Genomic DNA, 72,089 nt, shown 5'->3' on the forward strand with positions numbered 1-72,089 from the left:
TTGTGCATATTGTGAGGTTGTTAACAAAGTTTAGTTTAAAAAAAAAAAACTCACACAGACAGGATGCCCCCTCCTTCTCTTCCTGTATTGTTGCTATATGTTTTGATTTCCTCATGCTGCAGTAACACCAGACTCCATGCTGTGCCTATGCTGGATATGAATAAACCTACATTCTGTGTTCTAAACTCTGGATGTCACGCGGATTAATCCTCTGCTAACAGATATACATTTGGTTATGCTACTTATTGCTACCCTACAACATTATTACAGTCTTCGGTTGTCTTGTCATATACAGTACAGACCAAAAGTTTGGACACACCTTTTCATTTAAAGATTTTTCTGTATTTTCATGACTATGAAAATTGTACATTCACACTGAAGGCATCAAAATTATGAATTAACACATGTGGAATTATATACTTAACAAAAAAGTGTGAAACAACTGAAAATATGTCTTATATTCTAGGTTCTTCAAAGTAGCCACCTTTTGCTTTGATGACTGCTTTGCACACTCTTGGCATTCTCTTGATGAGCTTCAAGAGGTAGTCACCGGAAATGGTTTTCACTTCACAGGTGTGCCCTGTCAGGTTTAATAAGTGGGATTTCTTGCCTTATAAATGTGGTTGGGACCATCAGTTGTGTTGTGCAGAAGTCTGGTGGATACACACCAGCCTCAGAAATCGCAGGTTAACAGCAGCTCAGATTAGAGACCAGGTCAATGCCACACAGAGTTCTAGCAGCAGACACATCTCTACAACAACTGTTAAGAGGAGACTTTGTGCAGCAGGCCTTCATGGTAAAATAGCTGCTAGGAAACCACTGCTAAGGACAGGCAACAAGCAGAGAGACTTGTTTGGGCTAAAGAACACAAGGAATGGACATTAGACCAGTGGAAATCTGTGCTTTGGTCTCATGAGTCCAAATTTGAGATCTTTGGTTCCAACCACCGTGTCTTTGTGCGACGCAGAAAAGGTGAACGGATGGACTCTACATGCCTTGTTCCCACCGTGAAGCATGGAGGAGGAGGTGTGATGGTATGGGGGTGCTGTGCTGGTGACACTGTTGGGGATTTATTCAAAATTGAAGGCATACTGAACCAGCATGGCTACCACAGCATCTTGCAGCGGCATGCTATTCCATCCGGTTTGCGTTTAGTTGAACCATCATTTATTATTCAACAGAAAAATGACCTCAAACACAGCTCCAGGCTGTGTAAGGGCTATTTGACCAAGAGAGAGAGTGATGGGGTGCTACGCCAGATGACCTGGCTTCCACAGTCACCAGACCTGAACCCAATCGAAACGGTTTGGGGTGAGCTGGACCGCAGAGTGAAGGCAAAAGGGCCAACAAGTGCTAAGCATCTCTGGGAACTCCTTCAAGATTGTTGGAAGACCATTTCCGGTGACTACCTCTTGAAGCTCATCAAGAGAATGCCAAGAGTGTGCAAAGCAGTCATCAAAGCAAAAGGTGGCTACTTTGAAGATCCTAGAATATAAGACATATTTTCAGTTGTTTCACACTTTTTTATTAAGTATATAATTCCACATGTTTTAATTCATAGTTTTGATGCCTTCAGCGTGAATGTACAATTTTCATAGTCATGAAAATACAGAAAATCTTTAAATGAGAAGGTGTGTCCAAACTTTTGGTCTGTACTGTATGACTACTTGTGATTTTTACTATGTATGTGTTTTTTGCAGATTGTAATACACTAACTGGTATAATCACGGTTTTCTTTTATAAATTAGCAACCTTAGCATGTCGCATTTTCAATTTCCTTTATTGAAGCTTCTCATCAACTTTTTTTGCCATCATCTAATATGAACTGATTTCATAGAGTAGAATTGGGGCTCACAAGCAACATTCCCTATCAGTATGTCTATGGAGTGTGCAAGGAAGCTCACGCAAACATGGAGAGAATATACAAACTCATTGTAGATGTTGGCCTTGGTGGGATTTGACCCCAGGACCCCAGCACTAGGAAGACTATAGTGCTAACCACTGAGCCATCGTGCTGCCTCAACAAATTACCAGTAGGAGTTTTCTCTATTAATTACTTATCAGTGCCATATGTGTGACATGCAGAAGTAGTGCTGTTGCTTTAATTGCATTCAGCAACTATTATAACTAACACAAGCACAGGAGACAGGGAGTGTTGTGTTCCAGAAGCATCCAGCAACTAGAGGGGTTAACACAGTCACAGGAGAAGAGGAGGGTTTTAGCAGAGGCCCAGGGGGATTGTGGGGAAGTTGTTTACTGTCTGGCCACAGCTAAAAAGAAAGGTGGCTTATGATCTGTATCTCACAGAAGTCAAGGAACAGAGTTCAGGTAAGGAGGGAAGCTAAACAAAGGTCAGTTAGACTCCCTGAGCTAACAGTGTGGAGTATTATTGGCCAGGAAGATAAGGACTGGAAGGAAGATTGTCACAGAGATCATCTCCCTCATCACACCCTTCCCCCCCTCCATCTCCATGCAGGATAAAGAATGCTGTGTACTATTGAGTCCTTGTGAAGGAAAAGCCTGTGGTTGTGTATGCATTAAAACTGTGCTGTACTGTGCTACCGGATAATAGACTGTGTACTGCTGTGCTGCAAAGGAGACTGTACTGTTATTACTGGAGCCTGTTGCTCAAAGAAACATTAGCATTGCACTGGCCATGCCTCATTAAATGTTACTGTTCTACCGTTTATGAAGACTCTTGTCACATGTGTCTGGTCAGCAAGTGAATCTATCGTGTGCCTGAGAGAAACTGCAGCCTATGGTCGCCCTGAGTAATGGTTCCCCCAGGATTCCAACGAATTCATGTAACCGATCTCGCCCCTATCTAAACTTAGGCGGCGTGCGTGTAACATATAGATAGGTTGTATTTGGTTTGTTATGCTGCCATGTTCTGTCCACGTATATTATTCACACCTTTGCCCCTGTATCGGGGTCATTTGGATGTTTTTGGTTGTCATTAAGATTTAAAAATAGAAAACACAGTAGTTTGACAATAAATGGCTTCACACAACCAATAACCATGAGTGGAGAAAAAGTTTTTTTGTTATCATTCATATTCTCTGATACAAGGCCAAGAAAGGAAAAATTCTGCCGGGATATGTAAACTTTTGAGCACAACTGTATGTCCATATTCCATCTATGGGTATTGTTCACTCCTTTGCCCCTTCTTTATATACATTTTCATTCATGTAACACACATGGTGTGACATACATTTGCACTTGTATCACACATATTGAATAACCTATATGGGTTATACTGCCATGCTTCTTCCGTGTGTGTCATTAAAGAAGTTGCCAACTACTATTTGGTAATATTTAAAATGCCCATTTTTATGGTGGAAATAAGATTATTTCTAATTACCTTCTGCTGTCCTTCTTGCCTGTGAGCTGTGCTATCGCTGGCCGCTCACAGGCATCACGTGACCCCTGGCTGCAGCCGCCTTTTGCTTCCGCTGATGTCACGTCAAGTGAGGCATGACATCAGTGACACGCTTCCCTCGGTGGATTCTGGGCTGTGGGTGGGGTTAGCATCCAGCGTGCGTTTTCCCTCTCCTGCATTCATTTGGAAAGTGCGCGGTGTATGATGAGCTGTGACGCGCGGGGTAACCCCACCCACAGCCCAGCATCCATCACGGGGAGCGCAGCACTGAGTCATGACCGGCTGCAGCCAGAAATTGACGTGACATCAGCGGATGTCAGAGCCGGCTGCAGCCGGGGGTCACATGATGCCTGTGAGCGGCCGGCGATAGCGCTGCTCACAGGAAAGAAGGACAGGACAAAGTAATTAGAAATAATCTTATTTCCACTATAAAAATACATTGGGGGCATTATCCATAGTAGTGGACAACCCCTTTAATTTCTTCCCTTTTTATATTTTTTTTTATACACTATATCACATAATTACTGTGGTTCTAGTTTATAAAATTCTCTCTCTTATCTAATAGATTTACATCACTTTAGTACATTTATTTATTAAACTTCCCTTTCATATCTCTTTGGATATTACATCATGTGAGTTTGGATAGAATTACATTGATGTTGTGTTTGTGCAATACAATTATACCATATATTCTTACGGTATGCATTTGCTCCATCCATGAAATTACATATCCTTCAATTTGTGTTAAATAAATAAAAAAATTCATTTATTCCATATATACAAAAAAACACACCTAAAAAAGGGGCAACAGTGTTTACCTGCCCAGATCTAAGAACTAATGCACTCAGGATGCAGCAAGCCCATACAACAAAGATGCCGGCAACACAGGTGCAAAATACTGACATCACTCACAACCTACCCAGTTCATGGAGGGGGTGATTGCTTAGCGTTAAAATTGCACACAAAAATGGCTTGTATAGGGCGCTGTTCACACATGGGTAGTGCACAGCATCTGGCTTATAGCCTATTAGTGATGCCCATACTATTCGATTAAGCGGGCTGCCCAGTACTATCTTAGTGCAGCCCATGAGAACAGACACCCCAGTTTGCAATGCCAACACTGATGGGCCTGGCTGCACCCTGTAATAAAAAAGTGCAGAAGATACATATTCATAACATATGAGGTATTGGTCAATATTTTGGCCAAAATCCGCAAGTTCGCAATCCATCCATGAATTTACATATCTTTCAATTTGTGTTAAATAGATTCATTTATTCCATATATACAGAAAAGGTGTAGACATAAGCTTTGAAGCTTGTTATCATGCGTGCGCATACTATAACGGGTAACATGACATGATATTTGTATTTTTTGCCTTGTTCATTATGAGAACATTCTATTATGTCTTTTTATATTATGCATGCGCTTATTATCGTATTTGTTAAGGTGTCACTTCATTTATGTAGACCATCATTTTGGAATTGTGTTTAATTTATTTTGTTTTATTCGTTTATTTTTTAATTAAGGTCATGCTCCCTTATTCTTAATACTTGTGTAGGTATCGAGGATGATGGCCCAGCGGCAAGGACCAGGACAACAGGCTATGCTGGACGACAAGCAAGCAAGCAGAGTAGGACAGACTAGAAGTCACAGGAGAATGCAGAGATGATTGCAGCTAAATGTGAATGTAGCATCGGCGTCTCTGCCTCCTGCCGGGCAGAGACCCCGTTCCCCTCACCGCCGCAATCCCGGTCCAGCGTCTTCCTGCTCGCCTCCTGCTGCTGCTCTGGCGCGCACCGCGCGCAGCTTCCCGGTCACTATGCTTAGGGCGCACTCTCTCCCTCTTAAAGGGGCCGCGCGCCGTCCTGAAGAGTCCCCAGCCAATGGCCAGAGGACTTCCCCTTTATAAGGCACCTCTTCCAAAATGGAGGTGCCTGTGCAAGATTGTTGTTTTGTGTGCTAACACTTTCTTCATCCCTCAGGTCCCGCTGCCTGTCAGCCTTGCCCGCCAGTCTGTCTAACAGTCCTGTTCGCCAGTCAGTCTAACAGTGCTGCCCGTCAGTCTGTCTAACAGCCTTCCTACCCAGAGCACCTGCCAGTTACCTGCCGTGCCCGCCAGTCTGCCTGGAGCACCTGCCAGTAACCTGCCGTGCCCGCCAGCCTATGTAGCTTACCACGGGCTTAGGTGGTCTGATATTGGGACCCGGTTCTATTTGTCTACCCTTTTATATGCATTACTTCAACTTTGATATACAGTAAGGTTTTTAATATAGACAGTGTAGGACCGTCCCAATTTAGGGTCACCTTGTCGCTGGTGGGACGGCTTGTATACTTTTTTTGATCAGAAATAGTTCACTAAGTACCCTATATTTCATATGCAACTTTGCTTTACATTTATATATAATGATGGTAGGGTATGAGATATATTTTTTGTCTCTTGTAGGTTTTGCATCTTTTTGCTAGTGTGAACATGCTCCTATTTCTTGCATGTGTACCATCTTAGACCTCAGTTCACATTGCTTGTTTTTTTGTCTTGTTTGCATTCTGTGCAAATTAGGGGTGTGGCATGCCCCTTGTTGAGCTGGTTAGTATATATGTAGCTTACCACGGGCTTAGGTGGTCTGATATTGGGACCCGGTTCTATTTGTCTACCCTTTTATATGCATTACTTCAACTTTGATATACAGTAAGGTTTTTAATATAGACAGTGTAGGACCGTCCCAATTTAGGGTCACCTTGTCGCTGGTGGGACGGCTTGTATACTTTTTTTGATCAAAAATAGTTCACTAAGTACCCTATATTTCATATGCAACTTTGCTTTACATTTATATATAATGATGGTAGGGTATGAGATATATTTTTTGTCTTTTGTAGGTTTTGCATCTTTTTGCTAGTGTGAACATGCTCCTATTTCTTGCATGTGTACCATCTTAGACCTCAGTTCACATTGCTTGTTTTTTTGTCTTGTTTGCATTCTGTGCAAATTAGGGGTGTGGCATGCCCCTTGTTGAGCTGGTTAGTATATATGTAGCTTACCACGGGCTTAGGTGGTCTGATATTGGGACCCGGTTCTATTTGTCTACCCTTTTATATGCATTACTTCAACTTTGATATACAGTAAGTTTTTTAATATAGACAGTATAGGACCATCCCAATTTAGGGTCACCTTGTCGCTGGTGGGACGGCTTGTATACTTTTTTTGATCAAAAATAGTTCACTAAGTACCCTATATTTGTGTTACCCCAGGCCTGGATGCCACAAACTTGTAAGGCTGTGTCTGAGAGCAGGAGGGAGGTTCTCTGGTCAGGGACCATTAGCATGCAGCACCTCCTGTCCCAGGCCAGTAGAGGGAGCAGGCTGCCCCTATAAAAGCTGGAACTGATGGCAGAGTTAGAGAGACCAGGACCCACTTCTGAAGCATCCAGAAGGGTTCCCAGAAGAGAGGGACAGGTCAGCCGCAGCTGAGGAGTCCAGGAGGCAAGGAGGAACAGCAAGCCAGGGACAGAGGTGACGAGAGCCGGTCCTGGCAGAGAGAGAACTACACAACCGGACACTGGGGTCCGAGGCTGTCAGGGTTGCAAGCCCGGCAGCAGATAACCAACCAGCAAGGGATTTCAGGTCCCTTGGACTAAGAAGCCTGGGGGCTCCGCCACACAGAGGGACCGGTACAGCACAGAGAAGCAACAGGTACCTAAGGCCCGAGTCGCAAGCCATACAGGCATAGTACACGGCCAGCTCAGGGATGTGGGCTATCATACCACTAAAGGGGGAAATAGTCAGCAAGGGCAGAGAGAGAGAACGGTAGGCCTACCCACTCACCCTGACCAGTGGAGCTTGCCCGAATGCCCTCAGAAACCCAGGTCCATTCCTACCCTGTACTCCTGGTGGGTCAGTGATAATATCTGCAGTAAAAGACCCTGGACTGCATTATTGGACTCTGTGTGATTTCTGCTGCGCCTGCATAATCACCCCCAGCATCCTATAACACTGCCCTGAGGCTACACTCTTCCCGTGGGGAGTTATCCTATCCCTGCGCTGCATATCTACATCAGCCTCAGCGGTCTGCCTTGCAGCGGCGGTCCTCTCTGACCGCAATCCATGGGTGGCTTAGTCGGACTTTCAAAACCTACAAATACACTGCCACAGCATTTGGTCTGACCACCCTGAGCCACGGGACCGGGTCACCACTACTACTCCCAGCATTGCCCTGAAGTCCGGTTCCGAGTGCCCCACGGCCCAGGGGGTGAGTCATATTTCATATGCAACTTTGCTTTTCATTTATATATAATGATGGTAGGGTATGAGATATATTTTTTGTCTTTTGTAGGTTTTGCCCGCCAGTCTGTCTAACAGTCCTGTTCGCCAGTCTGTCTAACAGTCCTGCCCGCCAGTCTGTCTAACAGCCTTCCTACCCAGAGCACCTGCCAGTTACCTGCCGTGCAAGCCAGTCTGCCTGGAGCACCTGCCAGTTACCTGCCGTGCCCGCCAGCCTGCCTACCCAAAGCACCTGCCAGTTACCTGCCATGCCCACTAGTCTGCCTACCTGGAGCACCTGCCAGTTACCTGCCGTGCCGCCAGCCTGCCTACCCGGAGCACCAGCCAGTTACCTGCCTTGCCCGCCTGCTTGCCTACCAGGAGCACCTGTCTGGCTATCCGTTGTACCCGCCTGCTTGCCTACCCGGAGCACCTGTCTGGCTATCAGCCACGCCTGCCTGCTTTTCTACCCAGATCACCTGACAGCCTTCCTGCCATGCTCATCCGCTGTACCGGTCAGTCCCAGCCATCTGACCCGTGGGAGTCACCCTTTCTCACACAAGGTCGGTCCCAGAGTGGCATCTGGTTCACCTGCCCGGTCCCTCCTGGTGGGTCAGTGATAATATCTGCAGTAAAAGACCATGGACTGCATTATTGGACTCTGTGTGATTTCTGCTGCGCCTGCTTAATCACCCCCAGCATCCTATAACACTGCCCTGAGGCTACACTCTTCCCGTGGGCAGTTATCCTATCCCTGCGCTGCATATCTACATCAGCCCCAGCGGTCTGCCTTGCAGTGGCGGTCCTCTCTGACCGCAATCCGCGGGTGGCGTAGTCGGACTTTCAAAACCTACAAATACACTGCCACAGCATTTGGTCTGACCATCCTGAGCCACGGGACCGGGTCGCCACTACTACTCCCAGCATTACCCTGAAGTCCGGTTCCGAGTGCCCCACGGCCCAGGGGGTGAGTCAGCTTTGGCGTAGTCGGCAGGATTGTGACCAACCCGCCACAAACGGGTATTGCGCGCCTGATAAAGACTGTACACGTACCTTAAAAAGAGGTTTCCCGCCTTCCGGAGCCGTTTCCCGCCATCCGGATCCGTCTCCCGCCATCTTCGGTCGTATCCCGCCATCTTCAGTCATTTCCCGCCATCTTCAGCCTTTTTCCCGCCATCGGACGCCATCTTCAGGACGCCACGCGGGAAGAAGAGGGGCGTGGACGTCCAAGCCGCGCGAGACCTGAGGTCCCGCCCTACGTACCGACGCTGCGCAAGGTCCTGGAAGGGAGAGAGGGCGACGCTGACGTCACCAGGACGCGACGCAAGGTCCTCGTCCGGAGCAGCACCAGCGGAGCCGCGGCCTACAGAAGAGGATTGTCGGAAGGTAGGCCACGCTTAACTAGGGGGGAGGAAGATGACGGACGCGGAGGGGCCTTCTACAACCAGCGTGGCTGCAGCAGCGGTGATGCCGTTCTCTATGCCCTACATCCCCGGAGCAGCCTGGCTGCCCCAATACTCAGGGGAATCCCATACCTTAACTGACTTTAGGGAAAGACTGCACAGTTTATTAAAAGTTTATCCCCTGACAGAAGAACAGAAACTGAGCATTCTGACGGGGCAGCTAACCGGTGCAGCCCAGCGGGAAGTGAAATCATGGTCAGATGAGGAGAAAAGGACTGTAAAGGATATTCTGACCCGGCTGTGGAGTACCTTTGATACTCGTACCTCAGCAGAAATCAAAATGCGGTTCTATGGCTGTAAGCAGCGGGCCCAGGATAGTATCAGAGACTATGCCTTGAACCTGCAAGAAGCCCTGAGAGCTATCAAACAAGCTGACCCTGGTAGCGTGCAGGACACTGATAAACTGTTGACTGACCAGTTCATAGAAGGTCTGCTGTCCAGCGCCCACAGGACTCAGCTGCGCCTCATGGTACTACAGAACCCCGATTTGACTTTTGCGCAGTTCAAGGAAAGGGCCATCCGGGTGCTCAGAGAACCCGCACCAGGTGGCGCTGTAGCTTCCCGGTGCCCTGCCATCACTTACCACCAGGGAGTAGCGCCCTACCCCGCAGACCTTGTGGGGGCTGATGCACAGGCCCTAAATCCATCCCAGCCTGCAGCCCTGCACCATCAGGTCCAGGAGCTAACAAAGAGTGTGGCTGCATTGACCAGGACCGTATAGTCGTTGCAGGTGGAACCGTCAAGACCAATCAAGCTGGCTTCCAGTCCGGAGGATGTCCCGTGGCGTCGACAGAGGAGGATTCCGCTGTTCAGAGGGAGGCCCACCGACCGCTACACTGAGGATGGACAGCCAATTTGCCGCCGTTGCAGTCAGCCAGGACACATAGCAAGGTACTGTACTTTAAATGGGTCCGACCTGGGGCAGAGGGCCAACCCTCAGGCATAAGGTCATCAGGCCCGTCTAATTGGCGTGATAAGTACGTGGGGGGACGCCCGGTCTTACCCGTAGTGCTGGACGGTATCCCCATGAGTGCACTGCTGGACACCGGGTCTCAAGTGACTGCCATCCCCTACGTACTTTTCAAGCGGTACTGGAGTGACGCTGACATGGCCCGCTATCCAAATGATGACTTAAGCCTCATCGCCAGCAATGACCAACCTGTGCCGCAAGTGGGGTTCAGAGAGATGACCATTAAGATTGATATGGTTGAATTGCCGGCACAGGGAGTGATCATTGTGGACATTGATCGCCGTGAGAGTCACCCTAAAATAACTGTGGGTACTAAGGTGATTGAAAACTGTCTTTCAGAAGTAATTATGATTTTGCAGCAGGTGGCGATGAATGTGAGCTCCAGCCAACAGAGGGTCCTCCAGAAAGAAATTAGAGCCCTGATGAGGCGGCAACAGGTAGAACTGTCTGGTGGTGAGATTGGTAGCGTGAGGATGAGCGACCTGTTCCCCATTGCCATGCCTCCCAAAAGTGAAATGATGATCTGGTGTCGGACTGCAATCGGGTTAAGAGGGAGAGACTACCAAGCCATGGTAGAACCCATGTACTCAGACAGCAGGCCCACCATTTTGACAGCCCGGGGGGTGGTTGATGTCCGTCATGGGAGGGTGCCCGTTCGCATTCTCAACATTGGGGAGAGGGAGGTACACTTACCCAGGTGCGCTACACTTGCCAAACTGTGTGCTGTTGAGCACAAAGCTATCAGGGCCGTGGAGCCGTTGCCTCCATCTCCACAGGCGGAGGGTAATGGCTCCCAGAAACAAAAGGAGGACTGGTGCCAGAAACTCCATGTGGGTGCTGACTCCACTCCCCTGCACCAAAAACAAGGAGTCTACCGGGTGGTTCAGGAGTACGAGAGAATCTTTAGTAAACACCCACTAGACTTCGGCAGAGTAAGAGGGATAGAACACCATATTCCCACGGGGAGCCACCCACCAATAAAAGAGAGACACAGGCCTGTACCCCCTGCACATTATCAGAATGCCAAGGGTATGCTGAGAGAAATGAAAGAAGCTGGGGTCATTAGAGATAGCTGTAGCCCCTGGGCAGCTCCCTTAGTTTTGGTAAAAAAAAGATGGTACCATGAGAATGTGCGTGGACTATAGACAAATCAATCGTATCACCCATAAAGATGCGTACCCGTTACCTAGGATAGAGGAGTCTTTAGCAGCTCTAAAACCAGCTAATTTCTTCTCTACTTTGGACCTTACTAGCGGGTACTGGCAGGTTCCTGTGGCAGAGGCTGACAAGGAGAAGACCGCCTTCACCACCCCGATGGGATTGAGCGAGTTCAACTGTATGCCCTTCGGGCTCTGCAACGCACCAGGGACCTTCCAGAGGCTGATGGAATGCTGTCTAGGGCACCGAAACTTCGAGACGGTCCTCCTTTACCTTGACGACGTGATCGTCTATTCGAAGACTTACAAGGACCATCTAAAGCACCTGGCCAAGGTGTTCGAAGCCCTGGCAGGCTATGGCCTGAAAGTGAAGCCTTCAAAGTGCCACCTGTTAAAACCGAAGGTCCAATACCTCGGACTCGTGGTGAGTGCAGAAGGAGTAGCCCCCGACCCCGACAAAGTTACAGCCATCAAGAGCTGGCCAAGCCCCTCTAACATCAAAGAAGTGAGGCAATTCCTCGGGTTGGTAGCCTACTACCGAAGGTTCATCCCCGGGTTCACTAAGATGGCAGCCCCTATGCAGGACCTCCTGATAGGGCAATCTAAATCCAGAAGTCACAAGCCACCCTTCAAGTGGGACAAGCCAGAAGAGGAGTCCTTCCGCCAGTTGAAGATGGCCCTCACGGGGGATGAGATCCTGGCCTACCCCGATTATGGCCAGCCTTTTATCCTCCACACAGACGCCAGTAATGTGGGGCAGGGAGCCGTACTGTCACAGAACCAACAGGGCAGAGAAAGGATGATCGCGTATGCCAGCCGGAAGCTGAGGCCCACTGAAAGAAACCCGGAGAATTACAGCTCCTTCAAGCTAGAATTCTTGGCAGTGGTGTGGGCCGTCACAGAACGGTTTAAGCATTACCTGGCCTCCGCAAAGTTCACCGTGTACACGGACAACAACCCGTTGACACATCTGGACAATGCAAGACTAGGTGCCCTAGAACAGCGGTGGATGGCCCGGCTATCCAATTATGACTTCACAATCAAATACCGGGCAGGCAGAACCAACGCTGATGCCCTATCAAGAATGCCCCACCTACCTGAAGGAGAAGACGACTCGGAAGAGCTGGAGGAAATAGAGCTCCCTACGTTCCACCGGTATGGGGCCACTCAGTATTCTCACGGGGTAAGAGACAAAGACTTAACTACCGTCATGTTCAACCCCTTACCCAACCACGGCTGGGCGGAAACGCAAGATAGCGACCCTGCAATATGCCTGGTGAAAGACATGTTAACCCAGGAAGACGCTAGCCCTGGCCCGGACGCTCCAGAGGAAGCCAAGCAGATATGGAAGGAGAAAAGCAGGCTATTCCTCTACGAGGGCAAGCTGTGCAAAAGGCTTGTCAATCACCGGACGCATGAGCTGACCTGGCAGATAGTGGTCCCAAGACGAGATGCAGCAATGGTCCTGGAGGCCTACCATGACAGAGCGGGACACTTCGGGTGGAAGAAACTGGAGTTCCTACTGAGAGAGCGGTTCTACTGGGTTGGCATGAGAAGGGCCATCGAGAAGTGGAGCAGGGACTGTGGCCCATGTCACCTCAGAAGGAAGGACCATTCCAGCCAGCAGACACCCTTGAGGCCCATCGTCACCAGGCAGCCTCTTGAGCTGGTAGCTCTGGACCATGTGAAATTGGCTCCAAGCTGGTCGGGCTACGTCTATGCCCTGACAATTGTGGACCATTACTCCCAGTTCCTGGTAGTGGTTCCTGTTAAAGACCTGACAGCCCAAACAGCGGCCAGAGCCTTCCAGCAACACTTCTGCCGTCCACATGGGTATCCGGAACAAGTCTTGACAGATCAAGGTCCAGCGTTTGAGGCTGAAGTATTCCAGGAGTTCTGCAACCTCTACGGCTGTAGGAAGATTCGGACCACACCTTACCACCCGCAAACCAACGGGCTGTGTGAGAAAATGAACAATATCGTCATCGATCTCCTCAAGACGTTACCCCTGGAAGAACGCGGCCTGTGGCCGGAGAAGCTGCCAGATCTGATTGACTTGTACAACCATATCCCGGTGAATGCTACAAATTGCACCCCGGCTTACCTGATGCAAGCAAGACCAGATAAGCCACCGATAGACCTGGAGATGGGAGTCCTGACACCCGAGGACACCTCCCCAGACGCGGACTGGGATACGGAACGGCAGCTACAGTACAAGAAGGTACAGGAGAGTGTGGAGAGGAGTATGGCTCAAGCGAGAGAAAAGCAAGAGAGGCTCTTCAACCAACACGCCCCTGCTGGTCCCCTGGAACCTGGTGAGCAGGTCCTGAAGCGGAAGAGAAGGCTTCACAAGCTGGATGACCAGTGGGAGAGAAACCCATACACAGTACTGCAGTCCGACCACAACAACCCGAAGGTATGTGTGATTACCAAGGATGGAGGAGAAACCACTAGCACCGTCTCCAGAGACCACCTAAAACGGTGCCCCGAGCAACTACAGAGTCCAAGTGAAGATCAAGATGACCTTGAACCCGCAGAGGACAAGGAAGAGATGATCAGCACGGTTCTCGGAGAGTTCCCCCGGACCTGGACTCAGATAAATGGCGCAATAGTGGTACCCGTCCTACACTTCCTTCAGCCTACCCAGCAGGAGCCTACAGGAGGGCAGGAAGAACAAGAAGAGCAAGCAGCCCCAGAGGCAGAAGAACCCATGCCAGCAGCCCAGGAGAGTCAACCCTCTGCTGACAGTGAGCCTGCCATGCCTGCGGCAAGCCAAAGAACCTGCGCACAGCTGCCTGCCCTGCCTATGAACCTCGCTAGTAGCGGTACCCTCAATGATAGTGGGGAAAGCCAGGTTGGTCCACCACCAGACAGTGGGTTAAGGAGGTCAACCAGGAGCACTAGGGGACAAACACCAGCTCGCTGGAGGATATAAGTACAAGCTCTAAATGTACCATGTATATATTTAACATGTTTGTTACCTGTAACTAATAGTGTTTTCTCCAGTTTTTCTAGATATATGGACTGACAGGTTATGAACTTTGGATAACCGGAGCTACATTGTAAATAGTTGCACTTGGTGCCTCTTGCGAAGACGGCCATGGAAGAAAAACCTGTCTGGCGTGGCCCCGTGTGGTCTAAAGTGGATAGCTTCACCTTGCAGCCACGCCTAGGGCCAATGCTTGGGGTTTGCTTTGGACAGGTCCCCGCACCGTTTAAGACTTCGCCTTATTGGGTGAAATGGACACCCGGTCACAGACCACACTGTGACCTAAAGAACTCAATATGTGGTGTTGTTTGTTATTTCTTTCCCTGTTTTTATGTTATAATTTATACCCTGTATTCGTGTTTCTTGTTTAGTCCCGGAGTACTAAGCTTTACTAGGGGGGAATGTGTCACCCCAGGCCTGGATGCCACAAACTTGTAAGACTGTGTCTGAGAGCAGGAGGGAGGTTCTCTGGTCAGGGACCATTAGCATGCAGCACTTCCTGTCCCAGGCCAGTAGCGGGAGCAGGCTGCCCCTATAAAAGCTGGAACTGAGGGCAGGGTTAGAGAGACCAGGACCCACTTCTGAAGCATTCAGAAGGGTTCCCAGAAGAGAGGGACAGGTCAGCCGCAGCTGAGGAGTCCAGGAGGCAAGGAGGAACAGCAAGCCAGGGACAGAGGCGACGAGAGCCGGTCCTGGCAGAGAGAGAACTACACAACTGGACACTGGGGTCCGAGGCTGTCAGGGTTGCAAGCCCGGCAGCAGATAACCAACCAGCAAGGGATTTCAGGTCCCTTGGCCTAAGAAGCCTGGAGGCTCCGCCACACAGAGGGACCGGTACAGCACAGAGAAGCAACAGGTACCTAAGGCCCGAGTCGCAAGCCATAGAGGCGTAGTACACGGCCAGCTCAGGGACGTGGGCTATCATACCACTAAAGGGGGATATAGTCAGCAAGGGCAGAGAGAGAACGGTAGGCCTACCCACTCACCCTGACCAGTGGAACTTGCCCGAATGCCCTCAGACACCCAGGTCCATTCCTACCCTGTACTCCTGGTGGGTCAGTGATAATATCTGCAGTAAAAGACCCTGAACTGCATTATTGGACTCTGTGTGATTTCTGCTGCGCCTGCATAATCACCCCCAGCATCCTATAACACAGCCCTGAGGCTACACTCTTCCCGTGGGGAGTTATCCTATCCCTGCGCTGCATATCTACATCAGCCTCAGCGGTCTGCCTTGCAGCGGCGGTCCTCTCTGACCGCAATCCACGGGTGGCTTAGTCGGACTTTCAAAACCTACAAATACACTGCCACAGCATTTGGTCTGACCACCCTGAGCCACGGGACCGGGTCACCACTACTACTCCCAGCATTGCCCTGAAGTCCGGTTCCGAGTGCCCCACGGCCCAGGGGGTGAGTCATATTTCATATGCAACTTTGCTTTACATTTATATATAATGATGGTAGGGTATGAGATATATTTTTTGTCTTTTGTAGGTTTTGCCCGCCAGTCTGTCTAACAGTCCTGTTCGCCAGTCTGTCTAACAGTCCTGCCCGCCAGTCTGTCTAACAGCCTTCCTACCCAGAGCACCTGCCAGTTACCTGCCGTGCAAGCCAGTCTGCCTGGAGCACCTGCCAGTTACCTGCCGTGCCCGCCAGCCTGCCTACCCAAAGCACCTGCCAGTTACCTGCCATGCCCACTAGTCTGCCTACCTGGAGCACCTGCCAGTTACCTGCCGTGCCCGCCAGCCTGCCTACCCGGAGCACCAGCCAATTACCTGCCTTGCCCGCCTGCTTGCCTACCAGGAGCACCTGTCTGGCTATCCGTTGTACCCGCCTGCTTGCCTACCCGGAGCACCTGTCTGGCTATCAGCCACGCCTGCCTGCTTTTCTACCCAGATCACCTGACAGCCTTCCTGCCATGCTCATCCGCTGTACCGGTCAGTCCCAGCCATCTGACCCGTGGGAGTCACCCGCTCTCACACAAGGTCGGTCCCAGAGTGGCATCTGGTTCACCTGCCCGGTCCCTCCCTGGTTCACGGAGTCAACTAAGCTGCCATGTGACCTGGGTCGGTCCGAGTAGGCACTTAGTTACGCCCCTCTGGTCCCTCCTTGCACCGAAGTACAGAGGTTCCACCACCCGGACCCGTAACAGTGAATAGTCTCTAAATAGCAAACAATGAATTAACGAGCAGGTGTGAAGAGCAATAGATGCTAGCTGTAGAAACCACTGGTGACTGTAGAGATAATTTCAGCATTATGTGAATAATCTTTAAATAACAGTTCAAAATGCTGAAAGCAAATATTGGTTAACCAGCAAGTTTGAGAAGTAATATATGCAAGTTTTAAAAATCACCGGAGTTTGAAGAGATGTTGTAGGGAAATGATGATGGCAAACTCCAAGAGAAATGGCAACTGACCACACAGACTGAATACTCAGACACCATATGTGTGTCTATGTGGACCTTAGAAGGCTTTGGATGATGATGTCAGTGAGATACGTCAAGCAACTTGTGCAATTTGGTGTGGAGAACAACAAAGGGAGATGGCCATAGGAAAGGAGAGAAGGGCCTGATACTAGAGTCGAGACAGGTGCATAAAATATATATTGGTGTAACGGGGCCGGGTGGTGGAACCTCTGTGCCCTGGAACAAGGAGGGACCCCGAGGGGCAGGTGTTATACTGAAGACAACCTTGTATTAGAGCAGGTGGCTCCCACGGGTCAGATAGCTGGGACTGACCGGAGTAGCGGGTGGACACAACAGGTAGGTAGCAGTCTCTGGGTGAGCAGGCGGGTGGTCACGGGAAGTGACGGAAGAGCAGGTAAGAGTCTCTCGGCTGGCAGGCAGGTGGTCACGGCATGTGACGTCGGAGCCTCCAGGTAGACTAGCAGGCGGGTGGCAGGTGAGCGCTCCCAGGTGAGCGGGTAAGAGTCTCTTGGCTGGCAGGCAGGTGGTCACGGCAAGTGACGGCGGAGCCTCCAGGTAGGCTAGCAGGCGGGTAGCACGTGAGCGCTCCCAGGTGAGCAGGTAAGAGTCTCTTGGCTGGCAGGCAGGTGGTTACGGCAAGTGATGGCGGAGCCTCCAGGGAGGCTAGCAGGCGGGTAGCAGGTGAGCGCTCCCAGGTGAGCTGGCTAGCAGGTACGGCAGGTAGCAGGCAGGTACTGGCAGGTGGACTTGCCCATAGACAGACTGGCGGATGCAGGAGACAGACTGTCGGGCTGAAGGGAAGACAAGCAGGCAGACAGGACTGGAAGTCTGTAACGGGTCTGGGAGGCGGAACCTCTGGGCTACTATACAAGGGAGCGGTCCTTGTAAGGGAGCGGGTGGCGACCAGGCAGGCAGTCACAGCAGGTGACCGGGACAGTCTCTGGGTGTACGGGCAGGAGGTCACGGCAAGTGATCAGGGCAGTCTCTGGAAGAACGGGCTGGAGGTCACGGCAAGTGACCGGGGCAGTCTCTGGAAGAACGGGCTGGAGGTCACGGCAAGTGACCGGGGCAGTCTCTAGGTAAGGGGTAGGTACGACCTGTGATGGCTGAACCTCCAGGTAGGCTAGCAAGGCAGATGGAGGATGTGTGCTCCCAGGTGAGCAAGCGAGAGTCTCTGGAATAGCAGGTGGTCACAGCACGTGACGGCGGAGCCTCCAGGTAGGCAAGCAGGCAGGTAGCGGAGAAGCGTTCCCAGGTGAGCGGGCAAGAGTCTGGAATAGCTGGTGGTCACAGCACGTGACAGCGGAGCCTCCGGGCAGGCAGGTAGCGGAGAAGCGCTCCCAGGTGAGCGGGCAAGCTGGTCCATAGACAGACTGACCGGAGTTGTAAGGCAGACCGTCGGACCTCAGGCAAGCAGGCAGGTAGCTGATGTGCGCTCCCAGGTGAGCGGGCAAGTTGGTCCTTAGACAGACTGACCGGAGTTGTAAGGCAGACCGTCGGACCTCAGGCAGGCAGGCAGGTAACAGGAAATCAGGCAGGATTAGGACAGCAAGCTGGCAGGAATCTGGCAGGTAACTGGCAGGTAACTGGCAACGGGACCTGAGGGCTGAAGCAGAGTAGTGAACAGTGCAACAACATTGCTCGGGCACCTCCATTTTGGAGGAGGTGCCTTATATATGGTAAAGTCCTCCGGCCATTGGCCGGGGACTCCTTAGGACGGCGCGCGCGGCCCCTTTAAGAGGGAGGGAGGGCGCGCGCGCGCGCCCTAAGCACAGTGGCCGGGAAGGAGCGCGCGCTGCCAGCAGAGCGGGAGAGGGACGCCGGGCACGGAGCAGAGCGGTGAGGGGAACAGCGTCCCTGCCTAGCAGAGGGCAGGGACGCCGGCACTACAGTACCCCCCCTTTAGGCCCCCCCTTTTTTAGGCCAGATAGAAATTTAGCTAGGATGAGAGGGGCATGGATGTTCTCCCGGGGCTCCCACGTTCTCTCCTCAGGACCAAACCCCTTCCAATCTACCAGAAAAAAGGTCTTTCCTCTTACCCTTTTGGTGGCAAGAATGTTCTCTACCTCAAACTCGTCCTCAGCAGAAACCGGAGCAGGAGGCGTACCTGTAGACTTGGAAAGAGAGTTAAGCACCACGGGTTTGAGGAGAGATACATGGAAGGAGTTAGGGATCCGTAAGTTGGCCGGGAGTTTCAATTTATAGGCCACCGGGTTGATCTGACTGATGACCTCCAGAGGACCGATGAACCGAGGCCCTAACTTGTAAGAAGGTATCTTGAGTCGAACATATTTAGATGAGAGCCAGACTTTATCTCCTGGACGAAATTGTGGAGGATCCAGGCGTTTTTTGTCAGCGTGTCTTTTCATACGCTCGGATGACAGAAGGAGTGCGGACCGGGTACTCTCCCATATGGAGGAAAATTTGCTAACGAGAGATTCCGCAGCCGGGTTGTCCACAGAGGTGGAGACAGGAAAAGGAATCCGAGGATGCTGACCAAAGACTACAAAAAACGGGGATTTGGAGGAGGATTCGCTCTCGTGATTATTATAAGAGAACTCGGCCCATGGTAGGAGATCCACCCAGTCAGAATGGTGGGCATTAACGAAGTGCCGGAGGTAACTGGTCAGGTTCTGATTGATCCGCTCCACTTGACCATTGGACTGTGGGTGGTAAGCGGAAGAGAAGTCCAGGGTGACGTCTAGTAGTTTACAAGTGGCTCTCCAGAAACGTGAGGTGAACTGTACCCCACGATCCGACACGATGTGGAGGGGCAGGCCATGAAGACGGAAGATGTGGCGGATAAAGTCTTTAGCCAGCTCGGGTGCAGACGGAAGGCCTGGCAGGGGAATAAAGTGAGCCATCTTGGAAAAGCGGTCAGCGACCACCCAAATGACCGTACAACCGGCAGAGACGGGGAGATCAGTTATAAAGTCCATTGCTATATGCTGCCAGGGGGCAGCAGGTACAGGAAGCGGAAGGAGGCGTCCGGCTGGCAGATGTCTCGGGACTTTGTTGCGGGCGCAGGACACACAGGCAGAAACAAAGTCTATTATGTCCTTGTGCAGGGTAGGCCACCAATAGTGCCGAGCAATAAGCTGGAGGGTCTTTTTCTGACCGGCGTGGCCAGCTAGTTTAGACGAATGGCCCCAGTGTAGGATCTTCTCCCGAACAGGTACTGAAACAAACGTCTTACCGGGAGGGAGACGATTTAGACTCACGGGAGCCACCTGCATTACTCTGGCGGGATCGATGATATGTTTAGGTTCTTCCTCGAGATCGGACACCAGAAAGGATCGGGACAAGGCGTCTGCTTTGACGTTTTTGTCAGCCGGGCGAAAATGAAGAACAAAATCAAAGCGAGCAAAAAACAAGGACCACCGGGCTTGGCGCGGGTTAAGTCTCTGGGCATGCTGGAGGTAAGCCAAGTTCTTGTGGTCAGTGTAAATTATTACCGGATGAAGAGCCCCCTCGAGTAGGTAACGCCACTCCTCCAACGCCAGCTTGATGGCCAATAACTCTCGGTCTCCTATGGAATAGTTGCGCTCAGAAGAGGAGAAGAGTTTGGAGAAGAAGCCACAAGTTACCATTCTCCCGGAAGATGATTTTTGAGTAAGTACCGCTCCGGCTCCAGAGGAGGAGGCGTCAACTTCCAGGAAGAACTGCTTGTTGCCGTCCGGGCGATGCAGCACCGGGGCGGAAGAGAAGGCCTGTTTTAGGGAAAGAAAGGCCTCCTCTGCTTCGGGCGGCCACTCTTTGGGATTAGTACCCTTACGGGTGAGCGCGGAAATTGGGGCAGTCCGGGAAGAGAAGTGCGGGATGAAGAGGCGGTAATAGTTGGCGAAGCCCAGGAACCGTTGAATAGCCTTCAACCCCTCTGGTCGGGGCCATTTCTCGATGGCAGACAGTTTCTCAGGATCCATTTGTAGGCCGGTCTGAGAGATAATGTAGCCCAGAAACGGAAGCGAGGTCTGCTCAAAGAGGCACTTCTCATATTTAGCGTAGAGATGGTTCTGCCTGAGCCTGAGCAGGACCTGACGAACATCCCTCCGGTGAGTCTGGAGATCAGGAGAGAAGACCAAGATGTCGTCCAGGTACACCACTACGCAGGAGTAGAGAAGGTCCCGGAAGATGTCATTGACCAACTCTTGAAAGACGGCAGGAGCGTTACAGAGGCCAAAGGGCATTACCAGATATTCATAGTGGCCGTCCCGGGTGTTGAATGCCGTCTTCCATTCATCCCCCTGACGGATACGAACCAGGTTGTACGCCCCACGGAGGTCCAGTTTGGTGAAGATTCTAGCCCCCCTCAGACGATCAAATAACTCCGGAATGAGCGGAAGGGGGTACTTATTCTTCACCGTGATCTGGTTAAGGCCTCTATAGTCTATACAGGGACGGAGAGAGCCGTCCTTCTTTTTGACGAAAAAGAAGCCTGCTCCCGCCGGGGAGGTAGATTTCCGGATGAATCCCCTGGCCAGATTCTCCTCAATATATTCGGACATCGACCGGGTCTCAGCAGCGGATAATGGATAAATACGCCCACGGGGAGGAGAAGTACCAGGTAACAGGTCGATAGGGCAGTCGTATGGTCTATGAGGGGGTAGTGTCTCTGCCTCCTTTTTATTAAAGACATCAGCATAAGACCAATAAGGAATCGGAAGTCCAGGTAGATTAGCTGGGGTAGGAGAAGGACGGATGGGATGAACGGGAACCAGACAGGTCTTATGGCAGCCCTGTCCCCAGCGAAGGACTTCTCCGGTCTGCCAGTCAAGAACGGGTGCATGTTTCTGGAGCCAAGGTAGGCCTAGCAAGAGGGCGTGAGAGAGTCCAGGCAGAACATGGAAGGAGATACTTTCAGAATGCAGCATTCCCACCTGCAGAGTAATGGATTCGGTGATGAGTTGGATGGGGCGTGGTAAGAGCCCCCCATCCACGGCAGCAACAGACAAGGGTACAGCCAGAGGTTTGGTGGGGATGCGGTATTTCTCTACCACGGACTGTGAAATAAGATTCCCGGCTGCTCCAGAGTCCAGTTGGGCTAGTTCGAAATAACGGTTCTCCCCGTAGACGATTGAAACTGACAACAGCAGGGATGGAGAGGATTTATTCTTGTCTAGGTGGACCTCTCTGAGCGAACCTAGACACAGGCGTTTCCCGACCTCTCCGGGCAGGCACGGATCCGGTGCTCCTTACTGCCACAGTAGAAGCAGGTCCCCTCGGCACGGCGTAAGTCCTGACGGGTCTTGACCATCTTGGTCTGGTCGACCTGCATAGGCTCAGGAGGGTGTACCTGGTTAGAGACAGAAGGAGTGACGGGTTTCTGAAAAGTAGGAGCTAGACGTGGTAACCTCCTCTCACGGGTGACCTCTCTGGCACGCTCCTGGAACCGTAGGTCAATCCGGGTGGCAAGAGTTATTAAGTCATCGAGAGTGGTAGGAATGTCCCGACCGGCAAGTTCATCTTTAATACGGCCGGACAGACCCTCCCAGAAGACGGAAACCAGAGCGTCGTTATCCCAGGCCAGCTCCGAGGCAAGGGTACGGAACCGTATGGCATATTGGCCCACGGTGAGACTTTCCTGACAGAGGCGTAGCAACGATGATGCGGATGAGGTCTTCCGTCCGGGTTCGTCGAAGACTTTCCGGAAAGCCGTGAGAAAAGCAGGCAAGTTGGACACCAGGGGGTCTCCTCTCTCCCATAGAGGATTTAGCTAGGCCAGGGCCTCCCCGGTGAGATGGGACATGATGAATGCAATTTTGGCTCGGTCGGAGTTAAACTGGTGGGACAATAGTTCAAAGTGCAGGGTGCACTGATTTATGAAGCCCCGAGCCTGGGCTGAGTCGCCTCCGAAGCGAGGAGGTGCAGAAAGCCGAGGTCCGGGGTAGGATATCATGGTGTTAGTGGACAGCGGAGCTGCCGGATTGCGAGACATGGCACTGGCGGAGGTTGTTGGTGGAACAGTCAGAGTGTCCAGGCGAGTATTGACATTCCGCAGGTGACCCAGGATGGACTCCTGTTGGGACCTTTGACGGGACAGTTCATGACACAGGTCCGAGAGCGAGGGAGCTTAGGTGCCACCGGGTTCCATGGCCCGAGCAAACTGTAACGGGTCTGGGAGGCGGAACCTCTGGGCTACTATACAAGGGAGCGGTCCTTGTAAGGGAGCGGGTGGCGACCAGGCAGGCAGTCACAGCAGGTGACCGGGACAGTCTCTGGGTGTACGGGCAGGAGGTCACGGCAAGTGATCAGGGCAGTCTCTGGAAGAACGGGCTGGAGGTCACGGCAAGTGACCGGTGCAGTCTCTGGAAGAACGGCTGGAGGTCACGGCAAGTGACCGGGGCAGTCTCTAGGTAAGGGGTAGGTACGACCTGTGATGGCTGAACCTCCAGGTAGGCTAGCAAGGCAGATGGAGGATGTGTGCTCCCAGGTGAGCAAGCGAGAGTCTCTGGAATAGCAGGTGGTCACAGCACGTGACGGCGGAGCCTCCAGGTAGGCAAGCAGGCAGGTAGCGGAGAAGCGTTCCCAGGTGAGCGGGCAAGAGTCTGGAATAGCTGGTGGTCACAGCACGTGACAGCGGAGCCTCCGGGCAGGCAAGCAGGCAGGTAGCGGAGAAGCGCTCCCAGGTGAGCGGGCAAGCTGGTCCATAGACAGACTGACCGGAGTTGTAAGGCAGACCGTCGGACCTCAGGCAAGCAGGCAGGTAGCTGATGTGCGCTCCCAGGTGAGCGGGCAAGTTGATCCTTAGACAGACTGACCGGAGTTGTAAGGCAGACCGTCGGACCTCAGGCAGGCAGGCAGGTAACAGGAAATCAGGCAGGATTAGGACAGCAAGCTGGCAGGAATCTGGCAGGTAACTGGCAGGTAACTGGCAACGGGACCTGAGGGCTGAAGCAGAGTTTAACGGTGCAACAACATTGCTCGGGCACCTCCATTTTGGAGGAGGTGCCTTATATATGGTAAAGTCCTCCGGCCATTGGCCGGGGACTCCTTAGGACGGCGCGCGCGGCCCCTTTAAGAGGGAGGGAGGGCGCGCGCGCGCGCCCTAAGCACAGTGGCCGGGAAGGAGCGCGCGCTGCCAGCAGAGCGGGAGAGGGACGCCGGGCACGGAGCAGAGCGGTGAGGGGAACAGCGTCCCTGCCTAGCAGAGGGCAGGGACGCCGGCACTACAAAGTCAGGCTGGCAACGGGACCTAAGGGCTGAAGCAGAGGTGAGTAAAATTTGCAACAATTTTGCTCGGGCACCTCCATTTTGGAGGAGGTGCCTTATATATGGGAAGTCCTCCGGCTATTGGCCGGGGACTCCTTAGGACGGTGCGCGCGGTCCTTTCAAGAGAGGGGGAGCGGACGCGCGCACGCCCTAAGCACAGTGCCCGGGAGGGAGCGCGCGCCGGCAGCAGCGAGGGAAGGAGCGCAGGAGGACGCCGCGCGCTGGGCAGGAAGGTGAGAGGGACGGCGTCTCTGCTTAGCAGGAGGCAGAGACGCCGATGCAACAGTACCCCCCCCTTTAGGCCCCACCTTTTTTAGGCCAGAGAGAAATTTCTCAAGGAGAAGCGGAGCGTTGATGTTCTCCCTGGGTTCCCAAGTTCTTTCCTCAGGACCAAACCCCTTCCAATCCACCAGAAAAAAGGTTCTCCCTCTTACCCTCTGGGTGGCCAGGATACTCTCCACTTCAAAGACATCCTCAGCAGAAACCGGAGTAGGAGGAGTACCTGGATTGTCGGAAAAAGTGTTAAGGACAACGGGTTTGAGGAGGGATAAGTGGAAGGAGTTGGGAATGCGTAGGGTGGCCGGGAGTTTTAATTTGTAGGCCACTGGGTTAATTTGCCTGAGGACTTCGAAGGGTCCGATGAACCGAGGGCCCAACTTGTAGGAGGGTACTTTGAGCCGCACATGTTTGTAAGAGAGCCAAACCTTGTCTCCTGGACAGAATTGAGGTGGATCCAGACGTCTCTTATCAGCATATCTCTTCATCCGCTCGGAGGACAGAAGAAGAGTGGACCTGGTACTCTCTCAAATAGTAGAAAATTCGCTGACAAGAGACTCTGCGGCAGGGTTGTCCACAGAAGCGGAGACAGGAACTGGAATCCGGGGATGTTGGCCACCGACTATAAAGAACGGGGATTTGGAAGAGGATTCGCTCTCATGGTTATTATAAGAGAACTCGGCCCATGGTAAGAGATCCACCCAATCCGAATGGTGGGCATTAACGAAGTGCCAGAGGTAGCTGGTCAGGATCTGATTGATCCGCTCCACTTGACCATTGGACTGTGGGTGGTAAGCGGAGGAGAAATCCAGGGTGCCGTCTAGCAGTTTACATGTGGCTCTCCAGAAGCGTGAGGTGAACTGAACCCCACGATCCGACACGATGTGGAGGGGTAGGCCATGGAGACGGAAGATGTGGCGGATAAAGTCTTTAGCCAGTTCGGGTGCAGATGGGAGACCAGGCAGGGGAATGAAGTGGGCCATTTTAGAAAAGCGGTCAACGACCACCCAAATGACTGTACAACCGGCAGAAACAGGAAGATCGGTGATAAAGTCCATAGCAATGTGCTGCCATGGAGCAGCAGGTACGGGCAGGGGAAGGAGATGGCCAGCTGGTAGATGTCTGGGAACTTTGTTATGGGCACAGGATGAACAGGCAGCGACGAACTCTACAATGTCCTTACGCAGGGTAGGCCACCAGTAATGCCGGGTAATGAGCTGGAAGGTCTTCTTTTGGCCAGCATGGCCAGCTAGTTTAGAAGAATGTCCCCAGCAAAGAACCCTCTCCCGATCTGGTACTGCTACAAACGTCAAACGTCTTACCGGGTGGAAGACGAGTCAGGTCCAAGGGGGCCACATTCATCACCTTGGAAGAGTCAATGATGTGCGTAGGCTCCTCCTCTTGATCGGAGGACAGGAAGGACCGGGACAAGGCATCAGCTTTGACGTTCTTGTCCGCCGGGTGGAAATGAAGAATGAAGTCGAAGCGGGCAAAAAACAACGACCACCGGGCCTGGCGAGGATTGAGTCTCTGGGCATTTTGGAGATATGCCAGGTTTTTGTGATCCATGTAGATGATTACCGGGTAAAGAGCCCCTTCAAGCAGATAGCGCCACTCCCCCAATGCCAATTTGACGGCTAGCAATTCACGGTCTCCTATGGAGTAGTTGCGCTCAGACGAGGAGAAGAGTTTGGAGAAGAAGCCGCAGGTTACCATTCTCCCGGTAGAAGATTTTTGGGTGAGTACCGCTCTTGCTCCGGAGGAGGAGGCATCAACCTCCAGGTAGAATTGCTTATTACAGTCCGGACGGTGCAGGACGGGGGCAGAGGCGAAGGCTCTCTTTAAGGAAAGGAAGGCCTCCTCGGCTTCAGGCGACCATACCTTGGGATTTGCCCCCTTATGGGTAAGCGCAGATATGGGAGCAGTCCGGGACGAGAAGTGTGGGATGAAAAGATGATAGTAATTGGCGAAGCCCAGGAATCGCTGTATCGCCTTCAAACCTTCTGGACGGGGCCATTTAAGAACAGAAGAGAGCTTCTCGAGATCCATTTGCAGACCTGTCTGGGAGATAACGTAGCCCAAGAATGGAAGGGAGGTCTGGTCGAAGAGGCACTTCTCATATTTGGCATAGAGGCGGTTCTGCCGAAGCCTAAGCAGGACCTGACGAACATCCCTCCGGTGTGTGGGGAGATCCGGATAGAAGACCAAGATATCGTCCAGGTATACCACTACGCAGGAGTACAGGAGGTCACGGAAGATGTCGTTGACCAGCTCTTGAAAGACAGCGGGGGCATTACAGAGACCAAAGGGCATCACAAGGTATTCATAGTGACTGTCCCGGGTATTGAATGCTGTCTTCCACTCGTCTCCTTGACGGATACGGACCAGGTTATATGCTCCTCGTAAATCCAGCTTGGAGAAGATCCTGGCGCCCTTGAGATGGTCAAACAATTCGGAGATAAGCGGCAGGGGGTATTTGTTTTTTACAGTGATTAGATTGAGTCCTCTGTAGTCTATACAGGGATGTAGCGAGCCGTCTTTCTTTTTGACAAAGAAGAAACCGGCTCCAGCCGGGGAGGTAGATTTTCGGATAAATCCCCTAGCCAGATTTTCTTCAATGTATTCAGACATGGCCCGGGTTTCGGCCACAGACAACGGGTAGATACGCCCACGCGGAGGAGTGGCGCCAGGTACCAGGTCGATCGGGCAGTCATATGGCCTATGGGGTGGCAACGTCTCAGCTTCCTTTTTACCGAAGACGTCCGCATAGGGCCAGTATGGAGCCGGGAGACCGGGTAGATTAGCTGGAGTAGGCGGAGGGCGAGCTGGATGGACCGGAACCAGGCAGGTTTTAAGGCAGTCTGGACCCCACCGGAGTACTTCACCGGATCGCCAGTTCAATACGGGTTCATGTGCCTGGAGCCAAGGTAGACCTAGCAACAGGGAGTGAGAGAGTCCGGATAGCACATGGAAGGAGATCTTCTCAGAGTGCAGCATTCCCACCTGCAGAGTTAAGGGTTCAGTGACGAGCAGGATGGGCACTGGAAGGAGTTTACCATCCACGGAGGCAACTGACAAAGGTTCAGTGAGAGGCTTTGTGGGAATATGGTATCTCTCTACTAAGGACTGGGAGATGAGGTTCCCAGCAGCTCCAGAGTCCAGGTGGGCGATTTCAAAGTGCCGATCCTCTCACCATGAGAGAGAGACAGACAAAGTCAGGAAGGGAGAGGACTTACTTTTGTCTAGGACGACCTCTCCGAGCGATCCTAGACACCGGCGTTTCCCGGCCTCTCCGGGCAGGAACGGATCAGGTGCTCCTTGCTGCCACAATAGAAACAGCTCCCCTCGGCCCGGCGTGACTCCTGGCGGGATTTGACCAACTTGGTCTGGTCGACCCGCATGGGCTCGGGTGTGTGCGCCCGGGGAGTGATTGAAGAAGAGACAGGTCTCTGGAAGTTAGGAGCAAGGCGGGGAAACCTTCTCTCACGGGTGGTCTCCTTGGTACGTTCCTGGAACCGGATGTCAATCCAGGTAGCAAGTGACACCAGGTCGTCTAGGGTGGTAGGAATGTCCCGACTGGCAAGTTCATCTTTAATCCGACCGGAAAGACCCTCCCAGAAGACGGACAGCAGGGCCTCGTTATCCCAGGCAAGCTCAGAAGCGAAGGTACGGAACCGTAAGGCATATTAGCCTACGGTGAGACTCCCTTGGCGGAGACATAGCAGAGAGGAGGCTGACGAGGTCTTTCGTCGCGGTTCATCGAAGACTTTCCGGAAAGCAGTGAGGAAAGCTGACAAGTTGGATACCAGGGGATCCCCTCTCTCCCACAGGGGATTTAGCCAAGCCAGTGCTTCCCCAGTGAGATGGGACATGATGAAAGCCACTTTGGCCCGGTCGGTGGTAAAGTGGTGTGCCAAGAGTTCAAAATGCAGGGTGCACTGGTTAATGAAACCTCGAGCCAAGACGGGATCTCCACCAAAACGAGGCGGTGCAGAGAGCCGGGGACCCGGACCGGGTACCATGGCATTGATGGGTAGCGGCGCTGCCGGGGCGTGAGTCGTACGACTGGAGGCAGGTCCAGGTGGAGCAGTCAGTGTGTCCAGGCGGGAGTTGACATTATGCAGGTGGTTCAGGATGTATTCCTGTTGGGATCTCTGACGGAAGACTTCGTAGAACAGGTCAGAGAACGAGGGAGCTTGGGCGCCACAGGATTCCATGGCCCGAGCAAACTGTAACAGGGCCGGGTGGTGGAACCTCTGTGCCCTGGAACAAGAAGGGACCCTGAGGGGCAGGTGTTATACTGAAGACAACCTTGTATTAGAGCAGGTGGCTCCCACGGGTCAAATAGCTGGGACTGACCGGAGTAGCGGGTGGACACAACAGGTAGGTAGCAGTCTCTGGGTGAGCAGGCGGGTGGTCACGGGAAGTGACGGAAGAGCAGGTAAGAGTCTCTCGGCTGGCAGGCAGGTGGTCACGGCAAGTGACGTCGGAGCCTCCAGGTAGGCTAGCAGGCGGGTAGCAGGTGAGCGCTCCCAGGTGAGCGGGTAAGAGTCTCTTGGCTGGCAGGCAGGTGGACACGGCAAGTGACGGCGGAGCCTCCAGGTAGGCTAGCAGGCGGGTAGCAGGTGAGCGCTCCCAGGTGAGCGGGTAAGAGTCTCTTGGCTGGCAGGCAGGTGGTCACGGCAAGTGATGGTGGAGCCTCCAGGGAGGCTAGCAGGCGGGTAGCAGGTGAGCGCTCCCAGGTGAGCGGGTAAGAGTCTCTTGGCTGGCAGGCAGGTGGTCACGGCAAGTGACGGCGGAGCCTCCAGGTAGGCTAGCAGGCGGGTAGCAGGTGAGCGCTCCCAAGTGAGCGGGCTAGCAGGTACGGCAGGTAGCAGGCAGGTAACTGGCAGGTGCTTCCTGTTCCGCAGGTGGACTTGCCCATAGACAGACTGGCGGATGCAGGAGACAGACTGTCGGGCTGAAGGGAAGACAAGCAGGCAGACAGGACTGGAAGTCAGGCTGGCAACGCGACCTGAGGGCTGAAGCAGAGGTGAGTATGCTTTGTAACAACTTTGCTTGGGCACCTCCATTTTGGAGGAGGTGCCTTATATATGGGAAGTCCTCCGGCTATTGGCCGGGGACTCCTTAGGACGGCGCGCACGGTCCCTTTAAGAGAGGGGGAGCGCGCGCGCCCTAAGCACAGTGCCCGGGAGGGAGCGCGCGCCGGCAGCAGCGAGGGAAGGAGCGCTGGAGGACGCCGCGCGCTGGGCAGGAAGGTGAGAGGGACGGCGTCTCTGCTTAGCAGGAGGCAGAGACGCCGATGCAACAATTGGTGAAGTAAAAAAGTATTAATTTTTTGTAAAAAACTGTTAAAACGAATGAATTAGCAGTTTTCAAACAGAACACATTTCAGAATGATTACATTTAAAGCATGCAAATGAGCAGAGACTAATAGGTGAATAAAGATGTAGAGGTCAATTTCAAGCCCTGGTGCATGAACATCTCTAAAAGTCCCTCAACCACATAAGAAGACATCAGCATTATAAATGGCATGGTGAGTGGGGCCTTGTTAAAATTTTCCTTTGTTGCCAAGTAATTTTCATTTACGTCTCTGTAAATAAAAAAACCCACAAACCCCATATAACACAACAAAATGTAAGGTCACTATTAAGGATATCATGTGGCTTTTCAGACAAGTCGTTTTACAATCAAATAGTCAAATATACATGAGATGAAACATGCTACTATCTAAACTAAAAAGATATATATAAAATGATAATACCTGGCCAGCGTAACTGCTTTCTTTACCATTTGGAACTAGTGTGCCATCTTGATTCTTCAAAAATCCATTATGGGACCAGTAGGCCAGATCAAATTGAAACGTTTTTTCATGACCTGGATTCCGTGGGTCATGAATGGTTGTGCAGTTGCCTTTCATGGAAATAACACATCTACTTCCTGCTTCCTTCTCTCTCTGGAAGCAAATATTTAATAAAGTAAATTTTATAAAATTAAATGTACAAATAACTTCATGTTAAAGGGATTGTCACATTATTTTAAATGGTAACTAAACATGTAACAGGTTTTTCTATTTTTTATGCACAGTAATTACTTTAAGATCTGTGAGGTTTTGGGTCTTGAGACCCCACTGATTTCTCAAAAGATGGCTGAAAAGTGTGCAGGTAAGGAGGCAAAAGCAAACATCTCCTACCTGAGCAAGTGCACAAAGCGGAGAATGGATCCAATAGAAAGCCTTTGACTATCTATTGGAACCATATTCTTATTTGTGTGCATGTTCCTGACCCCTGAGCTCATGACTTCTCTTTTGAGTGATCATTGGGGGGTCTCATGGCCTATACCGATTTGCAGGCAATAAACAAATAAAATCATATGAACGCTTGTCCATAAAAGACAGCACTGGTTAAGAGGGGGCTAGAAGAATGCAGCTCATCTTTGCAAAATATGTATGCCTACCCCTTTGAAGTTTAGTTTACCCAAAACTAAACCAAGAGATAATGGGAGATAAATGTCTAGCAGAGGCTTAAATGAGTTGTCTGGTCATCTGATAAAAGTCTGAAGTCACTTTACGTGACTGCAGACTTCTGAATTCTGACAGTGTGCGTTCACCGGTATTGCTATTGTGACGCCTCTACTCAGAAAGCCCGTGTTTTACCCTGGGTGTTGGGGGACTCGGTGTCGGGCCCTGCGTTGAAGAGATGGGGTGTAGCCGTGGCCCGGGCCCGACCCGTGCTCAGGGCCGTCACATTAGAAAGAGATGGTGTGGGCTAATCCGGGTTGAGTGGCTGATTGTTTACGACTACGCCACCTGTGGTGTCTGGTGAAGGGCCACCAGCGCCGCTAGCAGTCCGCTGAGGCCCGGTGTCATGGCGGCTAAAGTTATTACTGCTCCCCACAGGCGGAGCAAGGCCTCAGGGCAGGCAAACAGGATGAAGGGGGGTAGCAGTAGCGCGGGGAGTACGGGCACCGTGTCGCGTGGTAGGGCGCGTAATGAACAGTCCGGAGGCCATAGGGGTGAACATCCAAGGCTTTACTCACTCAGAGATGTTAGCGGGAAGGCGACTTCCTGCTCCTCGCGGAGTCCTGCGGCCACCAGGGACAGGGGTCCGACTACCTCCGAGGAAGTCCAGTGTTCGGTAGCGACCCTACACCAGAGTGTTCCTGCACTACAGACTTCACCCTTTCCCGTCTGTGCGTGTGTAGATTGGCCGGGTCTCCCTCTGAGCTCCTCTCAGGTGTAGGGCTCGGGTGGCAATTCCTCTCCATCCGACGCCCGGCGGGATCCTCAGGGCCTAACCGGGCTTTCCCGTCCTGGACGTAGAGTACAAGGTCGGGTGTCGGGGGCCGGTACCCCTCTTGCAGCCGGAATCCCTCTGAATAGATCAGGTAGGCGAGGACAGGTGGCGTACTCCGCTCCGTCTGCATCCTCCCCAGGACCCATTTGCTAGGGGCCACACTCTAAAGCTCCCGGGCCTTCTCGATCCTGGTCCTCGGCCGGGTTGAGACATTCCTTGTCTGCAACCTACCTCTCGTCCCAAAGATCGGGGTACGAGGGCTGTGTCCCATGCCGGTGCAGGCCCACACAGGATCTGCGCTCCCAGAAGGAAGTCACATTACACACAGTATTTTGACAGCACAGTGACAGCCGACAGACTAGCAAAGTCTAGACAATGGACGGACCACTTGACAGACAGACTGCCAGAGACAAAAAGGACAGAAAGGCCAAGATCAAAGATGGCATTCTATTAAATATGAAATTTGAAGTGTCACTAACTAGTGTTCCTCCACCCACACCCACTAACTGGTTCCTACCACTTTGTGTTCCCCAGTCTCCCTGTAACCAGGGGAGCAGCACCTAGTGCATACTAGCTCCCTCTGGTGGAGATGTGGTGTTGGATGCAAAAGGTTAGGTCACAACCATCACACTGGGCTTACCTCATAGGAGGAACACCACACTCCATTGCAGAAGTGCAGCATTCCTGTTGCAGTCGAACCCTCAGGGGCGCCACACTATCGAGAGCAGGCGATCAGGAGTGGTGAATCCTGACACTGTGTGCACCGCACGCTGACAAAGTTCAGAAGACTGCAGTCACTCTTGATTGCAGATTTTTATCACAAGCCCTTTAAGGCAAGCATTCATATTGATCTAGTTTTTGCTTAATACACCGATATCCGTCAACAGCTTAATGTGTATGGGCAATTTCAACTCTCCACTCTCCCCCTGACAGATGACGTTGGGGGAGAGAAGGATTCGACTTGTTGGATTTCAACATCCAATCCTATTTTTCTTCTGCAAACATAAACTATCTCATAGAGATCCTCAGAGCACTAGGGTGAGCCTTGCATTCCTATGTATGAGATGTTGGGTGAGATAGCTGTCGACAGCTAACTATCCTATTCAGAAAAGATGCATATTTGGCCAAGAAAGGGGGAAAGGTTTTGGGAGAGTTTGGCCGACAGCTATCTGCTGTCATAGACCATATGCAGCCGTGGGTCTTGTAGTTATCCCTATTGCTAAAATAGGATCCCAGCAATCTTCATTACAACGTCTGTGCCACACATACATTCCAAAAGAAAAAAATGATGTCAAAATAAGATCACACGGTGTTCCTCACCTTGTTGAAAGGCCTCACCCGCACAGCCACTTTCACACTATCGTAAATTGGCATATTTCAGAAGCTGCCAATAACTGCAACTGGATTAAGTAGATTAAAATAAGTGAGAGGTAAAGAAGGGATGAAACCACTGTAATGAACGCTGTTACTTTTCTCTTCCAGACCTTATACTGAATTATTTAGCAATGGTTTCATTTAACCAGTGGTATCACTTTATATCTCATGCTGCTGTAACTTTCTTTATTCATGTGAACTCAATTCTACTTACTCCACCATAGGGCAGGGTTACCTGAAAATAGCTGGCTTTAAAATACATGGTGGTACAATGCTCATTACTAATTTTTTAACCAATAAATTAAAATAATCAACAATTACCGCAAAATTTTAATATTATTAGACCAAATGCACCCAGCTCTAGCTGGTCAACTGTGCCCACAAGCCATGACTCAAAAGCTATGCTCCCTCTGTCTCCCAACCAAAAATAAACACCGCAGCCATACTTACGGCCAAATTCTGACTATACAGTCATGGCCAAAAGTTTTGAGAATGACACCAAAATTATATTTTCACATGATCTGCTGGCCTCTGTTTTTTATTAGTGTTTGTCTGATGTTTATATCACATACAGAAATATAATTGCAATCATATTATGAGTACCAATAGGTTATATTGACAGTTAGAATGAGTTAATGCAGCAAGTCAATATTTGCAGTGTTGCCCCTTCTTCTTCAAGACCTCTGTAATTCTCCCTGGCATGCTCTCAATCAACTTTTGGACCAAATCCTGACTGATAGCAGTCCATTCTTGCATAATCAATGCTTGCATTTTGCCAGAATTTGTTGGTTTTTGTTTGTCCACCCGTCTCTTGATGATTGATCACAAGTTCTCAATGGGATTAAGATCTGGGGAGTTTCCAGGCCATGGACCCAAAATCTCTATGTTTTGTTCCATGAGCCATTTAGTTATCACCTTTGCTTTATGGCAAGGTGCTCCATCATGCTGGAAAATGCATTGTTGGGCACCAAACTGCTCTTGGACAGTTGGGAGAAGTTGCTCTTGGAGGACATTCTGGTACCATTCTTTATTCATGGCTGTGTTTTTAGGCAAGACTGTGAGTGAGCCGATTCCCTTGGCTGAGAAGCAACCCCACACATGAATGGTTTCAGGATGCTTTATAGTTGGCATGAGACAAGACTGGTGGTAGCGCTCACCTCTTCTTCTCCGAATAAGCTGTTTTCCAGATGTCCCAAACAATCGAAAAGGGGATTCATCAGAGAAAATGACTTTGCCCCAGTCCTCAGCAGTCCACTCCCTGTACCTTTTGCAGAATATCAGTCGGTCCCTGATGTTTTTTCTGGAGAGAAGTGGCTTCTTTGCTGCCCTCCTTGAAACCAGCCCTTGCTCAAAGAGTCTCCACCTCACAGTGCGTGCAGAAGCACTCACACCAGCCTGCTGCCATTCCTGAGCAAGCTCGGCACTGCTGGTAGTCCGATCCCGCAGCTGAAACAGTTTTAAGATACGGTCCTGGCGCTTGCTGGTCTTTCTTGGGTGCCCTGGAGCCTTTTTGACAACAATGGAAGCTCTCTCCTTGAAGTTCTTGATGATGCGATAGATTGTTGACTGAGGTGCAATCTTTGTAGCTGCAATACTCTTCCCTGTTAGGCCATTTTTGTGCAGTGCAATGATGGCTGCACGTGTTTCTTTAGAGATAACCATGGTTAACTGAAGAGAAACAATGATACCAAGAACCAGCCTCCTTTTAAAGTGTCCAGTGATGTCATTCTTACTCAATCATGACTGATTGATCGCCAGCCCTGTCCTCATCAACACCCACACCTGTGTTAATGGATCAATCACTAAAACGATGTTAGCTGCTCCTTTTAAGGCAGGACTGCAATGATGTTGAAATGTGTTTTGGGAGTTAAAGTTCATTTTCTGGGCAAATATTGACTTTGCAAGTACAGTAATTGCTGTTAAGCTGATCACTCTTTGACATTCAGGAGTATATGCAAATTGCCATTACAAAAAATGAAGCAGTAAACTTTGGAAAAATTACTATTTGCATATCACATACTTGCGGTCACATGACCACTCGGTCACACTGCCAGCACCGGAGAATTCGCTCAGCGTGAACTGCGAGGATTCACAAGTCTGCAGTAACATAGACTGACTGCAGGCTTTTGTGATAAACCTGGACAACCCCTTTAACATTATAGACTAACAAACTTCTAATTTTTATCCATCTTAATAGAACAATAACTACTCCTAAAAACGCTAAACAAGAGCTAACCATATTTTCTAATGTAAGGGGGACACCAAACAAATCAGCAATATACTGAAACTTAACCCCTTAACGACTGCTGATACGCATTAAAACGGGAATAAGGGAATAGCGTCGCCCTGTGTAAATTATAAACTTGGTGCTAAAGAGTTTTTTAGTGGGAAAAAAATATTTTTTTGTTCTCACATCTAAATGTTATAAAGTTTTGTGAATCACCTATAGGTTAAAATGCTAGATGAATTCCTTGAGGGGTCTAGTTTCCAAAATGGGGTCACTTGTGGGGGGGGGTGCTGTTTTCGCATGTCAGGGGCTCTCAAAATGTGACATAGCATTCACAATTTATTCCAGACAAATAGCGCTCTTTCCTTTCCTAGCCATATGTCCAAACAGAAGTTTTTGACCACCGATAGGGTATCATTGCGTTCAGGAGGAATAGCGTAACACATTATGGGGTCTGTTTTCACCTATTATTCATTGTGAAAATTGCAAATTTGAGGCTAAAACAACATTTTTGTGAAAAAAATGAAAATTTTCCATATGATGACCTAATGTTATCAAATTCTGTGTAGTACCTCTTTGTTCAAAATGCTCACTATACCCTTGGATAAAATCCATGAGGGATGTAATTATCAAAATGGGGTCACTTGTGGGGGGTTTCCACTGTTTAGGCCAAACATGTCAAATCTTGCCCGCAGGGTGGTTTTATTTGGCCCGTGACACCAGAACCACCTCCCCTATGTGGGGCCATTAATCTGTATGGAGGACTTTGTGGAGCCCATTATACTGCATACTGGTTGGCCCGTGAGTTTGTCCAAATTGTTCATTTTGGCCCTGTGTGTGTTTGAGTTTGACATCCTTGGTTTAGGAACATCAATGGCTCTTCAAACGAAACATGGCGTCCTCTCTCGATTCAAGCCATGTTTGCGTCAAATGTCACTCATTCCCTTGCGAGCCCTGTTGATAACCCCTTATGTTCCACTACATATGGGGTATCAGTGTACTCAGGAGATATTGGAAAACTAATTTTGTGGCGCATTTTCTCCTGCTGCCCTTGTGAAAATAAAAATTTTGGGCTAAAAGTACATTTTTGTTGGAAAAATGTGATTTTCTTATTTTCATTGCTCTACTTTATAAACTTCTGTGAAGCACCTGGGGGGTCAAGGTGCTCACCACACATCTAGATACATGGCTTGAGGGGTCTAGTTTCCAAAATGGGGTCACTTGTGAGGGATTTCCACTGTTTAGGCACATCAGGGGCTCTCCAAACGCGATATGGCATTAACTCCCGATTCCAGCCATTTTTGTGCTCCTTCCCTTCAAAGCCCTGCCGTGCGCCCAAAAAATAGTTTTCCCCCACATATGAGGTATCGGCATGCTCAGGAGAAATTGCACAACAAATTTTGATGTCCAATTTTCCCTGTTACCCTTGTGAAAATAAAACATTTTGGGCTAAATTTCAATTTTTGTGGAAAAAAGTAAAATGTTAATTTTTTCCTTCCACATTGCTTTAGTTCCTGTGAAGCACCTGGAGGGTTAATAGCTTCTTGAATGTGGTTTTGAGGACTTTGAGCGGTGCAGTTTTTAGAATGGTGTCTCTTGTGGGTATTTTCTTTTCTATAGGTTCCCCAAAGTCGCTTTAAATGTGATGAGGTCCTTAAAAAATAGTTTTGTAAATTTTATTAGAAAAATTAGAAATTGCTGGTCAACTTTTAAGCCTTCTAACTTCCTAACGAAAAAAATTATGTTTGTGCTCCTAAATTAGGAGCACCAGTGACCCCAGTATGTAATGCTATTGCGCGGCAGAGATACACAGGTGAGGGTAAAGATACATTCCTGTTAGGGGTCTGTGGATGCTGAGGACAGGAACCCTGATACGCGTTTCGCATTGGCTTCTTCTACTGGGGTCACTGGTGCTCCTAATTTAGACCTCTAATTTATTTATAATTTCACATGCACTTTGCATATTATTCTCATTCTTGTCTTTTTTGCATCAGCAATTATTTATTTCGTATTTTGAGCTAGTTGGAATCACTACTGCCTCATGTTTTTGATACTGTATACTTGTTCATGTGACCAATCTTTGACGTACATCATACATTATATATTATACCAGCTGTCCTTGTACCTCATCTACTTACTGAATTGTAACTACTTACATGACCACAAGGAGTTTTTGATGTACTTATACTTGTACTGCTGTACTAAATTTTGTTTCATATCTTACAGTACAAACTGTTATTTCACACTTTGGCGACCAGAGATTAATATTGTTCCATGTTACATTTTCATACATTTTGTGGCTGAAGATTAGTTTTCTTTTCCACTCCATATTCATGAATTTCAACTGTGCATTTTATTATTAGAATGTATTTATTCTCATCCACTATTTGCTCTATTTATTATGAGGTTGTGGATAATATAATTTAAGCAATGACATATATTTTTTCTTGCTCTAGAATGCTGGGGATTTTTCTTGCCTTTTTTCTCCCTTCTTACTGTTTTTAACACATTTTCAACTAAAGACTGTCATATTTTACTATTTTGGGTTTCTATCGCTTCCCTTCTTTTGGGTATACATCTTGGAATCAGCATAACAAATAAAAAAATGTCTAAATAATGAACACCACCACCTGACAACTCATATTGCAGAACTTAGTGCAAAAAAAATGGAAAGGGCTTCAAAATAACAGGACAGTGAAAATCCATGGGCAGACATTTATCAAATAAAAACTGTTTTCAAATTGAAATCCCAAATTAATTAAAACCACAAGGTTTAACAGTTAGGAGCTTAAAAGTTGATTTAACTTAACCCTTTAAGGTTCCCATGCCAAATTGCTTCAAGATTGATACTGCCTCATGAAAAGACACATATTCAACCAAGCCCAGTGATTTATCAATTTCATAGTTCAAGGATACTCCTGCCGGAAAAGTAAGAAGCTGTATTAATCTACAAACTAGAGCCTCCCTTTTCAGCACGACACCCACAGGCAAAATTCTGAATGTAGAAAATTGAGTAATATTGAAAGGAACTGCATATCTACAAAGCTTTAATGTCTTAATTATTTTTTCTCTGACTACACTTATATACATATCAACTGAAATCTAGTTATACAATCAACTGTTGCCCAGACCTTTTAATTATGGAATAAAAACATCACTGAATCCATCTATAAGGAAATTAACTTTCCCCCTGAGAACACTGCAAGCCAGGGGAGCATTTTTATTAGCTTTAGTGCTCTTGTAACAGTAATCCCTCAGACTGAGCTGCTGTTGACCAGATAGACTGGTATTTTTGAAGCATTTGAATAAGGGATGATTGCCTCCACAAAAGGAGTGATGCTTTTAGTACTCATGTCTGTAGCGACAATTATTCATCCATCCAAAAGCAGATTAGTTAAATGAGAAATAGCAGCCCTTTTTACTGCAGACTTTTGAATCCTCACAGTTTTCGCAATGCACACTGTCAAGATTCTCCTTTATCGGTGGTGAGAGCAGGTGGTCATGTGACTGCAAGTATTCTACTTGAATACTTCCGGCCAACTTCCAACTAGACATGTGCGACTTCACTCAATAAAAGTGAATTGAGAAAGGCCGGCACATCTAGTCAGCACGTGACTGTATGTACAGTATGTGTGGCACCCCTGCGGGTCCAGTTGCCACAGAGGTGCTGCACATCACCCAGAGGTGTGGTACCCCACTCCCAGGTAAGGAAGGAACACTACCCGGTACCCAACCACTCACATCCAACAGTACATCACTCCATAAGGGAAGGTCCAGATAGCTCCTAAGGGAGAGCACAGGCCTGGTCCCTGTCAGGAGGATGGAACTAAGTAGAGGAGGTGGGTGGAGGAAGTAGTTTAGAGGAGCACTGAGGGGAGAGTATAAGAAGAAGGGGAACCTTTTAGAAGGGGTTGAGTTAAGGCTGTAAGCCCAGAAGGGAGGTCCTGCTTGTGACAGGTGCAGACAGGAGGGGGGCCCAGAGTAAGGGGCATAGAAGAAGGAAGAAGAGACAGAGGGGGTCTCAGGGGCACGGGAGCACGGACGCTCTCCGTGGGATCCGCATCCACCCGACTGCCGTCGAGTGGAGGGACCAGGCCGCAAATGGGGACTGGCCTCAGACTAGTGGAGAACAACCAAGCTCAGCTAGCCAACCGGAGGCCGCTGCATTTTCAAGGTGTTGCAGCCGAAAACCACAATTACATTGCCGAAAAGGTGGCCACATAGGGTCCAGGGTACTGAGAGTAAGTCACCCGACAAGGCCCGAGGCCACTGGCTTTGGACACTGATTGTGAGGCACAGGGCAGGAGGGCGAGAGCAAGGACAGGGAGACGGCCAGAGAGGCACATAAGAAGGGGATCCCGACTAAGTGTTCCTGAACTGCCTGGGAGCTGGCTGGATCCCTTCCTTGGAGAACACAGGACGAGTGGAAGGTTATAACCGGCTGCAGCGGTAACCAGGAACTGCCTAAGAACTGTGAGTAAAGCCTGAAGACTGCAACCCACTGTGTCCTTGATTTATTGCTTCGTCACCGGCCCTGCGCTACACTGTGCCTGCCAACAACATCTACCTCATCAAGTCCTATATACTGCCCTGGGGCTTAGCTCTGCTCATGGAGAGCTGCACAATCTCTGCTGCGTCACCATCAGCCCCAGTGGATCTGCACCGCAGCGGCTGCCATCTATAGCTGCATACCACGGATGGCGTCACGAACTTTATCCCCAAAAACTTTATTCCCCAATTGACTCTTCATAATCGACCACCCTGGGCCATGGACCGGGTCACTGCCACCGTGACTACCCCAAAAAGGACCGGCCTGGCTACCGAGTACCCCACAGCCCCAGGGGGCGCGTCATATGCAAATCACATACTTGCAGTATTGTGAACACCTATTCTCAATGCAGGTACTGGACAATCCTGACAGTGTGTAGTGCACAAGCTGTGAGTATTCAAAAGAGGATTTTCATCTCAAACCTGGACAACCCCTTTAATTCTACCTTAGAGATCGGTACTTGTGTTTCAGACACAAATACAAATGAAGCTCTAACCTCTGGCACTCCAGGGTCAAGGCAACGTGCAGCAGCGTGATGAGGTCAAGGAGAGGATGCAAAGACGTCAGGAAGGTAAGCGATCCCAATCCAATGGAGTCAAAGAAACAAGGGTATTTTATTGAGGGAAGGAACTGAGAGTGTGAGAAGGGAACACAGTATATACTGGGCAGAGTGGGGAGACACAGTGTGGGGGGTCAGTATGCAGAGGGGGAAAAAGTGTGAGGAGAGAGTACAGGATGGAGACTGTGCTGTATGAGGCACAAAATAGAGAGGAGGCAGTATATGGGAAACTATCCAGTGGGGGCAGTGTGAGGAGGGGGCACAGTACAGACTGGATCATTTTTTTGGGGGGGGGCACACAGTTTGAGGATGCAGTGTGAAGATTATAAGGGGGGACCCTGAATTTAGGGACATATTAGTGATTATAGCTAATAATGGTGGAAAATGTGGTGGTTATAGTTCTTAAGGGGGACACAGTATCAAGGTTATAGCTAATAAGGGCAAACAGTGTGGAAGTTCTAATTCAGAAGGGAGAATAGTGTATCTTGTATAGTTCATAAGAAGAACTTTGTGGTAGTAATAGTCCAAAAGGAAATTAGTGCGGAGGCACTATTTTATCAAAGAGGGCAGTGTGGAGGCCATGTGTCATAAGAGAGACAATGTGGGGTATATATTTTGTGCAGGGAGAACAGTGTGGGGCAATTATTTTTTTCAGAGGCACAGCACAGGGCAGATATTTTTATTCAGGGATATTATAACGTCACTTATTTTAAGGGCACAGTGTTGGGTTATGCTGCAGGATTAGATGAAAGTATGCAAAGGCGAGCCGTAGATGTGAAAAATCATCATGGCGTCTGGACCAGATGGAAATAAAAGGGATGAGAATGACTCAAATCAGAGAAGAGGTCACATATAATGTATCTGGATGTAAACGTTTGTCATATGGACTACCGTCCCATCAGTATTGGGGTTCCTGTCCACAGTGTGATGATGGCTGATAATGGTAAGATGATAGTGGGAGTTAAGATATACTGGGAGTTGTAGGTTTATTTATTTATTTTACTCACCTATACAGCACCATTATTTCCACAGCACATTACAGACATCATCATCACTGCCCTCACTGGAGCTCACAATCTAAATTCCCTATCATTATGCCTCTAGAGTGTAGGAAGAAACCGGAGTACCCGAAGGAAACCCATACAAACACAGAGAGAACACACATACTTTTTGCAGATGATGTACTTGGGATTTTAAACTAGGACCCCAGCGTTACATAAATGTACCGTCCTGGCTGAAAGTGTTGGCACCCTTGAAATTATTCCAGAAAATGAAACCAGATAATAAGGGGAGACGTTGACTAAATCTTTGCATTATGTGTTTGTGTGTGCCACACTAAGCATGGAGAACAGAAAGAGGAGAAGAGAACTGTCTGAGGACTTGAGAACCAAAATTGTTGAACAATATTAACAATGTCAAGGTTACACGTCCATCTCCAGAGATCTTGATGTTCCTTTGTCCACAGTGCGCAACATAATCAAGAAGTTTACAACTCATGGCACTATAGCTAATCTCCGTGGATGTGGACGGCAGAGAAAAATTGATGAAAGGTTGCAATGCAGGATAGTCCAGATGGTGAAAGGGCAGTCCCAATCAAGTTTCAAAGAAATTCAAGCTGTTCTGCAGACTCAGGGTGAATCAGTGTCAGCACAAACTATCCGTGGACATTTAAATGAAATGAAACACTATGGCAGGAGACCCAGGAGGACCCCACTGCTGACACAGTGACATAAAAAAGCTAGACTGCAGTTTGCCACAATGTACATGTGTGGCGCCCCTGAGGGTTCAGTCGCAACAGGGGTACTGCACCTCAGTCCGAGGTGTGGTATCTCTTCCTCTGAGGTAAGGATGGAGCACTTCTCAGGACCATACTTCACCATCCAACACTACACCTCTCCCACCTAAGGGGGGCTTATATGCACCAGGGTGCTGCCCCAGCCGGGATAAGAGGAGATGGGGGAACCAAAGATGGGGGAACCATGTAGTGGGAGAGGGTGGAGGACACACTTAGAGGTTACACCACAAGTTTCATATTTAATAAACGGCCATCTTGGGCTTATGGTCTTTGATTGTGATCTTCATCACTGAACGTGGCTTTCCGTGTGAACCTGCCGCTGATTGAGGATTCACGGTCCTCGTCTTCTGGCCTTGAGGCGAGGAGCGGGTTAGAGTTAACGGCTGTCTCTACCCGGTCAAGGTCCCTACCTAAGAAAGCCTGGAGGGGAGCAGAGGAGGCAAGCTCTGCAGGCAAAAGGATCCCAAGGGGGATGCAGACGGAGCGGCATACGCGGTCACATAAAAGATTTAATGGGCTTTCAGGGTTGAGTGGTATTTTACGACTACGCTACCTACGGTTTCCGGTGATAGACACCAGCGCTGCTTCAGTCCACTGAGCCCGGTGTTAAGGGGCAGCTTAGATGGGACTGCTCCCCGCAGGCGGAGCAGGCCTCAGGGCAGTGTGATGAGGAATAGTGGGTGCAGTGCCGCGCAGGAAATAACAGGATGAAGCGGGGTGTGAAGTCATCCAGGGTTTTTACTCACATTCAGATGAACTTTAGCCGCAAAGCTTCCCTCTGCTCCTCGCGACGTACTGCGGCCACCGGGAAGGGGGTCCAGCACTTTCCAGGTAGATCAGGAGCACCTGTCGAGACCCCTCTGGTGTGTGTTCCTCTCCTTGGTGAGTTCTCCCACTAAGTCTTCTCCTGACTGTATGTGTGGTTAGAACTAGGTGTAAGGCCGGGTCCCACTGGATAAACGCAGGTAGAGAGAGTTACAGGTGGTGTATGCCGCTCCGTCTGTATCCCTCCTAGGATCCACTAAGCCTCCGGGCTTTTCTGACTGAGACGTGCAGTAGCAAAGTCAGATATCGGGGGTCGGTCACCCCTCTTGCAGCAGGAGTCCCTCTGACTAGGCCAGAGTGAGAAGTACAGGTGGCGTATGCCGCTTCGTCCGTATCCCCCTGGGATCCTTTTGCCTGTGGAGCTTGTCTTCTCTGCTCCCCTCCAGGCCTTCTTAGGTAGGGACCTTGACCGGGTAGAGACAGTGGTTAACTCTGACCCACTACTCGCCTCAAGGCCAGAGAACAAGGATCGTGTATGTTCAATCGGATGAGGCCTATTACTGAACTCTGGTGGGTGACCACAATCAGAGACGGAGACCACAATCACTGATGAAGATCACAATCAAAGACCATGAACCTAAGATGGCCGTAGATTAAATATGAATTAGTAAGTGTACCCTAAAAGTGTGTCCTCCACCCTCACCCACTACATGGTTCCCCCTATCTTTGGTCCCCCCCATCTCCTCTATCCCGGGCCCTGGTGCATTTAGGCCCCCTTCAGGACAGGAGTGGTGTAGTGTTGAATGGTGAAGTAGGGTCCTGAGAAGTGCTCCATCCTTACCTGGAAGAGGAGATACCACACCTCAAGCTGAGGTGCAGTACCCCTGTGGTGACTGAACCCTCAGGGGTGCCACATCTCCATGGGTTCCTGGTAACCGGAGGGTCCCACCTGGTAACCCTAAACAATATATCCATGGGGCCAGGTGACTTCATAGTCCGAACCTGGTCTCCCCAAATGTATCCATGGGCTCTCTGATGGTCAGTGGAGCAGACCCATATCTTTCCAGTCAGGGCCTCATACCCTTAGGCAGGAATCATGTATAATCCAAATCTGTGTCTCTTTGAATGGAGCCACCATGCTATCCATCTACTGTCCTGAAGGATGTCTCTCATTCTCCTTGTAAAGTCTTTCTGATTCTCCTTGATTCTCCTTGCAGGACTACAGACATCCCTGGTTATATTTACATCTTTGTAAGGTCATCATTCACAGGTTGGGGGGAAAGGGCAGCGCTTAGGTCTCATTGTTTGAGCATTTAATGAATTTGCGTAGTTTGTCCTCCTGTTTTGTGATTCAACAAGAAAGATGGTAGCGGTAATATAACTACACCAGCTCATATGATTGCTGCAGCCAATTACTGGGCTGAGTGGTAATGCCGAGCAGGGTCGGACTGGGGTGTATGCGGCCCACAGGGTGAATGGACCCTAAGGGCCCACCCTAAAGCTATATGCAAATACCTGTTAGTCGTTATCCCTGTTATAGTGGAGCGTCGACTGTAAAACACAGGCGGCTCCTAAACATCTACTGTGCGCACACTATAACTGGGATGTACAATTATGGTAGTATGCATTAAAGAGTTCTTTGATGAAAGCAAGTTATCACCGATCCAGAGGTTAGGTAGGTGTTAACTTATTGATATGTGGAATCCGACCATTGGAAACCGCGCTGATCAGAAGAATGGGGACTCTTACCACTGACAGGACACCTTTAGCCCCATTTTAAAATGGAGCATCAGGTGGGATGTCTGACTGCAGCTCCATTCATCCTCTGCCATACAAGGTGTGGGAAAGACTTAGTGCAACACAAAGGGAAGAGGAAAAGGGAGCCCAGACTCTAGGGAAAGGGGGGAGTGGAGACCTCCTAGGCTGATCTAGTATCACCCTGTCTTTACTAACGTCCCTATATTTGCTCTTCACCAATAATAATAATAATAATAATTTTTATTTATATAGCGCCAACATATTCCTCAGCACTTTACAATTAAGCGGGGACATGTACAAACAATAAATTCAATACAAGGTGAGACAGTTTAACAGTTACATCAGGAATGAGGTCCCTGCTCGCAAGCTTACATTCTACAAGGAAAAGGGGGGACACAATAGGTGGAAAATGCTTGTTATTTCAGGTCAGGCAATTATAATAAGTCTGGATTATCATATAAAGCTGTATGATCCGGTCATCAGCCTGTATGTTCAAATGCAATACTCAATTACCGAGTGCAGTTATCGTGTGCATGGAGGGTGTAGAAACAGATGAACAGTAGGGGGCAGATTCTGAATTGTAGTTAGGAGGGAACAGGGGAAAGTTAGTTTACTGGGTATTTGAGATGGTAGGCTTGTTTAAAGAGATGGGTTTTTAAAGCGCGCTTGAAGACATTGGGGCTAGGCATCAATCGGATCGTGTGGGGTAGAGCATTCCAGAGAACTGGTGCAGCACGAGAGAAGTCTTGGAGACGGAGGTGCGAGGTTCGGATTATGGGGGATGTTAGTCTTAGGTCATTTGTGGAACGGAGGGCATGTGTAGGATGATAGATTGAGATGAGAGAGGAGATATAAGGTGGTGCAGAACTGTGGAGAGCTTTGTGGGTGAGAGCAATGAGTTTATATTGGACCCTGTAGCGAATAGGTAACCAGTGTAATGACTGGCACAAGGTGGAGGCATCGGTGAAGCGGCTGGACAGAAATACGACCCTGGCTGCTGCATTCAGGACAGATTGGAGAGGGGAAATTTTGGTAAGAGGGAGACCGATCAGAAGAGAGTTGCAGTAGTCCAGACGAGAGTGAATAAGAGCGACAGTAAGAGTTTTAGCAATTTCCAAAGTGAGAAAAGATCGGATTCTGGAGATGTTTTTAAGATGCAGGTGACAAGAGCGAGTGAGTGATCGGATATAGGGAGTAAAGGAAAGGTTAGTGTCGAATATGACCCCAAGGCAGCGGGCGTGCTGCTTGGGAGTTATGGTTGACCCCTCCAAGGTAATTTCGATGTTAGGTAGAGTTAGGTTAGTAGAGGGGGGAAACACAAGAAGTTCAGTTTTGGAGAGATTCAGTTTAAGATAGAGGGAGGACATGATGCTAGACACAGCAGACAAGCAATCCTTGGTATTTTGTATTAGGGTAGGGGTGATGTCAGGGGAAGAAGTGTATAATTGGGTGTCATCAGCATAGAGATGATACTGGAACCCAAATCTGCTGATTGTTTGTCCAATAGGGGCAGTGTATAGAGAGAAGAGGAGGGGGCCTAGGACTGAGCCCTGCGGAACCCTGATAGTAAGGGGATGAGGAGGGGAAGAGGAGCCGGCAAAAGATACAGTGAAGGAGCGGTCAGAGAGGTAGGAGGAGAACCAGGAGAGAACGGTTTCCTTGAGGCCTATAGAGCGGAGCATAGTGAGGAGGAGCTGGTGATCCACAGTTTCAAATGCTGCAGAGAGATCCAGGAGAATCAGCAGGGAGCAGTGACCTTTGGATTTGGCTGTTAGTAGATCATTAGAGACTTTAGTGAGGGCAGTGGAGTGTAAGGAGCGGAAACCAGATTGTAGAGGGTCGAGGAGAGAGTTATCTGTGAGATAGCGGATTAGACGGGAGTGGACCAAGCGTTCCAGGAGTTTAGAGATGAAAGAAAGATTAGAGACAGGTCTGTAGTTAGCAGCGCAGTTCTGGTCCAGGGATGGCTTTTTAAGTAAAGGGGTTATGATGGCGTGTTTAAATGAGGAGGGAAAGATACCTGAAGAAAGAGAGAGGTTAAATAGTTTAGTCAGGTGAGTGGTGACCACCGGTGAGAGGGACTGCAGGAGATGTGAACGAATGGGGTCACTGTTGCAGGTTGTAGGCCGAGAAGAAGCGAGGAGCTGGGTAACTTCTTCTTCTGTGACAGGCTCAAAGATGGCAAGTGAGCTTGAAGTGCGGCAGGGAAGGGGATCCAGGCACTGAGGAGATTGGGCTGAGATGTCCTTATGGATGTGGTTGATTTTTTCAAAGAAATAAGTGGCCAGATCCTCCCCGCTGAGGTTGGTGGTGGGGGCCTGTGCTTTAGGTTTCAGAAGGGAGTTTAAGGTTTCAAAAAGTCATTTTGGATTGTTGGACATTGAAGTGATGAGGTTGGTGAAGTAGGATTGTTTGGCCAGATGAAGGGCAGAGTTATAGGTTTTGAGCATGAATTTATAGTGGATGAAGTCCTCAGCACACCTTGAGCAACGTTGAAGAAAACGTGTTTGCGTCGTGTGCCAGGGCTGCCGTTGTCTGTGTCAGGTCTTTCTGCGTTTATAAGGTGCGGCTTCATCTAGGGCACTCTTCAGTGTATTGTTGTAGTGTGACAATGCTAAGTCTGGACAGGAGAAGGAGGAGATGGGGGCTAAAGATGTGTGGAGATTGTCCATAAGCTGCTGGGTATTAATGGTACGTGTATTCCTATAAGTGTGGTAAGTGGGGGTGTCCCAGGTGAGGAGACAATTCTTAACAGAGAAGGAAAGAAGGTTGTGGTTCGAGAGCGGGAGAGGGGAGTTTGTTAAAGTCATCCAGCAAGCAGAGACTTGAAAAAACCAGGTCCAGAGTATTCCTGTCGTCATGGGTAGGAGAATTAGTAAACTGTGAGAGATGGAATGAAGAGGTTAGAGAAAGTAGATGAGAGGCAGATTGGGAGAGGGGATCATCAATGGGGATGTTAAAGTCGCCCATGATGAGGGTGGGGATGTCACAGGATAGAAAGTGAGGAAGCCAGGTGGCAAAGTGATCCAAGAACTGGCGGGAGGAACCTGGAGGGCGATACACAGCCGTCACTCGCAGGGAAAAGGGTTTAAAGAGTCTGATGGTGTGGACTTCAAAGGAAGGAAACATGAGTGAGGGAAACGGGGGGATGACCTGGAAAGCACATTGTGAGGAAAGGAGCAGACCAACACCTCCACCCTGTCTGTTGCCAGGTCTGGCGGTATGTGAAAATTTCAGCCCACCAAACGAGAGAGCAGCAGCAGCGGTGGTGTCTGGCTGCTGAATCCAGGTTTTTGTGATAGCCAGAAGGTTAAGGGAATTAGAGAGGAAAAAATCATGGATGTAAGTTAGTTTGTTACACATAGACCGTGCGTTCCAGAGAGCACAATGAAAATCGATAGGAGAGGGCATGCACTGAACGTTAATAAGATTAGCAGGGTTTCTATATGCAGCTGGAGGAGAGTGGTGTATGCTAGTGGACGGGGGGCCCAGGGTTGGGGGAGATGTCGCCTGCGACTAGTAAAAGGAGAAAGAGAAAGAGCAGGTGGTCTAATGATTTGTATGAACGTTTTGAGTGCTGTATGGAGGTAGAGGATGGTTTGCAGTGGGTGAGGAATGTCAGTAGAGCCTCAGAGTTATACATGAGAGAGGGGAGAAGGGAGGGGCTGATATAGAGTGAGTTCACAGAATGTGTTAAAGGGCGGGCGGGTTGAGAGAAAGCAGAAGTGAAAACAAATAAAAAGCAGATTGATAAGACTAATGCATAATGCAGTATTAGTGACTGAGAAGCATATTTGTATGAATATCTTATGCATCTTACCTGTCTCCTGCCCTGTCCAACTGCCATGTCTAACTGCACTTGTAATTATTGCACTTAAAATCTATTGCATGCGTGACCCAGCACGCGTGCTATTCCCAGCCAGAGCTGAATATATCACCAATTGCCGCATACGAACCTTGCCCTGTCTTTCACTGGTGTTTGGCCCTGGCTAGGGAGGGGGATGAGTGCTAGTCGATCCCCACTAACCACTAAAGACAACAAGGGGGAACAAACAAGGGAAGATAGCTTAGCTTTTAGTCGACTTCATAGAGATGAACATCCGTCCTCATAGCTCCATAGAGGATGAAGTAATGCACTTGCTCCGAGTCATCACAAAGGGTAATGAGTATCACCGGCACCTCACTCTAGCAGACCCAGGTATTTATTCACCCAGGCCAGGGTGTTAATTAGCCAGAGGAAGGTAGCCGATGGGTCCTAGAGAGACAGCCTCTAAGAAGGTGTCTATAATGCCAAACATAGAGATCTCCTGCAATCAACTGCAGAACAACTGTCTGTCACTGCTGACACACCCGTGGCAGTATCACCTCTTCTACGAGTGGCCTCCGGACACTCAGGACTGAGTTTCTCCAGATAAGAGGTATGGAATGAACGAACCAACCTGGGAGCGTTCACCTCTGATGCTGAAACCCACATCTTCTCCTCTGGACCATAACCCTTCCAGTGCACCAAGTATTGTAGAGAACGACGTTGGAAATGAAAACCTACAATCCTCGAAATCTGGAACTCCAGATTACCATCAACCATTACTGGGGGCGGTAGTAGAGGTGAGGGCTCATACCACATACATACCACCCACATACTTCTTGAGAAAGGACCTGTGGAACACATTGTGGACCTTAAAAGCGTGAGGAAGTTCAAGACGAAACGCTGTTGGGTTAATGACAGCGGTTATTTTATAGGGACCAATAAACCTAGGTCCCAGGTTCCAAGAAGGAACTTTCAATCTTATATTCCTGGTAGACAACCACACAAAGTCATTCACATTCAAGTCCGGATCTGGCAAGTGTTTTCTGTCAGCCAAACGTTTTTACCTGTCTGCTATGATCTTTAAATTACTCAGAAAACCCTGTTATACCGAGGAGAGCGATGAAGCAAACTGTTCCTCCTCAGGAACTCCTCCCCCACTAAAGGTACCAAACGGTGGGTGATAACCGTATGCACCGAAAAACGGTGACCTGTCAGTGGATTCTTGATGATGATTATTAATGGCAAATTCTGCCAGCAGTAAGTAGGATGCCCAATCCTCCTGATTTTCGGAGATGAAACACCTGAGGTAGGTCTCCAAATTTTGATTGACATGCTCGGTCTGTCCATTTAACTGAGGGTGGAAGGCAGAGGAAAAGGACAGCTGCACCCCCAGTCGAGGACAGAATGCCTTCCAGAACTTGGAAACAATCTGGGTCCCCCGATCTGACACCACATCGGAGGAAACCCCATGAAGCTTCATGATCTCATTTATGAACACCTGAGCAAGCGTCTTGACATTTGGAAGTGCCAGTAATGCGACAAAGTGAACCATTTTACTGAACCTATCTACAACCACCAAAACCACCGCTTTGCCTGAAGAAACTGGTAGGTCAGTAATAAATGCCATGGACAAGTGTGTCCATGGCCTACTAGGGATAGGTAGCGAAAGAAGAGTACCAGACGGACGGGTATGCAAAACTTTAGAATGTGCACAAAAACTACAAGCAGATACGTGTTCAATCATATCCCGATGCAACCTCAGCCACCAAAAATGATGAGAGAGAAGGTCCGTGGTTGTCTTACCACCTGGATGCCCAGCAAGCACAGAGTTATGATGTTCCTTAATAACTTTGCAGCGCAGATTAGATGGTACAAATAACCTTCCTGAAGGGCAGGAGGCAGGGGCGTCCCCCTGAGCCTCCAACACCTCACCCTTCAGTTCAGGATACAGTGCCGAAATGACTACCCCTTTCTGTAATATTGGGGCAGGGTTCTCATGGTTCTTGGAGCACCAGGGAAGCTCCGGGACAAAGCATCAGAATTGACATTTTTGACCCCTGGATGAACAGTGACAACAAAATTGAACCTAGTAAAAAACAGGGACCATCTGACTTGCCTAGGGTTGAGACGTTTAGCTGACTGGAGATATGACAGATTCTTATAGTCAGTAATAACAGTAATAGGATGGAAAACTCCCTCCAACCAATGTAGCCATTCTTCGAACGCAATTTGATCAACAAAAGTTCCTTATTACCCACGTCATAATTTCTCTCAGCCGAAGACAATTTTTTAGAAAACAAGGCGCATGGACGCCATTTACCAGGGGATGGACCCTGAGGCAGCACAGCCCCAACCCCGACATCCGATGCATCAACCTCCACAATAAAGGGTTGGGAAACATCGGGTTGACTGAGCATAGGTGCAGTGGCAAAATGATTCTTTAAGGAAGAAAAAGCCTGGAGGGAAGCATCCAACCATTTGGAAAAATCAGACCCCCTCTTAGTCATGTCAGTACTGAGTTTCATAATTACAGAGTAATTTTGGATGAATTTCCAGTAAAAATTAGTAAAGCCCTGAAAACGTTGTAGAGTCTTCAGGTTCTCGGGACGGTCCCAATTAAGGACTGCACGGATCTTCTCTGGATCAATTCGAAAACCCGAAGATGACAAGTACCCCAAAAACTGCACCTCGTGAACAGCGAAAACACATTTTTATCAGTTTGGCATAGAGTTTGTTATCCCTTAATTTTTGGAGCACCTGCTATGTGACATCAGCGCGCGGCCTGTCACAGAGCAGATCGCCCTGTCACAGCTGCAGACTGTGTTCATCTTGATGTGCGTTGTCGCCAGAGCCTTTTCCAGGTTTTTGTGGGCACCGGAAAAAGAGTCTCAGTGGGCCACTTTAAGGCTACATTCCCATGATCAGGAAGTAGCTGCGCTTTGGACGCAGCATATATTCGTTACGTCCAAAGTGCTGTGTTGTCATCACGCAGTTAAATCCGCATGTGTTCACTGAACCTTATTTTCTTCTTTCCCTGGGACCCACCGGATATTTCACAGGTATCCCGCCAGGACAGGCCAACCCTGATGCCGAGGTATAGACGAAGACTCGTCTCTTATGACTTGCATTCAATAACTCTAGCCGAATACCATAAACAAGGAAGAATCCCGAGGGGGTTGAGGAGTCATCTCCACCCAATCCTTTTTGCAGATAACCAGGACTACTGCGATAAATTTAAAAAGATTCTTAATAAATGCTCCCTTGACATTATTGTACTAACGATTGATTTCTTGCAGAGGGCAATCAAGGACAGTGAAAAAAATTTCCGCAATCGAGTCACAACATACCGCCAATTTATCCTCCACTGACTGGAGCAACGTCCCGGAGCTCTCCATTACTAACCTAGGTTTGCGCAACATTAGCTCCTTCACTCCACCACATACTAACCACGCAGACAAACCACCATAGCACTCAAACAGAGGGACATTAAGAACCTACTACATCAACAATGCCTTGGTTTCTTCCCGACCCACCAAAATCTCTCTACCGAAGAGAAACAAGCCCTCACATCACTGCAAAACAATAGAGACATAGTCAACAAGCCTGCCGACAAGGGGGGCGCCACAGTAATTATGGACAAATCCCCCTATATTAGTGAAATCGACCGGCAACTATCAGACACCACCACATATCAACAGAACAATAATGACCCCACTTTTACTATCCAGGCTAAGATCAAAGAGGTACTGACTAGACACCTAAATCTCTGCACCATAGATCCCAAGACTGTATCATTCCTGACCAATCAACACCCCATCACACTAGTTTTTTACATCTTACCAAAGATTCGTAAATCATTGAACAACCCACCAGGCCGACCGATTGTGGCCTCTACCGACTCCATCCTCTCCCCTCTGGCCATTTATCTCGAAAAAATCATGACCCCGCTGGTTAAAAAGACACAAGCCTTTATATTGGACACTAGTGAGTTCCTGAATACTATCAAAAATTTGCCAGCTATCCCACAAGATAGTCTGTTGGCCACAATGGATCAGGGGCGGAACTACCGCCCGTGCAGCCGGTTCATTGAACGGGGGCCCCGAGGGAGAGGGGGCCCCTCCAGCAGGGCCGCCATCAGGGCATGACTGCCCTGACTCCAGTATGGGGCCCAGCCGGTAGGGGCCCCCCTCTTGTGTGTCTCTCTCCTCATGGGGCCCCCGGCCCCATGCTAAGCGCCGGGTCCGGGACATCTCAGCGCTGCGCTGCTGCGGCAGCGCTTTCATGATTCCCCTGACTTCCGGTCATGTGACGGCGCCGTCACATGACCGGAAGTCAGGAGAACCTGGTGTCAGCGATTTGGACGAGCGCCAGGATTCTGCAGGGATCGCATGGGGGTAAGTATAACAAGTTTTTTTTTTTTTTTTAAATACAATTTACTAGGAGTGGGGGGAATGGGAGATGCACATGTGGGGGAGGGGGATGAGAGAGGTGCACATGGGGGGGATGAGAGAGGGGCACATGTGGTGGAGGGGGATGAGAGAGGTGCACATGTGGGGGAGGGGGATGAGAGAGGTGCACATGTGGGGGAGGGGGATGAGAGAGGTGCACATGTGGGGGAGGGGGATGAGAGAGGTGCACATGTGGGGGAGGGGGATGAGAGATGTGCACATGTGGGGGAGGGGAATGAGAGAGGTGCACATGTGGGGGAGGGGGATGAGAGAGGTGCACATGTGGTGGGGGGGATGAGAGAGGTGCACATGTGGTGGGGGGGATGAGAGAGGGGCACATGTGGTGGGGGGGATGAGAGAGGGGCACATGTGGTGGGGGGGGATGAGAGAGGGGCACATGTGGTGGGGGGGATGAGAGAGGGGCACATGTGGGGGAGGGGGATGAGAGATGTGCACATGTGGGGGAGGGGAATGAGAGAGGTGCACATGTGGGGGAGGGGGATGAGAGAGGTGCACATGTGGGGGAGGGGGATGAGAGATGTGCACATGTGGTGGGGGGGGATGAGAGAGGGGCACATGTGGTGGGGGGGGGTGAGAGAGGGGCACATGTGGTGGGGGGGATGAGAGAGGGGCACATGTGGGGGAGGGGAATGGGAGGGGCACATGTGGGGGAGGGGAATGAGAGAGGTGCACATGTGGGGGAGGGGAATGAGAGAGGTGCACATGTGGAGGAGGGGGATGAGAGAGGTGCACATGTGGGGGAGGGGAATGAGAGGTGCACATGTGGGGGAGGGGAATGAGAGAGGTGCACATGTGGGGGAGGGGGATGAGAGAGGTGCACATGTGGTGGGGGGATGAGAGAGGTGCACATGTGGTGGGGGGGATGAGAGAGGGGCACATGTGGTGGGGGAGGGGGATGAGAGATGTGCACATGTGGGGGAGGGGGATGAGAGATGTGCACATGTGGGGGAGGGGGATGAGAGAGGTGCACATGTGGGGGAGGGGGATGAGAGAGGTGCACATGTGGGGGAGGGGGATGAGAGAGGTGCACATGTGGGGGAGGGGGATGAGAGAGGTGCACATGTGGGGGAGGGGGATGAGAGAGGTGCACATGTGGGGGAGGGGGATGAGAGAGGTGCACATGTGGGGGAGGGGGATGAGAGATGTGCACATGTGGGGGAGGGGAATGAGAGAGGTGCACATGTGGGGGAGGGGGATGAGAGAGGTGCACATGTGGTGGGGGGGATGAGAGAGGTGCACATGTGGTGGGGGGGATGAGAGAGGGGCACATGTGGTGGGGGGGATGAGAGAGGGGCACATGTGGTGGGGGGGGATGAGAGAGGGGCACATGTGGTGGGGGGGATGAGAGAGGGGCACATGTGGGGGAGGGGGATGAGAGATGTGCACATGTGGGGGAGGGGAATGAGAGAGGTGCACATGTGGGGGAGGGGGATGAGAGAGGTGCACATGTGGGGGAGGGGGATGAGAGATGTGCACATGTGGTGGGGGGGGATGAGAGAGGGGCACATGTGGTGGGGGGGTGAGAGAGGGGCACATGTGGTGGGGGGGATGAGAGAGGGGCACATGTGGGGGAGGGGAATGGGAGGGGCACTTGTGGGGGAGGGGAATGAGAGAGGTGCACATGTGGGGGAGGGGAATGAGAGAGGTGCACATGTGGAGGAGGGGGATGAGAGAGGTGCACATGTGGGGGAGGGGAATGAGAGGTGCACATGTGGGGGAGGGGAATGAGAGAGGTGCACATGTGGGGGAGGGGGATGAGAGAGGTGCACATGTGGTGGGGGGATGAGAGAGGTGCACATGTGGTGGGGGGGATGAGAGAGGGGCACATGTGGTGGGGGAGGGGGATGAGAGATGTGCACATGTGGGGGAGGGGGATGAGAGATGTGCACATGTGGGGGAGGGGGATGAGAGAGGTGCACATGTGGGGGAGGGGGATGAGAGAGGTGCACATGTGGGGGAGGGGGGTGAGAGAGGTGCACATGTGGGGGAGGGGGATGAGAGAGGTGCACATGTGGGGGAGGGGAATGAGAGGTGCACATGTGGGGGAGGGGAATGAGAGAGGTGCACATGTGGGGGAGGGGAATGAGAGAGGTGCACATGTGGGGGAGGGGGATGAGAGAGGTGCACATGTGGGGGAGGGGGATGAGAGAGGTGCACATGTGGGGGAGGGGGATGAGAGAGGTGCACATGTGGGGGAGGGGGATGAGAGAGGTGCACATGTGGGGGAGGGGAATGAGAGGTGCACATGTGGGGGAGGGGAATGAGAGAGGTGCACATGTGGGGGAGGGGGATGAGAGAGGTGCACATGGGGGGGATGAGAGAGGGGCACATGTGGTGGAGGGGGATGAGAGAGGTGCACATGTGGTGGAGGGGGATGAGAGAGGTGCACATGTGGGGGAGGGGGATGAGAGAGGTGCACATGGAGGGATGAGAGCTGCACATGGGGGAATTGGGAGAAAATGAGCTGCACATGGGGGAATTGGGAGTAGGGGGATAACGAGCTGCACATAATGAATGTGGGGTGGGGGACAGTAAATGATAAATGATGATGGGGTGGGGAGAGCACGGACATGATATAATGAATTGGGGCAGGGGGTGCATGTAAATAATGAATGCGGGGAGCAGTAAGTATAGAGTAGGGGGCGTTGCGGATGCAGGAGTGTAACTGGTAACAAATTGGCGGAAAGAGTAGAGGTTCTAATTAAATGATATATTAAGTGCCTATTTACAGTTAATGGGGGCACCGTGGTGGATTACAATTTATATTTGGAATGGTAGGTTGCATAATAACTAACCATATATTGATGGTGGATGCACGTCTGTATTCAGCTGCGTAATGTAGAAGTTGGGGAATGTGCTCTAGATAACTGTGTTATTTTATGCAGAGACGAGTCCTGCCTGGAAGACGTGATGGCGGTCTGTGCTGGATGAAGGAGAAAAGCGTAGCTGAAGGACTTCACCTAGAGACGTCACCAGTGAGTCAGTGTATTACATGTACACTTACACTATATACTATGTACCGGGCTCCTGTGTATAATGTCACTGGTGATCACTGTATTACCTGTACACTGACACTATATACAGAGCTCCTGTGTATAATGTCACTGGTGATCACTAGATTACCTGGACACTTACATTATACATACCATGTATAGAGCTCCCGTGTATAATGACACTTGTGGTAATATTAGTAATGTGGTAATATGTGGTCTGGTCATGGTGTGGCAGTTTTTTCCCCTTCTGTGTGGTATTATTCGGTCACTATGTTGTGGTAATATGTGGTCTGGTCATGGTGTGGTGGTATTCCCTGTATGTGGTATTATTGGTCATTTTAAAAAAAAAATGTATATGACACATTCCCTTAGAGAAAACTAAATAAAAATATATCTAAAAAGAGTATTGGATATTTTAAGAAAATTTTAATAGGTTAGAGTAGGGCCCGGCCAGAAGAGTCTACCTTATCGTGGTGGCGGCTTTAAAAATCTTTTGGCCAAAACAAAAGCTGATGGCTATGTATGTGGCACCGTCACATGGCCGAACGTCAGGAGAGCCTGGTGGCAGCGACGTGGACGAGCGCCAGGATTCTGCAGGGATCGCATGGGGGTAAGTATAACAAGTTTTATTTGTTTTAAATACAATTAATTAACTAGGAATGGGGGGGATGAGAGATGCACATGGGGAGGGGGGTGAGAGATGCACATGGGGGGGTGAGAGATGCACATGGGGGGGATGGGAGATGCACGGGGGGGTGAGCTGTACATGGGGGGGCGAGAGATGCACATGGGGGGGTTATGTTTACATAACTTTGTTGCCTTATGAAGCGCAGGGGGGGGCCCCCAAAAATTTCTTGCACAGGGGCCCACTACAGTCTGTGTCCGCCCCTGCAATGGATGTCTATAGTCTCTATACCTCTATCACTCACAGTAAGGGCCTAGAAGCTTCATCTCACCTTCTCACACAATCCAATTTACCTCCTAATTCAGTACAATTCTGTCTCGAACTACTATCCCTAGTCCTCCACGAAAACTTCTTCATGTTCAGGGACGAATTTTTTTGTGCAACAACAGGGGACCGTTCTAATGTAGAGCCAGCTTATGCTAACGCCTACATGCACAAATTTGAAGAGGATTATGTCTACTCTAATGAGCTCTTCATCAATCACTGTACCAGCTACCATCACTATATAGACGATATTTTTCTCATCTGGCAAGGGCCATGCAAGACACTCACTTCATTTGTCTCCACTAGAGATGAGCGGTGTTCGACTCGAACTGTTCGCCAATCTCAAATTCGAGCTGTTTTGGGCGGTGTTCGAGCCATTCGACGAACCCGAACAATTTGAAGAAAATCCGGCAGTTCGAGATTATGTTCGATAACTGTTCATGCACCAAAATCGTAACTGGATTTTTTCACAGTAATGCTGATAATCAATGTTAATACACAGTTTGAGTGTACAGCGGGGCGGGGGGAGGGGCATGGGATGGATCTCTGCAGAAATAATGAAGATCTCCATTTTTTTTTCTCTTTCCCGCATTTACAGTGGGGAGGTGCAGTCTGTCAGCGTATCAGCAGCGCACACACGGAGCGAAGTGCTTTTTTTCACACAAGCAAGGGCATGTGTCATTGGCAGTGTATGTCACATGACCTTGCCCTATAAGACCCAGCCATATTCCCCGTCGCCAACATTTTCTCACTGCTGCAGCTGAGTGTTAGACGGCACAGCTGCTGCTGTGTGCGCGCTATACAGTATAACTGTGTGAATTGCCAGCAAATTTTATCTGAAATAGACAGATAGCTTGGGAGTAGGGACTAGTTGTAATTGCAGCCCTTTTGAGGGCTAGGTTACATCAGTTCCTATCACTTTTTGCCAGGCAGGTCTGTTTTAGTGCTGTGCAAGTGTTTTTCACAGCATTTGGCAAAATCTAGCTAAGCAAATCCTTTTGGGCCATTTGCAGTGTGTGTTAGTCAGTGGAGTAGCCTATCTGTGTTGCAAGCTACACCACCTATGTATGTAATACAAATTTTTTACTGCACCTAGCCAAGTAAAACCTTTTGGGCATATTAGCAGTGTGTGTTAGTCAGTGGAGTAGCCTATCTGTGTTGCAAGCTACACCACCTCTGTATGCAATACAAATTTTTTACTGCACCTAGCCAAGTAAAACCTTTTGGGCATATTAGCAGTGTGTGGTACTCATTCTATTAGGCCATCTATACTAAGCTCCACCAGCTTTCAAATTACTAATAATTTTAGCTGCATCTTGCCTGGAAAATAATTTTGGGCATAGTAGCAGAGTGCGGTACTCATTCTACTGGCCATCTATACTAAGCTCCACCAGCTTTCAAATTAATAATAATTTTTAGCTTCATCTTGCCTGGAAAATAATTTTGGGCCTGTAGCAGTGTGTGGTACTCATTCTATTAGGCCATCTATACTAAGCTCCACCAGCTTTCAAATTACTAATAATTTTTAGCTGAATCTTGCCTGGAAAATAATTTTGGACATAGTAGCAGTGTGTGGTACTCATTCTATTAGGCCATCTATACTAAGCTCCACCAGCTTTCAAATTAATAATAATTTTTAGCTGCATCTTGCCTGGAAAATAATTTTGGGCCTGTAGCAGTGTGTGGTACTCATTCTATTAGGTCATCTATACTAAGCTCCACCAGATTTCAAATTAATAATAATTTTTAGCTGCATCTTGTTTGGAAAATAATTTTGGGCATAGTAGCAGTGTGTGGTACTCATTCTATTAAGCCATCTATACTAAGCTCCACCAGCTTTCAAATTAATAATAATTTTTAGATGCATCTTCCCTGGAAAATAATTTTGGGCCTGTAGCAGTGTGTGGTACTCATTCTATTAGGCCATCTATACTAAGCTCCACCAGATTTCAAATTAATAATAATTTTTAGCTGCATCTTGATTGGAAAATAATTTTGGGCATAGTAGCAGTGTGTGGTACTCATTCTATTAAGCCATCTATACTAAGCTCCACCAGCTTTCAAATTAATAATAATTTTTAGATGCATCTTCCCTGGAAAATAATTTTGGGCCTGTAGCAGTGTGTGGTACTCATTCTATTAGGCCATCTATACTAAGTTTCACCAGCTTTCAAATTACTAATAATTTTTAGCTGCATCTTGCCTGGAAAATAATTTTGGGCCTGTAGCAGTGTGTGGTACTCATTCTATTAGGCCATCTATACTAAGCTCCACCAGATTTCAAATTAATAATAATTTTTAGCTGCATCTTGATTGGAAAATAATTTTGGGCATAGTAGCAGTGTGTGGTACTCATTCTATTAAGCCATCTATACTAAGCTCCACCAGCTTTCAAATTAATAATAATTTTTAGATGCATCTTCCCTGGAAAATAATTTTGGGCCTGTAGCAGTGTGTGGTACTCATTCTATTAGGCCATCTATACTAAGTTCCACCAGCTTTCAAATTACTAATAATTTTTAGCTGCATCTTGCCTGGAAAATAATTTTGGGCCTGTAGTAGTGTGTGGTACTCATTCTATTAGGCCATCTATACTAAGCTCCACCAGCTTTCAAATTACTAATAATTTTTAGCTGCATCTTGCCTGGAAAATAATTTTGGGCATAGTAGCAGTGTGTGGTACTCATTCTATTAGGCCATCTATACAAAACTCCACCAGCTTTCAAATTACTAATAATTTTTAGCTGCATCTTGCCTGGAAAATAATTTTGGGCCTGTAGCAGTGTGTGGTACTCATTCTATTAGGCCATCTATACCAAGCTCCACCACCTGTGTATCTAATAAAATAGTTTTACTGCTTCTAACCCAGCCAATACTTTTGGGCTAGTACCACAATTTGGCCACTCAGCTCTGCTCGGTTTCCATCCATCGTTTTTTGTGTAAACAACTCCAGAGTTGTCAATTAATTAACCACCAAAATGAGTGGCAAAAGGCCTGCTGCTGGTGGAAAGGGGAAAAGGAGTGTTGGGAAGGGAAAAAAAGGTTTATGTCCGTGGGGTACGTGTTAAAGCAACAGTAACATCTGCAGAAGAAAGACCATCTTCCAGCCAAACTAAGATGTCTACTTCTTTTAGTGTACAATGTGATACGATCCCTTTCTTACGGCCACGCCCATCGCTACAAATTCCAGATGAGGCACAAAAACAGCAGGTGCTTCAACGGATATCAAGTGCTTCTTTAAGTGGGCTCTCCTCCACCTCATCCTCAACATCACAAATACTCCAGTCCTCAGAGGTGTCACCCCAATCGCACTTGCTTCCTCACAGCTCCCAAGTCTCCAGCTGCCCATCTGAGTATGGGGTAGAACAGATGGTTGAGTCTGCAGAGCTGTTTACTCATACAATAGCCTGGGAATCAGAGGTCGGCTCCAGAGCTTCTGTGAATCCAGACGAGGAAATAATCTGCACTGATGCCCAGAATCTTTATGAGTCGGATCCAGGACCAGATGAAGAAGGTTCTGAGCATAATGTAGACCCTCGTTCCCAAACTGTAACTCCTGTTGGTGGAGACAATGAGGAAGACGATGATGAGACTCAAATACCTGATTGGAGCGACAACTTGAGTTTTTTGTCAGGGCAGGAAGAGGTTGGCTCTGAGGACGACGGGTGTGAGAACACACAGGGTGATGATGACGAGGTTGCAGATCCCACTTACTGTCAACCCACAGGCAGCCAGTCGATGAGGTCAGCAGAGAAGGTGGAGGAGGATGCTAGTGACGACGAGGTCAGGTTGCGCCTTCCTGGACAGAGACGTAATACTGGAAGCACGTCAACAACTGCATCCTCAAACACAACTATGCCTCTGACCACAAGTCGTGGTGGCTCTTCAGGTCGCATGGGTTCTAAGCCTTGCATAGCCTGGGCATTTTTTCAGATCGATAAGGATGACCCAACTCGTGTTATCTGTAACATTTGTCACCAAAAGCTAAGTAGAGGCCAAAAAATCCATAGTTTGAGTACTTCATGCATGAACCGTCACATGGATATGAAGCATAAGTTGCAGCGGGAAGCTCACTGTGCTACAATGCGGCCTAGCGGGCCGGGCCAACCACCGTCTGCCCCATCTTGTTCATCCGCGGCCTCTTCATCCTCTGTGACTGGGGGGACAGCAGTCACACCTGTTTTGGGACGCAGACCTGCCACCTCTTTACCCGCAACAGCCAACGTGATTGGCAGGTCATCATTTAATTTGGAAGTGGAAACACCAGCTGGTGTTGAGCGCTCTCCGACATCGATAGCACCACCTTTGGATCAAGGCAACCTAACATGTCCGCCTGCATCTTCCTCACAGACCGGCAGTTTGCCGGGGACACCCTTATCAACCCCGTCTAAGCACAACAGCCAGCCCTCGGTCCCTCAGATGTGGACAAGTAAAAGACCATTTCCTTCTAGCCATGAGAAAGCTAAGAGGTTGAATTTCACCATCTGCAAGCTCTTGGCTACAGAAATGCTGCCTTTCTGCCTGGTGGACACAGAGGATTTTTGAGACCTTATGTCTGTCGCAGTGCCCCAGTACCAGATGCCCAGTCGGCACTACTTCTCAAAGAAAGGTGTGCCTACGCTCCACCAGCATGTCGCACACAACATCATCGCTTCTTTGAGAAACTCTGTGTGTGGCAGGGTGCATTTCACCACAGACACTTGGACGAGTAGGCATGGACAGGGGCGTTACTGTTAGAACCTTGTTCTTAGTTTTTTTCCTTTGCTGGTCACATGACCTTGTTGGCCTATTTAATCCTGCTCCGCCCTTCTGGCTTTGCTGGACTTCATTGTATAACTACTTTCTAGCTAGCCTGTGCTCAGTATCTAACTCTGTTAGTTTGCTTGGTCTACGGACCTCTATGTTCTATATATTTTGTTTGTTCGTCTGTCTGCTACTATTTCTGTTAGGAGGTGTCCCATTTTCCTCCCAGTCCTTAGTACTTGTAGGGATTCCTTCCCCACATCTATAGGTCTCCGTACAGACTAGCTTAGGACTTTAGCAGGTCTGATCGCAGGATCAGGTCCCCTGTTACATCGTAGGGATTAAGCTGAGTTCTATCGTAGGGACAGATCTCCTCTCTTTCCTTAGCTCTGGTGGCAGAACATAACAGTTACATGTCGCTGACTGGGCACTGGGTAACTATGGTGACAGCAGGACAAGGGGCTGCTGTCCAAGTCTTGCCATCCCCACGAGTTGTGTGTCAATCATCTTTATCTCGAAGTTCCTCCACTGCTTCTGCCTCCTCAACCTCCTCTCGGTCCTCCACCTGCACGCAAAGCCTGTCTGGTCATGCCACCCGCTTTCTAACTGCGCAGAAGGGATCCTGCACACCTCCTTACTATGCTGGCAGCAGGGCTCAATGTCATCAGGCGGTTTTTACTTTGAAATGTCTGGGAAATGTGAGTCACACAGCTGAGGAGTTGTGGTCAGCTCTGGAGAACCAGTTTCAGAAATGGTTGTCTTCACTGGACCTGCAACCAGGGAAGGCCATGTGCGACAATGCTGCAAACCTGGGTGCGGCCCTTCGCCGGAGCAATGTCACACACGTGCCTTGTATGGCTCACATGTTGAACCTGGTTGTCCAGCAATTTTTAGCCCACTATCCCGGACTAGATGGCCTTCTGCAGAGGGCACGGTCGTTGTGTGCTCACTTCCGCCGTTCGCATCCCGCAGCTCAGCGACTTACATCTCTACAGAAGTCGTTGGGCCTGCCACTTCACCGGCTAAAATGCGATGAGCCAACACGGTGGAATTCAATTCTGCACATGTTGCAGCGACTGTGGCAGCACCGACAAGCCCTGGTGCAATACGTTCTGACTTATAGCCTGAGCCAACGAGATCCAGAGGTGGAGCAAATCACGCTGGAGGAGTGGTCTCAGATCAGGGACCTATACACCCTTCTGCACAGTTTTGAAATGGCGACGAAGATGTTTAGTGCTGACGATGCCATTATCAGCATGACTATTCCAGTGATTTACATGCTGTAGCACATGTTAAACAGAATTCGGAGTCAGGTGGTGGGACAAGAGGAGGTGCAGGAAGTAGAGGAGGAGAAGTTGTATGCGGAAGGGCTAACTTCTGCAAGGTCCAGACGGTCGGCAGCACCAAGGAGGCAGGCATGGGAGGGTGGGTAGAGGGATTAACCAGGGCGCATGGTAGCAGCCAAACTAGTGAGGAAGGTGCAGGAGCCCAGGAAGGAGTGGAGGACGAACTGGCGATGGGCATGGAATGCTCATCAGATGAGGGAGACCTTGATCACATTTCTGTTGTGCGAGGTTGGTGGGAGAGGGCAGAGGAAGGAAGCATGATTCTTACCTCGCCACCAACACAACAGGGACTTGGTGCTCCTGGATGCGCAAGACACATGAGTGCCTTCTTGCTGCACTACCTGCAACATGACCCTTGAATTGTCAGAATTCGAAATAATCCTGACTACTGGGTTGCCACACTCTTAGATCCCCGGTACAAAAGTAAATTTGCCGAAATAATTCCTGCCATAGAAAGGGATTCACGCATGCAGGAGTATCAGCAGAGACTCTTGCAGAATCTTACATGTGCTTTTTCACAAAACACCAGTGGTGCACGTAGTGAATCTCACAGTTCTAACTTGCCAACCGTGGGACTGTCGAGTCTTCAGCACTTAAACCATAACAGAAACACAGCATCTGCTGGTAACAGCAATTTTGCGGAATCCTTTCACCACTTTTTTAGCCCATCCTTTGCAAGGCCACAAGAGACAAGAAGTCAGACACATAGTCAACGCCTAGAGACGATGGTACAGGAGTATCTCCAAGTGAACATCGAAGCCATGACTGTGTCACTGGACCCTTGCTCTTTTTGGGCTTCCAATCTGGATAAATGGCCGGAGCTCGTCACTCACGCCTTGGAGATCTTGTCATGCCCCGCAGCCAGCGTTCTCTCTGAACGTGTGTTCAGCGCTGCTGGTGGTGTGCTGACAGATAAGCACACGCGGCTGTCCACTGACAATGTAGACAGACTCACGTTCATAAAGATGAACAAATCATGGATCCGCAAGGACTTTTCTACCCCTGTGTCATCCTGGGGAGAGTAAAAGCTTGAGGATTTGTTAAAATCACCTCACCAACCGTTTTAAGCTTTCAAATTAATAATAATTTTTAGCTGCATCTAGCCCGGAAAAGAATTTTGGGCCTGTAGCAGTGTGTGGTACTCATTCTATTAGGCCATCTATACTAAGCTCCACCAGCTTTCAAATTACTAATAATTTTTAGCTGCATCTTGCCTGGAAAATAATTTTGGGCCTGTAGCAGTGTGTGGTACTCATTCTATTAGGCCATCTATACTAAGCTCCACAAGCTTTCAAATTAATAATAATTTTTAGCTGCATCTTGTCTGGAAAATAATTTTGGGCATAATATCAGTGTGTGGTACTCATTCTATTAGACCATGTATACTAAGCTCCACCAGCTTTCAAATTAATAATAATTTTTGTTCTCTCTGAACGTGTGTTCAGCGCTGCTGGTGGTGTGCTGACAGATAAGCACACGCGGCTGTCCACTGACAATGTAGACAGACTCACGTTCATAAAGATGAACAAATCATGGAGCCGCAAGGACTTTTCTACCCCTGTGTCATCCTGGGGAGAGTTAAAGCTTGAGGATTTGTTAAAATCACCTCACCAACCGTTTTAAGCAACTCTGGGGCAATTGATGCCACTTAAGTGGTGTCTGTGCCACAAATTTTTGGAAAAAATGGAGACTCTATTTGGAGTCCCCTTGGTGTGTTTTACGTGACGTTGGCATTGTCAATTACAGGTGGGTTGGGTTCCCCCCCCCCCTTTTAACCGTAAGAAATTACATACACTATGGCTTGGGGTAACACAGATGGTTGAGTCTGAAGAGCTGTTTACTCAGAGGTCTGCTCCAAAGCTTCAATGTCTGCTAGTCAGCGTAGTAACCCAGCTACAAAGCAAGCTGCACCGCCTGTGTATCTAATACTGATTTTTAACTGCATCTAGCCTAGGCAGACTGTGGTGACCCCCAACCAAACCCAGACGCTCAGCCCCCTACTGGCCCCCTTTCATTGACAATACAATCATGTAACTCTTACAACTGGATGGGTGAGGATCGGTCACAGCTTTATTAACTGTTTATACTCATTACATTAGAAAGGCATTTAATTTCTAAAATAATTCAGCTTGTTGCAGCATGCCCTGTGTCTCCAGTCTCCACAACGGCAAGTTGGCCAACAAGTGTAACTCTCCAACATGTCCTTTCTATTTCCAGGCCATGGAGGATCCTGCGTACTCGTATGCAGGATTCTGACCCCCATCCATCACTCTTAACGCTTGTTCCACTCCGTCCTGGAGTCCTGAAAGGAATATGTCCAGTCCAATATCCATTAAGTGAACACAGTCGGGCCGTATGAGGCCTGCTTTATCTCCTTCCAGTTGTCCGCCTCTGTCTTTTATAAATTTTGGCATCCAAATATTTATTAGCCGCCTTGTCCGTTCGATGGCCGTGATGTCTCGGGCACCCTGCCATACCGCGCTCGGCACAATCTCTGACTATTTTTGTGAAAAATTCTCTGAAGCGCTCAGTGTCTAGTTTCATTATTGCCATTCGTTATGCGCTCTTGTGATAACCTAGGTCGTTTCCCCCAGCCTGTATAACTAAGATGACCGGACCTCTTGCCTCTCTCCCTACCTTGATTACCTCCATTAGTACCTGTGGCCATTGCAGGCCTCTAATACCTCTCCAGTTCAAATATGTGTTATTAAACTCTAATTTCCTCCCGCCTGGGCGGACTTTCGCCCTTTTTTCTGCCCAATATATATACGAGTGGAACATCACCCACACTGTTGGCTTAGCGTCACCTGTAAAAGAAAAGAAACAAACCACGTTAGGATAACAAGTCCGGTCTTATGTATCTCGCCAAACACATGGCTCGCCATCTCCCTACCCTCTGAACTTCCGTTTGTGACAGTCCTGCTCTTGCTGCTTCCGTTGCCTTGCCTATGCGGAATGAGTGTGTCCCATAATCTTTAGGGTAGTTCCCTGCCGATGTTATGCATTTATTAAATATAGCTTGGAACTGGTATCTCGATAATGGCGTTCCATCAATGTGTGATAGGAAGAAATTACTTTGTGATCTGATGGTTATATATGTTTTTACCGTTGTTACCCGACTCAGCGTACCATTTGTGGGTTGTAGAAGTACCCAAGTGCCCCTGCCCGCTGGAACCATTTTCGATTTGCGTACGCGTAGACGTATTGCATTATTGGCTATGACTACGTCCTGGCGTAATAAGCCTCCACTGGTGTTAATTTTGGATTGAGGGACTAATTCGCTTATGCATAGCGCCCCGAAGAAGGTGGTTGCAAATACAGTAGACAGTAGTGTTGCTTCGAATTGTGAGTATCATGTTAATGGTGTTAGGGATATGATGTGAGAAATCAGTTTTAGTGACACGGGACGGGACGTCTACACTCCTGACTTGGCAGACCCCTTTTCCATCCTTTTATGGATTGTCTGATGATGAATCTCTTTGTCACATGTCCCCAATTCAGTAGTTGGAAGTGAAATGCTACTCCGGTCAACCACCGCTGCGCTGACGCCCCTGATATGCCCCTCATCATTAGCTGGTGGAGAAATTCTATGGTGACTTGTAATCTGGCTTGTTCACATTGGTCAACCCGTCTGCCTGCTACTAGTCGTTTCCACTGTTCCCATGCCTTACCGTATGCTTGCCACTAGAGATGAGCGTTGTTCGACTCGAACTGTTTGCCAATCTCAAATTCGAGCTGTATTGGGCGGTGTTCGAGCCGTTCGGCGAACACGAACGATTTGAAAAAAATTCGGCTGTTCGAGGTTATGTTTGATAACTGTTCGTGCACCAAAATCAAAACTGGATTTTTTCTCAGTAATGATGAAAATTAATGTTAATACGCAGTTTGAGTGTACAGTGGGGCGGGGGGAGGGGCAGGGGATGGATCTCTGCAGGAATAATGAAGATCTCCATTTTTTTCCTCTTTCCCGTATTTACAGTGGGGAGGTGCAATCTGTCAGCCTATCAGCAGAGCACACACGGAGCGAACTGCTTTTTTTCACACAAGCAAGGGCATGTGTCATTGGCAGTGTATGTCACATGTCCTTCCCCTATAAGACCCAGCCATTTTCCCCGTCGCCACCATTTTCTCACTGCTGCAGCTGCGTGTTAGACGGCACCGCTGTTGCTGTATGCGCTACACCTTGTTAATTTAAAGCCAATTTTCGCACAAATCTACAGATAGCTTGGGAGTAGGGAATAGTTGTGATTGCAGTCCTTTTAAGGACCAGGTTACAGCATTTCCTACGACTTTTATCAGGCAGGTCTGTGCTCTTAAATAGATAGGTTGGGAGTAAAGACTAGTTGTAATTGCAGTCCTTTTCAGGACTAAGTTACATCAGTTCCTATCAGTTTTTGCCAGGCAGGTCTGTGCCAGTGCTGTGCAAATTTTTTTCACAGCATTTGGCTAAATCTAGCAAAGCTAATCCTTTTTGGCCTATTGCAGAGTGTGTTAGTCAGTGGAGTAGCCTATCTGTGTTGCAAGCTACACCACCTGTGTATAGAATACCAATTTTTTTACTGCACCTAGTGAAGTAAAACCTTTTGGGCATAGCATCATTCTATTAGTCCATCTATACTGACCTCCATAAGGTTGCAAATTGAATATAATTTTTTTCTGCATCTAGCTCTGAAAAAATATTTGGGCTTCTAGCAGTGTGTGGGACTTGTTCTATTATTCCATCTATACTGACCTCCATCAGGTTGCAAATTAAAAATACTTTTTATCTGCATCTAGCTCTGAAAAAATATTTGGGCTTCTAGCAGTGTGTGGGACTTGGTCTATTAGTCCATCTATACAGAACTCCATCAGGTTGCAAATTAAAAATAATTTTTATCTGCATCTAGCTCTGAAAAAAATATTTGGGCTTCTAGCAGTGTGTGGGACTTGTTCTATTAGTCCATCTATACTGACCTCCATCAGGTTGCAAATTGAATATAATTTTTTTCTGCATCTAGCTCTTAAAAAATATTTGGGCTTCTAGCAGTGTGTGGGACTTGTTCTATTAGTCCATCTATACTGAACTCCATCAGGTTGCAAATTGAATATAATTTTTTTCTGCATCTAGCTCTGAAAAAATATTTGGGCTTCTAGCAGTGTGTGGGACTTGTTCTATTAGTCCATCTATACTGACCTCTATCAGGTTGCAAATTGAATATAATTTTTTTCTGCATCTAACCCAGACAATAGTTTTGGCCTAATACCACAGTTTCGCCACTCAGCTCTGCTCGGTTCCCATCCATTGTTTTTTTGTGCAAACAACTCCAGAGTTGTGAATTAGTTAACCACCAAAATGAGTGGAAAAAGGCCTGCTGCTGGTGGAAAGGGGAATAGGCGTGTTGGGAAGGGGAAAAAAGGTTGTGTCCGTGGGGTAGGTGTTAAAGCAACAGTAACATCTGCAGAAGAAAGACCATCTTCCAGCCAAACTAAATTGTCTACTTCTTTTAGCGGACAATGTGATAAGATCCCTTTCTTACGGCCACGCCAATAGCTACAAATTCCAGATGAGGCACAAAAAGAGCAGATGCTTCAACGGATATCAAGTGCTCCTTTAAGTGGGCTCTCCTCCACATCAACTTCAACATCACAAATACTCCAGTCCTCAGAGGAGTCACCCCAATCGCACTTGCTTCCTCACAGCTCCCAAATCTCCAGCTGCCCATCTGAGTATGAGGTAGAACAGATGGTTGAGTCTGCAGAGCTGTTTACTCATATTATAGCCTGGGAATCAGAGGTCGACTCCAGCGATTCTGTGAATCCAGACGAGGAAATGATCTGCACTGATGCCCAGAATCTTTATGAGTCAGATCCAGGACCAGACGCAGAAGGTTCTGACCATAATGTAGACCCTCATTCCCAAACTGTAATACCTGATTGGAGCGACAACTTTAGTTTTTTGTCAGGGCAGGAACAGGTTGGCTCTGAGGACGACGGGTGTGATTACACACAGGGTGATGATGATGAGGTTGGAGATCCCAATTACTGTCAACCCACAGTCAGCCAAGAGGTGAGGTCAGCAGAGGAGGTGGAGGAGGATGCTAGTGAAGACGAGGTCAGGTTGCGCCTTCCTGGACAGAGACGTAGTACTGGAAGCACGTCAACAACTGCATCCTCAAACACAACTCTGCCTCTGACCACAAGTCGTGGTGGCTCTTCAGGTCGCATGGGTGCTAAGCTTTGCATAGCCTGGGCATTTTTTCAGATCAATAAAGATGATCCAACTCGTGTTATCTGTAACATTTGTCAACAAAAGCTAAGTAGAGGCCAAAAAATACATAGTTTGAGTACTTCATGCATGAACCGGCACATGGACATGAAGCATAAGTTGCAGTGGGAAGCTCACTGTGCTACAATGCGGCCTAGCCGGCCGGGCCGACCACTGTCTGCCACCTCTTGTGCATCCGTGGCCTCTTCATCCTCTGTGACTGGGGGGACAGCAGTCACACCTGTTTTGGGACGCAGACCTGCCACCTCTTTACCCGCAACAGCCAGCATGATTGGCAAGTCATCATTTTCTTTGGAGGTGGTAACACCAGCTGGTGTTGAGCGCTGTCCGACATCGATAGCACCACCTTTGGATCAAGGCAACCTAACATGTCCGCCTGCATCTTCCTCACAGACCGGCAGTTTGCCGGGGACACCCTTATCAACCCCGTCTAAGCACAACAGCCAGCCCTCGGTCCCTCAGATGTGGACAAGTAAAAGACCATTTCCTCCTAGCCATGAGAAAGCTAAGAGGTTGAATTTCACCATCTGCAAGCACTTGGCTACAGAAATGCTGCCTTTCCGCCTGATGGACACAGAGGCTTTTCGAGACCTTATGTCCGTCGCAGTGCCCCAGTACCAGATGCCCAGTCGGCACTACTTCTCAAAGAAAGTTGTGCCTGCGCTCCACCAGCATGTCGCACACAACATCACCGCTTCTTTGAGAAACTCTGTGTGTGACAGGGTGCATTTCACCACAGACACTTGGACGAGTAGGCATGGACAGGGGAGTTACATGTCGCTGACTGGACACTGGGTAACTATGGTGACAGCAGGACAAGGGGCTGCTGTCCAAGTCTAGCCGCCCCCACGAGTTGTGCGTCAATCCTCTTTATCTCAAAGTTCCTCCACTGCTTCTGCCTCCTCAACCTCCTCTCAGTCCTCCACCTGCACCCAAAGCCTGTCTGGTCATGCCACAAGCTTTCTAACTGTGCAGAAGGGATCCTGCACACCTCCTTACTATGCTGGCAGTAGGGCTCAACTTCATCAGGCGGTTTTTAATTTGAAATGTCTGGGAAATGTGAGTCACACAGCTGAGGAGTTGTGGTCAGCTCTGGAGAACCAATTTCATGAATGGTTGTCTCCACTGGACCTGAAACCAGGGAAGGCCGTGTGCGACAATGCTGCAAACCTGGTTGCGGCCCTTCGCCGGGGCAATGTCACACACGTGCCTTGTATGGCTCACGTGTTGAACCTGGTTGTCCAGCAATTTTTAGCCCACTATCCCGGACTAGATGGCCTTCTGCAGAGGGCACGGTCGTTGTGTGCTCACTTCCGCCGTTCTCAAACTGCTGCTCAGCGACTTACATCTCTACAGAAGTCGTTGGGCCTGCCACTTCACCGGCTAAAATGCGATGTGCCTACCCGGTGGAATTCAACTCTGCACATGTTGCAGCGACTGTGGCAGCACCGACAAGCCCTGGTGCAATACGTTCTGATGTATAGCCTGGGCCAACGAGATCCAGAGGTGGGGCAAATCACGCTGGAGGAGTGGTCTCAGATCAGGGACCTATGCACCCTTCTGCACAGTTTTGAAATGGCGACGAAGATGTTTAGTGCTGGCGATGCCATTATCAGCATGACTATTCCGGTGATTTACATGCTGGAGCACATGTTAAACAGAATTCGGAGTCAGGTGGTGGCACAAGAGGAGGTGGAGGAAGTAAAGGAGGAGGAATTGTATGCGGAAGGCCTAACATCTGCAAGGTCCAGACGGTCGGCAGCACCAAGACGGCAGGCATGTGAGGGTGGGGGAGATGGTTTTACCAGGGCGCATGGTAGCAGCCAAACTAGTGAGGAAGGTGCAGGAGCCCAGGAAGAAGTGGAGGACGAACTGATGGAAGACTCATCAGATGAGGGAGACCTTGATCACATTTCTGTTGTGCGAGGTTGGGGGGAGAGGACTGAGGAAGGAAGCATGATTGTTACCTCGCCACCAACACAACAGGGACTTGGTGCTCCTGGATGCGCAAGACACATGAGTGCCTTCTTGCTGCACTACCTGCAACATGACCCTCGAATTGTGAGAATTAGAAATAATCCTGACTACTGGGTTGCCACACTGTTAGATCCCCGGTACAAAAGTAAATTTGCAGAAATTATCCCTGCCATAGAAAGGGATGCACACATGCAGGAGTATCAGCAGAGACTGTTGCAGAATCTTACATGTGCTTTTCCACAAAACACCAGTGGTGCACGTAGTGAATCTCACAGTTCCAACTTGCCAACCGTGGGACCGTCGAGTGTTCAGCACTCAAACCGTAACAGAAACACAATATCTTCTGGTAACATCAATTTTGCGGAATCATTTCACCACTTTTTTAGCCCATCCTTTGCAAGGCCACAGGAGACAAGAAGTCTGACACATAGTCAACGCCTAGAGACAATGGTACAGGAGTATCTCCAAGTAAACATTGAAGCCATGACTGTCACTGGACCCTTGCTCTTTTTGGGCTTCCAATCTGGATAAATGGCCGGAGCTCGCCACTTACGCCTTGCAGATCTTGTCATGCCCCGCAGCCAGCGTTCTGTCTGAACGTGTGTTCAGCGCTGCTGGTGGTGTGCTGACAGATAAGAGCACGCGGCTCTCCACTGATAATGTAGACAGACTCACGTTCATAAAGATGAACAAATCATGGATCCGAAACGACTTTTCTCCCCCTGTGTCATCCTGGGGAGAGTAAAAGCTTGATGATTGGTTAAAATCACCTCACCAACCGTTTTAAGTTTTCAAATTACTAATCATGTTTATCTGTATCTTGGCTGGAAAATTATTTGGGCTTTGTAGCAGTGTGCAGTACTGATTCTATTAGGCCATCTATACTAAGCTCCACCAGATTTAAAATTACTAATCATGTTTATCTGTATCTTGGCTGGAAAATTATTTGGGCTTTGTAGCAGTGTGCAGTAATGATTCTATTAGGCCATCTATACTAAGCTCCACCAGATTTAAAATTACTAATCATGTTTATCTGTATCTTGGCTGTAAAATTATTTGGGCTTTGTAGCAGTGTGCAGTAATGATTCTGTTA

Source organism: Phyllobates terribilis, unplaced genomic scaffold (assembly GCF_046119375.1).
Source record: "Phyllobates terribilis strain yellow unplaced genomic scaffold, ASM4611937v1 Scaffold_5__5_contigs__length_657084704, whole genome shotgun sequence".
Taxonomy (NCBI): domain Eukaryota; kingdom Metazoa; phylum Chordata; class Amphibia; order Anura; family Dendrobatidae; genus Phyllobates; species Phyllobates terribilis.